At 35.5% G+C, this 62,456-nt stretch overlaps 1 protein-coding gene across 3 annotated transcripts; it reads left to right on the top strand.

Moving 5' to 3' along the window:
- Nucleotides 1-39,761: 39,761 nt before the first annotated feature.
- On the top strand, nucleotides 39,762-60,210 carry U2AF1 (U2 small nuclear RNA auxiliary factor 1). Of its 3 annotated transcripts, XM_012544377.3 has the most exons (9): nucleotides 39,762-39,865; nucleotides 44,732-44,819; nucleotides 48,501-48,567; nucleotides 52,365-52,414; nucleotides 52,774-52,872; nucleotides 53,204-53,337; nucleotides 53,490-53,582; nucleotides 57,913-58,101; nucleotides 59,859-60,210. In XM_012544377.3, the coding sequence occupies exons 1-8, from the start codon at nucleotides 39,822-39,824 to the stop codon at nucleotides 58,082-58,084; spliced, it is 747 nt and encodes a 248-aa protein (XP_012399831.1). In that variant the 5' UTR covers nucleotides 39,762-39,821; the 3' UTR covers nucleotides 58,085-58,101; nucleotides 59,859-60,210. The 3 variants fall into 3 exon arrangements, with proteins under 3 accessions (XP_012399831.1, XP_003763432.1, XP_003763431.1); XM_003763384.4 differs by lacking the exon at nucleotides 48,501-48,567 and adding an exon at nucleotides 47,657-47,723 and having other exon boundaries at nucleotides 57,913-60,210; XM_003763383.4 differs by having other exon boundaries at nucleotides 57,913-60,210.
- The last annotated feature ends 2,246 nt before the right edge of the window (nucleotides 60,211-62,456 follow it).

Here is a 62,456-nt window from a genome sequence, read left to right on the forward strand (position 1 = left end):
AGAGATCCTGATCTCTGAGATCAGAAAAGGGGACACAATCTCTAAGAGTGATAATCTTAAAGGGAACAGTTCTCCTCCCCCTTCATTAGGAATCAAAATGTCCATTGGAAGAGTATAGGAAGAGGAGATTCTTTCTAGGAGATATTTATTCATACTTCCTTGTGAGCCACAACAGACTTGTGTGGGTACATGTAACTTATATAGGCAACATATACCAAGCCTTATTAAACACAAAAAAAGAGGTTCATAAGAATCTTCTCAGCAGTGATTCTTGCCCTCCTAGAAAATGTTCTGTAGAGATCTAGGTCAAGAAATTTGTCATAGAGAGGATCAGTAAAGCAAAATATGAGCTAAAGGACTATTAGGCATTAGACAATGAAGAATTATAAAAATTGTTTGATGGAAAATCTCAGTAGAGGAGAAGAAAGGAAGTGATAAGGTTAGCGACAGTGCAAAGAGTTGCAGTGGGAAATCCCCTTCTGGTCAGCGCAGGTCCTTCATGAAAGAATTCATAAACTGGAAATATTGAATGGCAAAAGGGAAGTTTATTGTTTCACTAAGAGGCTCTCTCTCTCTTAGCGGGCAGGTTTTTTTTTTTTTATTAAAGTTTTTATTTACAAAACATATGCATGGGTAATTTTTCCAACATTGACCCTTGCATAACCTTTTGTTGCAAAGTTTCCACTTTTTCTCCCCACCCATTCCCCATCTGGCAGGTAGTCCAGCACATATTAAATATGTTGAAATACATGTTAGATCCAATATGTGTATACATAGTTCTACACTTATCTGGTTGCACAAGAAAAATCAGATCAAGAAGAAATAAAAAGAAAAACTGAGAAAAAAAATTGCAAGCAAATGACAACAGAGGGAGTAAGAATGCTATGTTGTATTCTACCCTCTGTTCTTATCCCTCTCTCTGGGTGTAGATGGTTCTTTTCATCACTGCACAAGTGAAAATGGTTTGAATCATCTCAATGTTGAAGAGAGCCACATCCATTAGAATTGATCATCATATAATCTTATAGTTGCCATGTATAATGATCTCCTGGTTCGGGCAGATTTCTTGCAAAGATTTTGGTGGCAAAGAGTGGGTGGTGAAAACCTATTTTATGAGCAAATCTTGGTATTTTCCAAATCAAACTTGGCAGTTTAAGTTGATTATCAGATCAGGATCTCCCAATTGAATGAAATTGCTTTGAAGGCTTTTTCAGCCTGAATTTGAATGGGAATCCAGCTATCAATTGGGGGGAGGGGTGATTTGCCTTAGAAAAGGCCAGCCAGGAGGATATGCTCTCTCTCATAGAATCTCTGGAGTCTGGGAGACCAGGAATCAAAGGGGACAGAATTTCAGAGATTTAACTTTACAGATCAAAAGGGGACAGTTTTTGTTGTTGTTGTTGTTGTTGTTGTTGTTGTTGTTGTTGTTGTTGTTGTTGTTGTTGTTGTTGTTGTTGTTGTTGTTGTTGTTGTTGTTGTTGTTGTTGTTTGTTTGTTTTTTAACAGAGTTTACCTGCATCAGAATCAGTGTCGATTCTTTCTTGGGTTCAAAGATCACTCATATAAAAGTCCAGTGAGAGGCTCCTTTTCAAGAGCAAGAAATTCTAAATGATCTTAGGAACATCCGAAGATGCATGATTCAGTGAAACTATTAAAGGGAATAACTGTGCAGGTAAGTGCATTGTAACCTGAAGAACCTCATTTAAAATCTGGTTAAAAGTGGGCAGACCTGTTTCATCTGGAAGGGTAATGAGACAAAGGCACAAAAGACATGGCAAACTGATAAGAAACAAAACAAAACAACACACACACACAAACACACACAAAGCCATCACCACCAGGAGAAAACCAGAAAGATAGAAATTTATTCTGTTATTACTATGGAGAAAATGTTGGCCACATGATCTCATGAAGAGAAGGGAGTTCTGGTGGTACAGAAGTTAAGAGCAAAAGAAACAACTTCAGAAAAAGGAGAGAGAGTAGTTAAAGAAGGAAGTCACCATTATTCTCCACAAGCAATGAGCATAATTTTACTGAAAATTTCCAATGAATTTTTTCCACTTGGATTCATGAACCTTATATAGAAGTGATGGTAAAAAAGAAAAAAATGTGGATTCCACTGCTTTCCTAAAAAGTAGAATACAGGTAATTATCATTTTCATTCATGTTATAAGATACTAAAGGAAAAAACATTTATAGTCTCTAGAACAGGGGTTCTCAAATTTTTTTGCATATTATGATCCACTTTTGACAGTCTGGCAAAATATCTGAACCCCTTCTGAGAATCATATTTTTAAATGCATAAAGTAAAATATAAGATTGCAAGGAATTAAAATATATTGAAATATAGTGACTAGACTAATTTTTTTAAGTTAGCAAATTCCCGAGTGACATGGAATAGAAAAAAAATTCTGGTAACAACAGATCATTGGACACTCTAACTATAGTATGTCTAGCCTCAATATATATTTATGGAGTATGAGTTCTATTTGGAACCAAATCTAGTCTGTTCAAGATATTACCAGAATAATGCAAACAACAAGCTGTGAGTCAATGTATATAAGCTTCAATCACCTATGTATCTTGTGCTGAGGCATATAAAAGGGCACTCAAATGGTAACAGTAAATTTCATAAAATTATTGTCTCTTCCGTTTCTAAAATGGATTCAGAGAAAATGATTTCAGAATTACTGGTTGAAGCAAAAATTCAGCAAGAAGACAGATATATTTTCATTGCATGAATGGAATGTGGAATGCCTGAGATGTAATTCATAAGATCCAGCTCATCAATCCACCATTCCAGGAAAGAATTAGGAAAATTCCTTTCTGTGATGAACAACCTCAACAACCATGTCAAGAACCTTATAGTTAAAAGTATGTTTATGAATTTTTAGTCCCTAGGCATTACTATTACTGTTAGTACTGAAGAATAATGGAAAAATACCATTGTGTTAACTATCCAACTTTGAACAAAAAAACCCAAAGTGGACCAGTACACTACCCAAGAGTTCACAGTTCTTTGGATTTTTTTTTTCTTAAGTACTCAGTGATTTTCAATACTGGATCCAGAGAAAACTGATTTGAGTATTATTCTCCATTCTTCCCCAAAAGAATGAAGGAGTGGTTGAGGTAGAAACTCAGCAAGAGAATGGTATGTTTTCTCTGCATGAGTGGAATGTGGAATGCCTCAGAAGTAATTCACAAAAATTGTCATTCATAGTGGCCATTTACAGATTAAAGTAGCAGAAGGAAACTTGTAAAAGACAGCTAGGAAAGTATTGTATGGCTCAGAATGGTGAGTGATCGCCATATAATAACAAAACTAGAAATATCTCTAGGAGCAGAACAAAGGTTTATCATATGTTCTTGAGAGAAGCAGGCAGCCCTCCAGTGGAACAAGCAATTGAAAAGAGGAGGCACCTTGGGGAGAGGTTTAACACTTTAAATTGTCCCTAACACAAACACCCCCTCCCACCACTGACCCTCACCCTCATTGGCTGAGGGTCTTACATTCTAAACACGGGACCTACCCAGGAAATTGAATTTTGACCAATAGATACACAGCTACCTGCATTTGATTGAGGTAGGAAGAGAATGATGTCATGGAAGAATAGTAGGAAGGGGAAGTAGGTATGTCCTTTGGTCAGTGCCCAAGGACTACCTTCAGGTTTACTCCAATTCTGGGGTAGATGAAACTTTACTCAGTGTTCATAAGTGTCTTTTAGAATTTCACTCCATATTGTCCTATCTCCCTTCTTATTTGTCTACTGGGATCTCTTCAAATTTCTGTACCCTAATTTCACATTCCTTATCTAAGTCCTCATCTCCTTCTGGCTCCTGTTGGTCTTCTTGAGCCACTGGCTCCTACCCTTGTCCTTTTAACACTATCAATCTAACATACCCTTCAGCTTTCCTTTCCAACCTAATCATTCTGGATATTGAATTTTGGACTATTCTAGTTACCAGTTGGATCAAACAAGGTATGCAGGTAGGAAATTATATAACATTACTAAGCTCTATAAGGCCAAAACAAAGAAGTTGCTTCCTCTAGCTTCCCCCAAACCAGAACCACCAGGAAGTATTGAATGGTGAGGTCCAGGTCTGTACAGGAACATGAGCAAGTTTCCTAATGTTCTTAGTGATTTCTTTCTCTAGATTTCCATTGTCATCAATCCTTATACAATATGCTGACAAATTTAGTTTCAGACAAATCCCACCTTCTTCAGACAACAAATAGTCCAGCACAAGTCTATGCTGTAAAACAGCCTCTCTGGTTTGAGTAGCTTGGTCAGCCAAAAGATCTAGTGCCTTAGCCAGCTGATTGATGATAATCTCTATAACTACTTGAAGTCTAATTATCCTGTTCAACATGTGTATTGGGGTTCTATATTCCCAGCTCTATCTTGAACCCAGATAGCTGGCCTATACTCTTTAACTATTCTTTCTGGGGGCCAGGTGTCACCCCAACCATTTGCATCTCCAGTCTGGATAATGCAGGTATCTAAATACCATTTTCCTCTCCCCAGATCATCATACAGTTGAATCCTTAAATATCTTTCTGCCTATTCAGGAAGAAAGAAAAATTTTGGCTTATTAACTAGACAGATCTCTGTCTAGTTAAGAGGTAGGTGATTATAAGCAGTTAAACCACAAATCCAATAGTGGCCCTTTAGATAAGGTTGTTCCCCTGAGGATATGTTTGAGCTATTTTTTGTAAAAGGATATTGTTGGTCTCTCATCCCTAGGGGAACACTCCCCATGAAGGTGACATATTGACATTTCCCTAATCCTTGTTCCTTTTTCCAACTACAATTGGCAACTGGCCATGGATCTGTTAAGTTAGAGGTACTCCATGTTCCCCAGGTGTCCCTGGGGTGACATTGTACCAATCCCATTGATAACCACACCCACTATATGTGTCCCCTTTCTGCTTATTCTCTTTTATACAATTTAATACATCCCACTCTATTTTATTACACCTAGCTGTAGTAACCTGTCAGTAGCAATACTGTGTTCTCCTCCTGTTTCTGGGAGAGCACCCAAGGTGCAACTTTTCCAATCCTTCCCATATTTCAACTGGGGATTCCTACCCATGTCTCACCAATATTTAGACATTTCCGTACAATTGATTGTCTTTGGCTTCAGGTCTCTTCTCAAATAAGTCCATTCACATACACTTTTCCCTAGTTTCAAGCCTTGCCTCATCTGATTCAAGAAATATTTCCTTTTCCTATCTTTTGTCAATGGCCACTGATGTTTCTCTTCTAAATTCCACAAACCAGTTCCATTATGAATTTAGGATTGGTTACTGAGGATCCAGGCTGGGTTTAAGAGGACAGGTACCCATGGCCTTTGGCTCAGTGGTTGGGGCCTACACAGATCCAGCAATTGGATAAGTTAAAAGTCCTTCTTATATTCTGCATGAGCAAAAGGAACTGGCTCTCATCTCTGGGAGGTAAAGGTCTGGTCTCTATAACCACCATGACCATCATGAAGAAATAAGTAAATCTAAAACCCAGGCAAAGCCCCATGAGATCCAACTATTGTTACACTATGAGGCTAAAATGGAATTTCTGGGGGGGGAAATCTTGAAGTCTATTTGAAGTCTGGATATTAAATTTTGGACTATTCTAGTTACCAGTTGGATCAAACAAGGTATGTAGGTAGGAAATAATATAACATCACTAAGGTCTATAAGGCAAAGAGGCCTAAGTAGTTAATGTAAGAGAAAAAAAATAAGAATAATATATAGACAAATACAATGCACTGGGTTCAGAGATTATGCTCCCATTCAGTGGAGGCCCCTTTCTTAAATGTAATTTGAGTTCTCTCTTATCTTCAACTGTCCACTCTGATAAGGATGGTGCCACAAGTTCTTTAGTTCTGGTATGGAGTGTCCAGCCTTATTCCTGGGTCCAAATCGCAGAGTCCAAGGTCAGTATCACCTAATAGGGTTTGTCTCAGCACGGAGTCAGCTTCTCATCCTTCCAGGATCGGATCAACACCCAATCTCCAATCTGAATTCTATGCACAGGGAAACCTAGAGAAGGAGTCTGAGCTATTAACCCTTTTTGCAGTAGTTCTTGTAAATGTTGCACCAATGATGTAACATATTTTAAGAAATAAATCCTTTGTCTCTAAAATAGGGTCCCAGTTTCCCATATGATAAGCCTGGAAAGGGTGACTGTATAATAATTCATAAGGTAAAAGTCCAATATCTTTACGTGGTTTGATTCTGATTCTAACCAGCGTAAGAGAAAGGCACTTAGTCCAAGATAGTTGGGTCTCTAAAGATAATTTAGTCAATTGCCTTTTTTTTTTTTCTTGATTCATCCTTTCTACTTTCTCAGAAGAGAGAGGATGCCAAGGGATGTGGAGACCCCAAGTGATTTCTAAGGCCCTAATCAGATTCTGCAATACTTGGGCAGAAAAATGTGTTCCCTGATCTGAGTCTATCCTCTCCACTACTCCATATCTAGGAATAATTTGTTCTAAGAAGACCTTACTTACTGTCTGTTGCAGCCGGTTTTTAAGAGCTCATGGCATGAGCCCTTTGATTTCAGAGGCAAGATAAATGAGGCAGGGGACTCAGAGGGTGTGAAAAGAGCTCTAGTTTATTATGCCATACAGCATTGTTGATATGCATTTTTGCAAGTGTGATCAGTGCGTGGACAGTAGACAGTCCCCAATCACCATTCAGAGAAGCAGCTTGTGGGCACTTTGTATGCATGGTATCTGCCAATGGGAGGAGAGCTGATTCAGAAATTTAGCAGCTGGCTCACAGGCAAGAGGCCCTGTTCAGACATCCCTGTTCCCATAGCCACTGGCTCTGATCCTCGGCTTACAACCATTTCCACAATGATATATCAATGCTGTTTGCTCAACAAGGGAGTTTTTGTAACATGGCAGAAAACTTATTGTGCATCAAGGGTTAAGGTGGCCTTGGTACTCCCTCTCAGCAAAATCCATAATTTAGGAATTTCCCCTTTTTATCTTTTAGATTAAAAAGTCCTTTCTTGAGCTACAACCTCTGAAAAGATGGTGGAGAAAAATCTATAAAAGTATCCTAATATTATAAAGCAACAACAAAGCAGTAACAACATAACAACATACGGGGCAATACATGATTCTAATTTTAACCACCATGAAAAGGTATTATCAAACCAATGTTTGATTTTTTTCAGCAGTTTTATTTGGATTCAAATCTCCATGAGAAGCTTTCCCTATGTCAGATGCTAATTTATATAAGCTTTCTATGTCACCTTCAATTGTATTATTGAGAAACAAAGCATTCAAATGTTTCTTGATACTGCCCCAATCATAATCTTTACCTGTATCATTATACAGCAAAGAGGTTACACAAACCTTTGTATATCTGTAGTCACACTGTGTTGAACCTGGAGTTTCAATTACTCCACTTCTGCTCCTATTTCCAATGATACTTCTCTTAAGTCTTTTATCATCTAATACAATTGTCATCTATCTTAGCCTGTTGGGCAAAACCCACTGAGACATTCCTAGCTAGTCCCTCTACATATCTAGTTTGCACTATGCTGTTTTGTACATTAGATATGGACATTGTAAGAGAAACTGATGAAACTATAAGTGAAATCAACATAGTGATACCTAATGTGACACAATTGATACATCTCTTTTTTCTAATGGGACTGAGGTCTGTTGCCTTCTTTTCTATTACGGTATTTTAACATATGATTAGTCTTAGTATGCTACCATTTCTCACTTTTGACAGGAAGCATTGAAATATGAACTCTAGTGATCACAAATACATTCTGATGTTCAATTTCAGTATCCAAACACTCACTAACTGTACAATTCCAACAAGCAACATTGTAAAAATCTAATGTTTCTTTGGAAACAGTTACACAGTCTCCCCACATAAATGCATATTTTCTCCTAGACAGACTTTAGTATAAAACTGGTATTCAATTCTCATGTCATTTGTCTAAGAACCAAGATCCAAGATAATTTTCCATGTGCCAAACTGCCAGCCCAATTCTTGAGTGACCAGAATGTGTCCCATGGAGACGTATGCTTTCTAAGGGGCCAAATTGATGATCCATTATGTAGACACATCGCTGCAACCCTCCCACGTGGATGAGGATGTCTCTATGACAGGGCATCCCCTAAATGCCCAGCATGTGTCACATAATACCCCAACGCCCATGAGATAATCCTAGGTCATGATGGGTCCAGCCCACCTTTTGGCCTCTGTTGCCAGTAACACAATCCCATATATACAGAAAATATCTATCTAGTGGTTTTTGGAGCACGTCTTCTCCTCCTATTGGACGATTGCCTCTTCTCCCTTCTTTTCCTCTTCAGTTCTATGGACAACTTTGAGATACCTGGTAGGGATCCACTGCTGAAGATTTTTCTCCTGTGGAGATACAAGGATACCTGGCCCTCACATTAGAACTCTATAGGGTCCTTCCCATCTTTCAGGACCCTTTTTCATTACCTGGTCTCATTCTTAGGGGACCTTCTTAATGAAGATGGGGTGTCATCTTTGAATCATTATGTTCACCAGAGTATTTCATAGCTGGACTTAAATCATTTGAATCAAATTTTAAGTAATTTGTTGGGTACACTGCTTTATCTATATTTTTCTGAGTGATCCTATTTCCATCTCCCTGTTTTTGTTTTTTGATAAATCTCTTGAGGATCTGATTAGTCCTTTCTACAATGACTTATCCTGTCGGGTTGTAAGGAATCCCAAAAAATGATGTATGGAGAATTCCTGTAAGAACCATTTTAATATTTTTGAAGTATATGAGGGTTCATTATCAGTCTTAATAGTGTGTAGGATATCCTTAGAGGCAAAACAGTGAAATAGGTGATTTGTTACATGTGAAGCAGCTTCCCCTCATTGAGAAGATGCAGATACAAAGTCTGAATAAGTGTCAACTATAACATGAATGCATGTTTTTCCCATATGTGTAACATCAATTTGCCATATATAATTTGGCCTGTCATCTCTGGGATTAATCCCCAATCCTACAGGTCTTTGAGAATTATATGTTACTAACTGATATTAGTTGCTCCACCCATGCTGGTGTGCTGGTGGTCTTAACAGCAATGACGCCTCCTAAAAATTCTGTGGTAATATTTCATCCCTAAATTAATGTAAAGTAATATATTCCTACCCCTAACTTAATATGTAAGCCTTCTGTTATTAAAAAAAAATGGTTCCTGTCTCTCCATTTTTTGCCAATTTACCAGTTCAGCAGACATCAAACCCTCCTTATTGCCTCCTACCTCTGCCAAGGGGGCTATTGAGAAGTAGCCATCACAGTCCTGTCAGTTCTAGAGTCTATTAATCCTTCAAACTGTTGGTTATTCAAAGTAAGGCTCAGTATCAGCAGAGTGAATGTGATAGTCTTTGTAAAATATATTTGTACAATGGCCTCTGAATTGGGATCCATCTGAGGGGCTAATTCACAATTATTATCTTCTGTTTTAACTGTAAGTTCAGATGAAATGACTATTCCTTGAGCTTTACATTGTTCCTTGTTAAGATATGTTCCAATATTGTCAGTATTAGTCATAGTTACAGCCACAGGCACTTTCTCATATATTTGTATGACTGAAATAGCTAATGAATACCAGGGTAATGGAGAATTTATAACAAGGATTTTTAGTTGTTTTCCTCTTTGATATTGTTGAATGGGCACTTCACAAATAGCATGAGACTGCCCTTGGTAACAGTGAAAATTTTATCTCCATCAACAATAGCAAATTCATTTTTCCTTTTCCCATCTACCATCCTGGAAGAGCCATCTATAAACCAATTTACTCCCCCAGGCATTGGCAGTTCTTGTAAATCCTCTCTTTCTTAATTGATAATCAATTAACTCTAAACAATATATCCTTTGATTTGGGGGGGGGGTCTTCATCCAGGGACAAAAAGTAGGCAGGATAAAGTTATGATATTGAGTGATTACTAGATCATCCTTTTCTAATAGTATTACCTCATATTTCAAAATCCTGGAATCTGTGAACCACCTTCCAGTCTCCTGATTTAGTATTGTCCTTACTTGGTGTGGGACACTTACTATAAGACTGCCTCCAAAAGTGAGCTTCCTACTCTCTTTTTCCAGTAGGGCGGTAGCAGCTATTGCTTGTATGCAGACTGACCATCCTGTGGCTACAGGATCTAATACTTTGGAAAGGAAAGCCACAGGTCTTCTCTGTCCCCCTCTTATTTGAGCAAGAACTTCCAGAGCCACTCCTCCCTCAACATTGACAAACAGGTGGAAAGGTTTTTCCAAGGTGGAGAGAGCTAATATAGGTGGTGAAATTAACAAATGTCTTAAGTCCTCAAACTTCTGATCACTTTTTTGATCCCTCATGATAAAATATGGAATTTCCTCCACAGGTAGTTTATACAAGGGTTTAGTGATAGTGGTGTAAGAATCTATCCATATTGTGGGAAAACTGGGACATTGATTCATTGTTGGTGGAGTTGTGAACGAATCCAACCATTTTGGAGAGTAGTTTGGAACTATGCTCAAAAAGTTATCAAACTGTGCATACCCTTTGATCCAGCAGTGTTACTACTGGGATTATATCCCAAAGAGATTATAAAGAAGGGAAAGGGACCTGTATGTGCACGAATGTTTGTGGCAGCCCTTTTTGTAGTGGCTAGAAACTGGAAACTGAATGGATGTCCATCAGTTGGAGAATGGCTGAATAAATTGTGGTATATGAAAATTATGGAATATTACTGTTCTGTAAGAAATGACCAACAGGATGATTTCAGAAAGGCCTGGAGAGACTTACACGAACTGATGCTGAGTGAAATGAGCAGGACCAGGAGATCATTATATACTTCAACAACAATACTAGATGATGACCAGTTCTGATGGATCAGGCCATCCTCAGCAACGAGATCAACCAAATCATTTCTAATGGAGCAGTAATGAACTGAACTAGCTATACCCAGAAAAAGAACTCTGGGAGATGACTAAAACCATTACATTGAATTCCCAATCCCTATATTTATGCACACCTGCATTTTTGATTTCCTTCACAAGCTAAATGTACAATAATTCAGAGTCTGATTCTTTTGTACAGCAAAATAATGTTTTGGTCATGTATACTTATTATGTATCTAAGTTATATTTTAATATATTTAACATCTACTGGTCATCCTGCCATTTAGGGAGGGGGGGGGAGTAAGAGGTGAAAAATTGGAACAAGAGGTTTGGCAATTGTTAATGCTGTAAAGTTACCCATGTATATATCCTGTAAATAAAAGGCTATTAAATAAAAAAAAAAAAAAAGATAACACAACTATAATCTTCTTTCCCAAATAGTTATGTTTTAGATCTTTAGAGATACTGACAAAGTGTATATGATGTATTTTCATCTGATAGAAGTAATTTATATGGATTTTTGTGAACTTAACATACATTAAGAAATAAATGCTTATTGATTGATGTATTCATTAAGCTAAAAAAAAAAAAAAAAGAATCTATCCATATCTGGCAATACCCTACTAATCCCAGGAATTTGCATAGCTCTTTCCTTGTCGTAGATTTGGGTATGTGTAATATTTCCTCGATTCTGGCAACATCTAATCTCTTGCTGGCTTCACTAATCACGTCTTAAATATTTCACTTCCCTCTCCACAAATTGCAATTTCTCTTTTGATATTCTAAACCCCAATTCTCTCAAGAAGTTTAATAAATCAATAGTACAACTACAGGTGTGTTCTCTTGTATCCCTCATTAATGGTAGATCATCTATATACTGCAATACCCAAGTTCCCATTATTGGATGGAAGTCTTCCATACAATTTTCAAGGATTCAACCAAACAAATTCTAGGACTCAGTATAGCCTTGGGGTAAAAGGCAACACTTCAATTGCTGCTTTCTTCCAGTTTGTGGATCTTCCCATTAAAAAGCAAAAAGGTTCCTACTATTCTCCTCTAAAGGGCAGCTCCAGAATGCATCCTTCAAGTCTAATACACTGAATCACTTAGTAGAGCTGGGAATCCCACCCAGAAATTGCTTGACAGCAAATTGCTTGACTGATCTGTTTTTACACTGCACCTATGGGAATTTTACACTGGAGTGTCTCACTTTTCCTTTGCCCCCAGTCTCTCCACCTCAGGCCATTTTGCCTTGCAAGGCAAACAGAAGCCCCTGGAAGCTCATGGGCTTCCTAAATCAGGGCAGGGTGCAGTCCCACTAGCACCCAAGAGTTTGCCTACTCACCAAGTCATGTGATCCCAGATGAGCCCCCAAAACTGTGTGGCTCAGAATGGTGAGTGATCATCATATAATTAAAAAAAAAAAAACTGGAGATATTTCTAGGAACAAATGAAGGCTTATTATACATCCTTGAGAGAAGCAAGCATCTCTCTAGTCAAACAAGCAATCAAAAGGAGAAAGCACCTTGGGGACAGGTTTAATAGTTTAAATAGTCCTTAAAACAAATACCCCTCTTACCACTGGCTTCCACCTTCATTGGCTGAGGGTCTTACATTCTAAACATGGGAACTACTCAGGAAATTGAATTTTGGCCAGTAGGTACATAGCTCTCCATATTTGATTGAGGTAGAAAGAGAATGATGTCATGGAAGAATAGTAAGAAGGGGAAGTAGGTATGTACTTGGGTGAGTGCCCAAGGACTACCTTTAGACCTACTCCAATTCTGATGTAGATGAACCCTTACTCGATTTTCATAACTGTCTTTTAGAGATCGCATTCCATCTTGTTCAGTATTGATAAAAAGATCTGAATTAGCTAGAAGGAAATGGTCTGAAATTTTTAATCAACAATTTCAATTGGGGGGTGGGGGGATGGTGGAGTAGGTTGATAAATTTCAAGCTCTCCAGATTTTCCCCACAAATAGAACAAATTTGCACCTCAAGATGAGCATAGACTGATGAAAAATCGAGAAGATCTGGGGTAGAACAGGAGTCCTCCAGATACCATTCTGGAAGATTTGAAGAAAGACTTCTAACTTGGTCACTAACTAGACCTAACACATGTAAAGTGTAAACACCTCTGGACTAGCTGGGCAAAAATAGCAAGTGGGGAGCCCCAGGGCTAGGTGGGCATGGCTGGAGCTTCAGCAGGAACCACAGAAACTTTCACCTCTGGAAGTCCTTGAAAAATCAGGGATCTGAGTCCTCCTAGAAGACTAAGGAAACCTTGACTGATTAGGAACTATAGGCCCAGCTATGCAGCTGAAATGCAGCTCTAGGCCAGAAGGAACCAGCATACCTGGTGAGTGCAGAGGCAGTAGGGCAAGGACACTACTAGCTGTGGGCACTACCTGGAGGGTGGAGTTCTTGATTTGGGGTTCCAGGTCAAAGGGGAGAGCTGAAGGGAAGCTTGAGGCACCATCCCCCTACCCATGATTAGAGATGCTTACACTAATACCTCTTATTGAAAAAAAATGAACCAGCAAAGAAGAAAGAACCATAGAAACTTATTATGGGAACAGGGAAGACTGGGATTCATCTTCAGAAAAGGACACTGAAGCTTCTTCTACCCCCAAAAAAATAATGTGAAATAACTCCCTGCCCAGAGAGAATTTATAGAAGAACTCAAAAAAGAATTTAAAAATCAAATGAGAAACATTGAGAAAAAAAATAAAAAGCCATACAAGAAAAAACAAGATTATGAAAAAAGTTAACCAAATAGAAAAGGAGATACAGTCTTAAAGATGAAAATAACTCTTTGAAAATTAGAATTGGGTAAGGGGAAGCCAATAAAGCTATGATAGACCAAGTAATAACAAAACAAATTATAAAGAATGAAAAAAATAGAACAGAATGTGAAACATCTTATAAGAAAAACAATCTGAAGAACAGATCAAGAAGAAAAAAAATAAGAATAATTGAACTGGCTGAAAATTGTGACCAAAAAAAGAACCTGGACACAATAATGCAAGAAATAACCCCGCCAAAAAATTATCCTGAGTGATAGAACCTGAGGAGAAAATAGAAATAGAAAAAAAAAATCCACCAATCACCACCTGAAAGAGATCCTTTATGTAAAACACATAAGAATATTATTGCCAAATTTCAAAATCCCCAAATCAAAAAGAAAATTTTTGCAAAAAAAAAAAACCCAATTACAATTACAATTGAATAGGACTTACCAGCAGCCACAATAAAGGACTGCAAGTTCTGGAATCATATCTACTGACAATCAAAAGAACTACGTCTACACCCAAAAATATCATATCAGCAAAATTATCTACAATATTGAATGGGGAAAAATGGACATTCAACAAACTTGCAAATTTTCAGGACTTTCTGTCAACAAAATTTGAACTTAATAAAAAAGTTAACATATCAGTTTCAAGGAACTCAACATGAACATAGAGTAGCTCAGAAGAAAACATGAGGCAGAGTTAAGGTAAAAATAGTAATCATGTTATACAAATGAGGTGCAGAGGAAGAGCAGACACAGAAGCATTAGAGGAGAATGGAGAAGTCATAGTTCTGAAAACCTACTCACATCAGGAATGAGTTAAATAAGCAACATTATATATATACCATAAAGGGTATAGCACCCTCCAAAATCTATAAAGAAATAAGAGGAGGAGGGATGGGTGCATTGGGAAGTAAAGGATGAGGGAAGAAGACAGGGGAAAGATCCATGGGTAAGGGGAGACTAAGTAAAAACAAGGCAAATTAAGGAGCAGAATTAAAACAAAGAGTTAGTAGAGATAGGAAAGATATGTGTATGTATAGATGGGGGGGTATGAGTGTGTGTATATATGTGTGTGTGTGTGTGTGTGTGTGTGATGTATATATCTACATATATATACACAAATATATCTTTTCTTAACTGTAGCCTGCTTGGAGAGGGGGAAGGGGAATAAAAGGAGGAAAAAGATTAAAGTAAAAAAGATGCACAGCAGAGAACAAAGAACAATTTACAAGGAAGTAAAGAAAAGATGGACATTTATGAATACTATTTCATATATATATATATATATATATATATATATATATATATATACATACACACTTTCTTGAACTGGTAATTTGTTTTTATATATTTTGAATGTTCCCTGATGTTGTGCTGGGAACATGATAATGTTCTCTTTTGTTTTGTTTTGTATTCCTTTACTGTTTTTTTTCTAAGATTAAAGACAATACTTTGTTTGATATTTAATTTTTAAAATCCTAACATTGCAGAAAGATAACCCTAGCAGATTGGTACTGATTCAATCTCAGGTGCTTCAAGAGAAAACTCTGTCCTCCATTGATGCATTGTTGGTGGAGTTGTGAACGAATCCAACCATTTTGGAGAGTAGTTTGGAACTATGCTCAAAAAGTTATCAAACTGTGCATACCCTTTGATCCAGCAGTGTTACTACTGGGATTATATCCCAAAGAGATTATAAAGAAGGGAAAGGGACCTGTATGTGCACGAATGTTTGTGGCAGCCCTTTTGTAGTGGCTAGAAACTGGAAACTGAATGGATGTCCATCATTTGGAGAATGGCTGAATAAATTGTGGTATATGAATATTATGGAATATTACTGTCCTGTAAGAAATGACCAACAGGATAATTTCAGAAAGGCCTGGAGAGACTTACACGAACTGATGCTGAGTGAAATGAGCAGGACCAGGAGATCATTATATACTTCAACAACAATACTATATGATGACCAGTTCTGATGGACCAGGCCATCCTCAGCAATGAGATCAACCAAATCATTTCTAATGGAGCAGTAATGAACTGAACTAGCTATGCCCAGAAAAATATCTCTGGGAGATGACTAAAAACCATTCCATTGAATTCCCAATCCCTATATTTATGCACACCTGCATTTTTGATTTCCTTCACAAGCTAATTGTACAATATTTCAGAGTCTGATTCTTTTGTACAGCAAAATAACGTTTTGGTCATGTATACTTATTGTGTATCTAATTTATATTTTAATATATTTAACATCTACTGGTCATCCTGCCATCTAGGGAGGGTGGGGGTAAGAGGTGAAAATTGGAGCGGAGGTTTGGCAATTGTTGATGCTGTAAAGTTACCCATGCATATATCCTGTAAATAAAAGGCTATTAAATAAAAAAAAAAAAAAAAAGAAAGAAAACTCTGTCCTCTAAGGTAGAGGGGAATAGAATAAGGGAAGGTCATACTTCTTATAAATGATTAGGTGGAGGAGAAAAATATAATATGAAAGACTCTATTCCTCCTATTTAACTATAAGTTTCTATTATATAGCCAAACCTTGTCTCACAGTGACATGAGCTAGCTATAGGAAAAAAGGGACCCTAAAAAAAAATCTCATACTATATTACAATGCAGTAATCATCAAAACTATTTAGTTTTGGCTTTGCAACCCAGTGCAACAGTGGCTGAGCAAGGAGTTTTTTGGCAGCAATGCTACATTTGGACATGAAGTCATTGGGACCAATATTATGTTGAACTTGAGTTAAGTTTGAATTCATTCTTCCCAGGGACTGAGAAAGGAGAGGGAAGAGGATACCCCTGAAATGCTGAGAAGTGGGAAGTATTTATACTTTTATTCTTGCTATATCTCCTAAATAAATATTCCATTTTAAAAGTTAATTATTGTCCATTGGACCTGGGAAGAGGTGGTGGTGATATTTACTAACCTCTAAGAGTAGAAAAAATCTGTGTGATCTTAAGCTAATAGCATTAAAGAAAGGACATCTCTCCAACCTTCATGATATCCTAGAATCCTGAGAGTGGATAGAGATTAGTAGGTCTCTTTCTTCAAAAATGAAGCCAGAGAGCAAATATAAGAGTTAAAAACTCTGATTGATGTAATGATCAACTATAAGTATAGGAGACAAAAAAGAATGTTGCTTTATACTCTTGGTTGAGAGGTTGCAGAGTAAAGATGCAGAATGAGATATAAATTTTCATACATAGCCAAATTGTGATTTCCCTCCCCCCTAGGTATACTTGAATTAAAAGGGAATCTGGAGGAGAGAGAAGGAAGAATTACAAGGGAAAGGAGGGGAGGTTGTAATAGCGATGCCAAAAATAAGAAAAAAAAAACATTTTTTAAAATACAGGAGGAAACTCAAAAGAGACAAAAACAAATAAGACAGTTTTAGAACTACCATGTTAATTTTATTATAAAATTTAACATGCTATATATAATTGAGATTTGCAATCTCATATACCATTCTTTTCCTATTCTTTACATATGTAAATTAATGATATGAAAATGATAATTTTTGATGTTAATGAAGTCCATAATGATAAAAAAACATTAAGTGAAAAGAAAGTTCGTGGAGGCAACAAGAGAAGACAGCTTTCTCTAGCAATTTGTGAAATGGAGATAAAATAGCAGATAATTACTTGAAGGGTCAGTAGAATGAAGTGTGGGTTTTGTAAGGAAGGAGGCAGACCTAGACAGTCAACAAAGAATAAGGCAATAGATAAGATAATAATGAAGATTAGAAAAGTGAAAGATGATTGTGGGAGCTGTCTGCCAAAAGGGAGAGGTGAAAAAGGTGATACTTTTATAGTACAGTATGGAGTAAAGAATGAAAGAGTGAAGGATAGTGTTTTGAATTTTGAGATATAGAATAAGGAGAAGAAAGAGTTCAGAAGAGGGAAATTTTCTCAACAGGAATGTAGTTTGATTAAAAGGATAGTATTTATTGAGGACATAGGGTAGAAGATTTGACAAGGAAAAGTTTCAAACGAGCACTGCATAGAATGCATTTGAGAATTATTTAGGAATGAGTGAAAGAAATCATCCTGCTACAGTGAAAAACTGGTTGCTGTTAAATAACATCAATGGACTCAGGTCAGATGTTCAGGGACAGCTAGGTGGGTAGAGTACAGAGCCTGGAGTCAGGAAGTATATATTTGGAAGACAACTTCCTAACTTCAAATACAGACTCAGAAACTACCTGTATGACTCTGGGAAAGTTATTTAAATCAGTTTGCCTCAGTTTCCTCAACTACTATAGATAGTATCTTTGCCAAGAAAACCCCAAATAGAGTCAAGAGAATTGGACATGAATGTAAAAAAAAAAATCGAACCAGATCACTTCAGCTGAGGCATTTTCTCCAGTTGTACTCAACATATTAGGAGTGAAGGAGGCAAGTGGTGGAAATTATCCAGGGTTATAGGTTTGTTTGTTTTTTTATTATAGCTTTTTATTTACAAGATATATCCATGGGTAATTTTTCAGCATTGACAATTACAAAACCTTTTATTCCAATTTTTCCCCTCCTTCCCCCCATCCCCTCCCCCAGATGGCAGGTTGACCAATACATGTTAAATATGTTAAAGTATAAGTTAAATACAATATATGTATATATGTCCATACAGTTATTTTCCTGTACAAAAGGAATCAGACTTTGAAATAATGTACAATTAACCTGTGAAGGAAATAAAAAATGTAGGCAGACAAAAATAGAGGGATTGGGAATTCTATGTAGTGGTTCAGTCATCTCCCAGAGTTCTTTCGCTGGATGTAGCCTGGTTCAATTCATTACTGCTCTATTAGAACTGATTTGGTTCATTACATTGTTGAAGAGGGCCACGTCCATCAGAACTGATCATCATATAGTATTGTTGTTGAAGTTTGTAATGATCTCCTGGTTCTGCTCATTTCACTCAGCATCAGTTCATGTAAGTCTTTCCAGGGCTTTCTGAAATCATCCCGGTGGTCATTTCTTACAGAATAATATTCCATAATATTCATATATTATAGTTTATTCAGCCATTCTCCAACTGATGGGCATCCACTCAGTTCCCAGTTAGTTTGATAAATTTTTGAGCATAGTTCCAAATTGCTCTCCAGAATGGCTGGACATATTCACAATTCCACCAACAATGTATCAATGTCCCAGTTTTCCCACCTTGTCTCCAACATTCTGCATTATTTTTCCCTGTAATTCTAGCCAATCTGACAAGTGTGTAGTGGTATCTTAGAGTTGTCTTAATTTGCATTTCTCTGATTAATAATGACTTGGAGCATCTTTTCCTATGGCTAGAAATAGTTTCAATTTCTTCATCTGAAAATTGTCTGTTCATATCCTTTGACCATTTATCAATTGGAGAATGGCTTGATTTCTTATAAATTAGGATCAGTTCTCTATATATTTTGGAAATGAGGGCTTTATCAGAACCTTTGACTGTAAAAATGTTTCCCCAGTTTATTGCTTCCCTTCTAATCTTGTCTGCATTAGTTTTGTTTGTACAAAAACTTTTCAATTTGATATAATCAAAATTTTCTATTTTGTCATCAATAATGATCTCTAATTTTTCTTTGGTCATAAATTCCTTCCTCTTCCACAGGTCTGAGAGGTAAACTATCCTATGTTCTTCTAATTTATTTATAATCTCATTCTTTATGCCTAGGTCATGAACCCATTTTGACCTTATCTTGGTATATGGTGTTAAGTGTGAGTCAATACCTAATTTCTGCCATACTAATTTCCAATTTTCCCAGCAGTTTTTGTCAAATAGTGAGTTCTTATCCCAAAAGCTAGGGTCTTTGGGTTTGTCAAACACTAGATTATTAAAGTTATTGACTGTTTTGTTCTTTTGAACCTAACTTATTCCACTAATCAACTAGTCTATTTCTTAACCAATACCAAATGGTTTTGGTAACCACTGCTTTATAATATAATTTTAGATCTGGTATAGCTAGGCCACCTTCATTTGATTTTTTTTCCATTAGTTCCCAGGGTTATAGGTTAGCCAAAAATAGGAGAAAGGGTCAAGGGATTTGAAAATAGAGAACAGCATAGCATCAAAGAGGTTTATTACAGAAGTCAAGACTCAAAGGGAAAAAGATGAAACCAATGCAGGGATGTGGGCTGAGAGAATAATGATGGGTGGTGAAGGGATAAGGTTGTAATGAGAGAGGCATAGGAGATGATAAGTGATAAGAGGCGGTTGCTGTTGTTTGTCCTTCCTTCTCAAAGAGGAATATGACATCTGGGCATTGATGTTATGACATGCAAGATATAGATCAGGATGACTGAAGATGTCCCTGGATATAATGGAAGAACTTGGCCTTTTTAAGCTAAAGTCTTTAAACAGACTTCAGTTTGATTGAGGCAATGCCTAAACAGAGGTTAAAGGTAAATAAGAAACCCCTCCCAGATTGATAAAAGGTTATCAGAAAGAAAAGGAAACCTTTGTGGGTAATAACAAGTATAAGGGTATGATCAGCCCTTTGTGTAGCTGAGATGCAGTTGAGAAGATGGAAGAAATGGGAAACTATGTATATTGAAGTACACCAATATAAATAAATAATGTGATGTGGCAGACAAGAAAGTTTATGTAATCTTATACATTAAGGACAGCGTAATATCCAGAACTAGGGAAGTAATTGCTATTCCCCGATCAGAACACAATCAAAATATTATATTCTCTTGGTGGAATATTTCAGGAAGGACATTGATAATCTAGAGGGTATTAGTGGATCAAGCAAAAAAAAAAAAAAGATGGTGAAAGAACTGAATGAAGTTCATGTTATGTGAAGATTGATAAAAGGAACTAAACTCAAAAGATCAGAAAACTCTGGGAAGATGAACTTTTCATCTGTTTTCAATGTTTCAAGTGAAGACTTTTTCTACTTGACCCTAGAGGACAGACAGCACTAGAAGGGGAATAAGTTGCAAAGAGGTCAATTTAGGCTTATTGTAGGAAAAATTTCCTATTAGAACTACCCAATAGTGGAACAGGCTGCTTCTGGAAGACACTGAGTTCCTCCCATGGGAAGTCTTAAAGACTAAATGACAATTTTTCAGGTATATTGTTGAGAGGCTCCTTTAATCAGGCTATTTTAGATAGCCCTACTATCCTCAGATTCTTTTGTTCTCCTGGGCCAAATAAAATTGTGCAAAGCATGGAAATAAGAGTGTTTTAATGGAACTTAAATTAGAATAGGTATTGCATTTATTCCAACTCTTCCCTTTACAGGAGCTGAGTCTCAGAAAAGTTAACACTTTTATTTGTGAACTTCTTGATTTTTTATCTTATGATCCTTTTACTTTGTTTCCTGGAAAACTGCCTTCTTTCCCTGGACTTCCCTCAAACAAAAGTCCTACAATATCTACTATGTTCAAAATAGTCTGGTTCAGAACAGTAGGAGGAGTTCAAATGACAAGAATTTTCCTTCCCTCAAAAAGTGTGTAGTCTATTGGGAGTGCAACCACCAATGCTAGTGGGAGTCAATGGACAGAGTCAGTGATATCTTTTTTTAAAAGTGTTAATGTGTTACAAATAAAGTCACATTTAAATAATTGGAAAAATATTAAGTGCTCTTGGATAGGCCGAACAAATATAATAAAGATGACAATACTTCTGAAACTAATCTATTTATTTAGTGCTATACCAATCAGATTTCCAAGAAAATATTTTAATGATCTAGAAAAAATAACAACAAAATTCATATGGAAGAACAAAAGATCGAGAATCTCAAGGGAATTAATGAAAAAAAAATCAAATGAAGGTGGCCTATCTGTACTTGATCTAAAACTATATTATAAAGCAGCAGTCACCAAAACCATTTGGTATTGGTTAAGAAATAGATTAGTTGATCAGTGGAATAGGTTAGGTTCACAAGACAAAATAGTCAACTATAGCAATCTAGTGTTTGACAAAGATCCTAACTTTTGGGATAAGAATTCATTATTTGACAAAAACTGCTGGGATAACTGGAAATTAGTATGGCAGAAATTAGGGATGGACCCACACTTAACACCGTATACCAAGATAAGATCAAAATGGGTCCATGATTTAGGCATAAAGAATGAGATTATAAATAAATTAGAGGAACATAAGATAGTTTATCTCTCAGGCTTGTGGAGGAGGAAGAAATTTGTGACCAAAGATGAACTAGAGACCATTATTGATCACAAAATAGAAAATTTTGATTACATCAAGTTAAAAAGCCTTTGTACAAACAAAACTAATGCAATCAAGATTAGAAGGAAAGCAACAAACTGGGAAAACATCTTCACAGTTAAAGGTTCTGATAAAAGCCTCATTTCCAAAATATATAGAGAATTGACTCGAATTTATAAGAAATCAAGCCATTCTCCAATTGATAATTGGTCAAAGGATATGAACAGACAATTTTCAGATGATGAAATTGAAACTATTTCCACTCATATGAAAGAGTGTTCCAAATCACTATTGATCAGAGAAATGCAAATTAAGACAACTCTGAGATACCACTACATACCTGTCAGATTGGCTAAGATGACAGAAAAAAAAATAATGGCTAGAATGATAATGCAGAATGTTGGAGGGGATGCAGGAAAACTAGGACACTGATACATTGTTGGTGGAGTTGTGAACAAATCCAACCATTCTGGAGAGCAATCTGGAATTATGCCCCAAAAGTTATCAAACTTTGATCCAGCAGTGCTACTACTGGCTTTATACCCCAAAGAGATACTAAAAGGGAAAGGGACCTGTATGTGCCAAAATGTTTGTGGCAGCCCTGTTTGCAGTGGCTAGAAACTGGAAAATAATGGAGACCCATCCATTGAAGAATGGGTTGGGAGAATTGGGTATGAATGTTATGTAATATTATTGTTGTTTGTAAGAAATGACCAGCAGGAGGAATACAGAGAGACTTGGAGAGACTTACATGAACTGATGCTAAGTGAAATGAGCAGAACTAAGAGATCATTATATTCTTTGACAACGATACTGTATGAGGATGTATTCTGATGGAAGTGGATTTCTTCAACAAAAAGAAGATCTAATTCAGTTCCAATTGATCAATGATGGACAGAATCAACTACACCTAGAGAAGGAACACTGGGAAATGAATGTAAACTGTTTGCATTTTTGTTTTTCTTCCTAGGTTATTTTTACCTTCTGAATCCAATTCTCCCTGAGCAATAAGAGAACTGTTCAGTTCTGCACACATATATTGTATCTTAGATATACTGTAACCTCTTTAACATGTATAGGACTGCTTGCCATCTGGAGGAGGGAGTGGAGGGAGGGAGGGGAAAAATCGGAACAGAAGTGAGTGCAAGGGATAATGTTGTAAAAAATTACCCTGGCATGGGTTCTGTCAATAAAAAGTTATAATTATTAAAAATAATAATAATAAAAAGAATCTTTAAAAAGTGTTGTGTTTAAATTTTCTTATTTTAAAAAATTTAAAATTAAATAGGCTTTTTTAAAGCTATTTTTTTGTCTATAGGTTCGTAAATCCCTATTAAAAAATGTTTTCAAACTATAGTCTTAAGTCTTTCTCTTTTAAATGATTCTTTTGGAGGGATAACAATTATTATAAATCCATAATAAAATTTCTTTTCTATGTGTAGTGCACATAGGGCTTGAGGTACTCTCTCCCTCTAAGGGACGTTACCATTTATTTAGTATGTAGCTTGTTTGAACATAGTTTTCATGTCCCTCCCATTAGAATATGAATTCCTTAAAAGCAGAGATTATCTTTTGTCTTTATCATGGTGCTAGTCACATAGTTGGCATTTAATGCTTATTGACATTAAAGCAGCACCACTTATGAGTTTCTCTTTATGGGTATTTGTAAGAAAGTATATACAAGTGTATGGGGGGGGGAATGTTTTGTGATTATATTTACAATGTCATCTGTTGTTGTTTTGTTCAATCATATCCAATTCTTGGTTTTCCTGGCAAAGATTCTAGTGTAGTTTGCTAGTTCTTTTTCCAGCTCATTTTATAGATGAGGAACTGAGACAAACAGGATTAAGTGATTTGTCCAGGGTCATGCAGCTAGTAAGTTTCTGAGATTAAATTTGAACTCAGGAAGATGAATCTTCCTAACTTCAGGTCTGGCATTCTACCTACTTTGATACCTAACTGTCATCTTAAATGACATAAATTTGTAGGGTATTCATAACACCTTCCAGTTCTGTTCAATAGCACATAATTACATAGGAACAAAGAAAATAGTAAAGGTAATAATGCAGATGAGGTAATAAGACATGGGCAATCATAGGATAGGGGGAAAGATATTTGAGAGTTAAGTATTCATTATGGAACAGGAATTAGATTCCACACTTAGACTAGGTCAAGATGAGGTAAGTTAAGAAAGTGACATCAGAGGAGGAGATAATAGCATGAGAAAGTTTAAGGCATGATAGAGTTGGGGGATAATAATGAAACGTTTAGGAGGGATAAGGCACAGGGAGAGTCAGAATTATAAACTATGGCAGGACATCAGAATTTATTTTTTAATCATGAAAGTTGATACTTGTGGTAAAGGGGAGATCCAGGATATGACTGTACATGGATGAAGCAGAACAAAGTAATAGGTCATGGGATTTGAGGGACGTTAAGGTACACTGACATAAAAGTTGAAGAATCTCAGTAAAAGGAAAGGAGTTGAGATAAACAATAAGACTGCAGGAAGAAGAATAATCTTAAGGCCCAAAGACAGTCACTATGATTTACTAAATGAAATAATAAATGAAATGATAAATGAAAAAAAACCTTATTAAAATAAACTTCAAAGGAGAAAAAGTGAAGACATTTTCAAAGGAGTAGTCTTGAAGAATTAATGGGTAGCAAGGAGTATTCTGACTCCCTCTCTAGGACTAGTGTGACAGAACAGGATGGTGGAAAGCTAGGGTTCCATAAGTGCAAGTAGACTGAAGAGATTCAGAATGAAAGAAAAGATTATTCATTACAACTCAGGAATTCCAAAGGCTTAATAGAAGTGACCAGAGTTTGAGCAGAGCATAGAAAAGAAGGGTGAATGTCAGATTGGCTAAGATGACAGGAAAAAATAATGATGATTGTTAGAGGGGATGCAGGAAAACTGGGACACTGATACATTGTTAGTGGAGTTGTGTGTGAAGGGTTTTCTTGGAGGGCTGCCTTAGTCTCAGTTGCAATCAATAATTAAAACAAAATCGCAGCCAGCTGGTAAAATGCAAATGTTTATTTCTCCTTCCAAAATAGCCCAGTTAGTTGAGGCCTATCTCTCTGCCTGGCTCCAAGAGATCTTGTATTTGTCCTTGGCTTCTGCCTCTGCTTTCTTCAGCCTCCAGCAAGCTCCGACTCATGGCTTCTCAATCTCCAGTCTGTGGAGAGTAGTCTTTTCTTCCAGAGTGTTCTGTCTCAGAGCCCTGTTGATGTTCCGGAGAAATTCTCCTTCGCTCCAAGAGCTTCCTCCATATATATCATCTCCCAAAGGTTAACTCGGCCTTCTGGAGGGAGAGAGATTCTGGGTTAACTCCCAGAGTGCTCTCTGGTCCTAAGGGAGGTGTGAATTCAGCTCTCATACTAGCCCTGAACTCTCCCAAAGGAGTGAACTCCATTGAGTACTTAGATACTTATGAGCTCTTTAAAGGCGTGAATACAAGCATTGTTCAATCAGTTCCACTTAGTATCTTGTTTCAAGTTCTGGTCCAAAATAACTCTAAGATTAAATTAACTCCAATGTCTTTAACACTTTGTAAAGAAATGTCTTAACACTTTAGTAAAGATTCCAACAGTTGTGAACAAATCCAACCATTCTGGAGAGCAGTTTGGAACTATGTGCAAAAAGTTATCAAACTATGTATACCCTTTGATCCAGCAGTGTTACTACTGGGCTTGTATCCCAAAGAGATCATAAAGAAGGGAAAGGGACCTGTATGTGCATGAATGTTTATGGCAGCCCTCTTTGTAGTGGCTAGAAACTGGAAAATGAGTGGATGCCCATCAGTTGGAGAATGACTGAATAAATTGTGGTATATGGATATTATGGAATATTATTGTTCCGTAAGAAATGATCAACAGGAAGATTTCAGAAAGGCCTGGAGAGACTTATATGAACTGATGCTGAGTGAAACAAGCAGGGCCAAGAGATCATTATATACTTCAACAACAATACTATATGATGACCAATTCTGATGGACTTGGCCATCCTCAGCAATGTGATCAACCAAATCATTTCCAATGGAGCAGTAATGAACTGAACCAGCTACACCCAGCAAAAGAACTCTGGGAGATGACTAAGAACCATTACATTGAATTCCTAATCCCCATATTTTTGCCCACCTGCATTTTTGATTTCCTTCACAGGCTAATTGTACAATATTTCAGAGTCTGATTCTTTTTGTACAGCAAAATAACGGTTTGCTCATGTATACTTATTGTGTATCTAATTTATATTTTAATATATTTAACATCTACTGGTCATCTTGCCATCTGGGGGAGGGGGTGGGGGAAAGAAAGGAAAAATTGGAACAAGAGGTTTGGCAATTGTCAATGCTGTAAAGTTACCCATATATATAACCTGTAAATAAAAGGCTATTAAATAAAAAAAAAAAAAAAGTAGGGCGAAAAGAACAGAGATGTGAGAATAGGAGGTAGAAGTGAAGAATCATTTGTTTCTAAACAGCCAAAATTAAATGATAAAGGAATTTCAACATTAATAGGTAGTAACTGTCCTTTATGTATGAAATGCATTCTTTCCTCATCCTTACCTCAAGGATCTTCCACATGAAGCCTCTTCTCAATCATTAGTGCCCTGTCTTCTAAACTTTTAACTATTTTGTATTTACTTTGTATTTGATTGTGTGTATATTTATGTATGTCTCTGTGAATATGTGTGAATATATGTAAATATACTATATGTGTATATATATGTAAATGTACATATATCTATATATAGATCCAGATGTTTATAGATATATAAATATATATGCATATAAAAATATATTCAGATACATTCTAAACATATTTGCATGTGTTGTCTCCCCCAAAGCTGAAATTAATTAATTTTTCTTCTCTTTGAATCTCCAGTGGCTAACAAATAATAGGCATGTTATTGATTAATTGATTGACTTTTATAGAAGCAGAAAATTCCATCTTTACCATGCTTCTTGGATAAGAAAATCTGCATTTATGTGTGATATTCAACTACAATAGAGTTGGTTCTTCTTAGCAATTCAGTGATCTAAGACGATTCCAATAAATTTTGGATGGAAAATGTCATCCACATCCAGAGAGATAACTATGGAGATTGAATGAAGACTACAGTATACTATTTTCATCTTTTTTTTTCCCTTCTGATTTTACCCTCTTGTTCTGATTTTTCTCTCAATATAACTCACATAGAAATATGTAAAAAATGAATGTACATGTCTAACTTTAAATTTAAAAAAAAACTGCATCCAAAGGACTAAATCCAAGGATATTTCCCTTCCCTTCCCTAGCCATCCAAGAGTACAGGAACAGAATTTGACCCAAGCACAAGCCTTTAATTCAGATTCAAGAAAAGAAAATCAAAGAAAAGACCTAACACACACACACACAAATACTATATAGTGAGAGTAGCTCAAGGATTAAATAAAAAAGGAAAAAATAACTTCACAATAATCAAAACCTCAAAGGAAAAAAATGTCCTGGGAAGAAAAATTATAAAAATATTTAGGATAAAACAAGATACACAAAAGAGAATAGCTAGAGAGGAAAGAATGGAGACAACTGATACCTTAGAACAGAAATTTACCCAAGAAATGAACACTTTTAAAATCAGAATAAACCAAACATAAAACAATGGAGAATTTCCCAAAGGAAGTAAGGGCCCAAGATACCAAAAGTTATAGATTGTAACTACAACAGCCCTTAAAAGGAAATTTATATGGCCATATGATTTTACAAACAACAAAAAAAGAGGTCCACATATAGGAAATGCAATTAAAAAAAAAAAAACTAGAACAATTAAAAATCCCAAACAAACAACAAAGTAGGGATTAAGAAGAAATTAGCAGAATTGAATGCAAAAAAAAAAAAAAAAAACAAAACAAAAACAAAAACAAAAAAAAATCTAATTTAACTGTTAAATAAAACAAGGAGCTGGCTTGGGGTGGAAAGTATAAATAAAATAAAATTAGCTAATATTTTCAAGAGAATGAAATCTCAAAAATAAAAAGGGAAAAGTCAAAACAATTGAAGAAAAGAAGTAGAGCCAAGATTGTGGAGTAGAAAAGCATGTAGCCAAACTCTCCCAAATTATCTTCCATGAAACTTTAAGATAATGCCTTAAATAAAATTCTGGAGTGGCAGAGCCAACAAAAGGTCAGAAGAAGCAGTTTTCCAGGCCGAGACAACTTAAGAAGTTGGCAGGAAAGACCTATTTCTAGGATGATGAGATTTTCTCATCAAGCCATTGGCAAAGCCATTTGGCAAAATATATTAAAAACACTAGAAATCATAGGAATAAATGAAGCTATCTGTAATGGTAATTATAGAAGTCTTTCCAATAAGATTAGAAATGCCTGTTATCACCACTACTATTTAATTTTGTTCAACAAATGCTAGCTATAGCAATAAGAAAAGAAAAAAGAAACTGAAGGAATTAGAAAAGTCGATGAGAAAATAAAACTATCACTCTTGGCAGATGATATGATGGTATACTTACAGAATCCTAGAGAATCAACTAAAAACCTAGTTGAAACAATTAACAATTTCACCAAAGTTGCAGTATATAAAATAAAACCACACATATTATCAGCATTTCTATATACTACCAATAAAACACAGTAAGAATAGGTAGGCAGAAAAATTCCATTTAAAATAATTGCAAACAATATAAAGTACTTGGTAGTCCAGATGCCAAGACAAACCCAGGAACTAAATGAACATAATTAAAAACACTTTTCACATCAATAAAGTTGGATCTAAACAATTAGAGAACTATTAATTACTCATGAGTCAATTGCACCAATATAATAAAGATAACAATTCTACCTAAATTAATTTATTTTATTCAGTGACATATCAATCAAATTACCCCCAAAAAAGGTATTTGTAGTGCTAGAAAAAATAACAAAATTTATCTGAAAGAACAAAAGGTCAAGAATGTCATGAAAATAAATGAAAAAAAATGTGAAGGAAGATTGCTTAGCAGTACCAGATTCCAAATTGTATTACAAAGCAGTCATCATCAAAACAATCTGGTACTGGCTAAGAAATAGAGTGATACAAGTGCAAAAATATTTGTGACAGCCCTTTTTATAGTGGCAAGAAACTGGAAACTAAATGGATGCTCATCAACTGGAGAATGACTGAATAAATTACGGTATGTGAATGTTATGGAATATTATTGTTCTGTAAGAAATGACCAACAGCATGATTTCAGAGAGGCCTAGAGAGACTTACATGAACTGATGCTAAGTGAAATAAGCAGAACCAGGAGATCATTATACACAGCAACAACAAGACAATACGATGATCAATTCTGATAGACATGGCTCTCTTCAACAATGAGATGATTCAAATCAGTCCAATTGTTCAGTGATGAAGAAAGCTATATACACCCAGAGAGAGGACTATGAAAACTGAATGTGGACCACAACATAGCATTTTCACTCTTTCTGTTGTTGTTTGCTTGCATTTTGTTTTCTTTCTTGGGTTTTTTTTCTTCTTGATCTGATTTTTCTTGAGCAGCAAGATAACCATATAAATATATATATACATATATTGGATTTAACATATATTTTAACATATTTAATATGTATCGAACTACCTGCCATCTAGGGGAGGAGGCGGGGGAAGGAGGGGAAAATTTGGAACAGAAGGTTTTGCAAGGGTCAATGTTGAAAAATTACCCACGCATATGTTTTTTAATAAAAAGCTTTAATAAAATAAAAAAAGAAATGGAATGGTAGATTAGTGGAATAGATTAGGCACACAATTTATGGTAATAAATGACTATAATAAGTTAGTATTTGACACACCCAAAGACCTGAGATTTTTGGACAAGAACTCACTATTTGACAAAAATTGCTAGGAAAAGTAGAAAGCAATTTGGCAGAAACTAGATAAAGACCAACAATTCATACCATATATCAATATAAAGTCAAAATGGGAACATGATTTAGATATAAAGGGTGCTATTATAAGCAAATTAGGGGAACAAAGAATATTTTACCTGTCAGATTTATGGATAAAGGTTTTATGATAAACGAGACATAGAAAAGCATTACAAAACATAAAAGGCATAATTTTTATTACATCAAATTTAAAAGGCTCTGTACAAACAAACCTTTGCAGTCAAGAATAAAGGCAGGAAATAGAGAAGAATTTTTTTTTACAAGTTTCTCTGATAATGGTTTCATTTCTCAAATTTATAGAGTGCTAAGTCAAACTTGATGATCAAAGGATACAAATTGGCACTTTTCAGAACAAATCAAAGTTATATGAAAAAAATGCTCTACATCACAATTGATTAGAAGAATGCAAATTAAAACAATTCTTGTGGCAACACCTCATACCCATCAGATTAGCTAATATGACAGAAAAGGAAAATGACAAATGTTGGAGAAAATGTGGAAAAATAGGGACACGTGTTAACTATTGGTGGAGTTTTGAACTGATCCAACCATCTGGAGAGCAATTTGGAACTATGCCCAAAGAGCTTACAAAATTCTGCATACTCTTACACAGAAATACTATTACTAAATCTATACCCCAAAGAAGTCAAAGAAGAAAGGGACCTAGACATACAAAAATATTTATAGCAGCTCTTTTTGTGGTGGCAAAAAATTTGGAAATTTAGGGGATGTTCATCAGTTGCAGGACATCTGAATAAATATGATCATGATGGAATACTATTGTGCTATAAGAAATAATGAGCAGGATGCTCTAAGAAAAACCTGGGAAAACCTACCTGAACTGATACAAAGTGAAATAAGGAGAATCAGGATAACATTGTTCACAGTAACAGCAATGTTGTATGATGATCATCTATAAAAAGTAATTCATTTGGATCCCTATTGTATTCCAGTCAGTATTAGTCAATTTGATTGGATCATATAAATGTTCTGCATATAAGGCCCAGATTTTTTTTTAACTTTATTATTTGGGGGGATGGAAAGGTTGATCTGGGTTTTCTTTTGCAACATAACAAATTTCTTTTGGCAACTAATAAGGAAATATTTTGATGACTGGGCATGTATAATCTATATCAAATTGATTACCTTCCCAAGTGAAAGAAGGGAAAGAATTTGGAACTCTGATTTTAAAAAAATGTTTAAAAATTTGTGTTTATATGTAATTGAGGAATAAAATAAAATTTAAATTAAGGAATAAAAATTTAGAAAATAAAAAATTGAAAAAAAAACCTATTTTGCCCAATTATAAGCAAATAAAAATAACACAGAATAAATGAATGAATACTTACTAATACATTTAGTACCCAGATTAAAAGAAAAAGCAATTGATTATTGCTTTTTGATCCTATATGATCCTATATGAAAAAAAGAAATTAAATAAGTCATAAATGAACACCCAAAGAAAAGCAACTTTAGGACAAGCTAGACTTATAAGTGAACTTTCAAAGAACAATCAATTCTAATATTATATAAAATTACATATTTGTAAAAATAGGAAAAGTGGGCCTTCTAATCTTTTTCTATAATGGAAATAAGATCCTGATACCTAAACCAGGGAGAAAGAAAGCAAAGGAGAAAAAACTCATTATAGGTCAATATCCCTAATGAACAGTGACAAAAATTTATTCAATAAAATATTAATAAATGGGATACAACAGTATATGTGTTTTTAAAATTATACATTATAAATAACCAGGTTAGATTTATAACAAGAATTCAGGCTTGGTTCAGTGTAATGGAACTTTTCTCATGTCCAAATTACCTAAAATGGAGGCATTGATATGGGCAACTAAAGAGACCTATTTTGGTTCTACTTTCATGTGTTACAAATGTGGAAGTAGCTCCTCTCCACTGGCTGCATTGCAAAATAAGCTGTCTTTGAAACTAGATTTGGACAGTCTTGTCCCTCTCTTTCAGGTGTCATTCAGGGATAAAGGTAATGTTCACCTGAAGCATAGCACCATGAACTAACTAGGTGAAGAGAAAGGCTTACCTTCCTCTTTCCCTTTAGACCCATTGGTCTTTCCTTTTGGCCCCAAGAACTGGATTTATGATTTGGGTCATTTCATTTATGCTTTTCAATTTTGGTATAGGCAGTAGAATCTCCAGACCAGGAAACTTGAGACTTGGCATTCTTGGAGCCAGGATTCTAGGCTAGATATTGTTGCCAGATCAGCAAAGAAACTCTGAAAATCTAGGACACAAGTCTGGGGATGGGGGTTCCTTTGGACTTGGAACTTGTTACAACTTTGCTATTTAGGAACTGAATTTAGCTGTGAACTTAAATTTTCTTCACTCCCCAAAGATTGAGGGGAGGGCTTGGGATGATATTATGCTCCCCATATTTGGGGAAAGAATGTCTCTTTTTTCTCAATATACCTCTTTAATATCTAGAGCCAGAAGAAAGGATTTCAGAGGCCATCTAGTCCAGCCTGCTCACAAAAACAAATGACTTTGAGCAACTCATTTAACTCTTCTAGACTCTCGTTCCATATCTGAAATGAACAGGCCTCAAACTTGTTGGTGAGTTAGGGGATGTCTACCCCAAGCATGTGAAGACTTTCCTGGTAGAATGGGCAGGTGAAAGCAATCTGGTCCAATGTCCATGAAGGCAACTGAAGCAGGCACTGTAGAAAAAAGCTCAAGAAAGCTTGGCATCAAAGATGCCAAGCACATCCATTGCATTCAGGGCCATCACCAATTGTCTTGACTTTTGTCCTACCAGTGGATTTCAAGGATTCAAGAAGAGACTGTGAGATTAATGTCTTTTCACAGCTCTGTCTCACTTAAATCCAATTCACAAGCAAGTCAAGATATTACCTGTGATATTTTAAATCCTCTTTGAAAATGAAGGACAAACAACAACCCACCAAATCTGTTTAATGGACCTGAGATGCTGAAGATACCCTAAAACTGGGGAAACATATACTGTAACAGAAATGCTAGACTGAATACTTCCCAACCCTATTAAGTATACTGAAGAATTCTGAGGAGTGGAGTAAAATATGACATATCTAGTCTTCAGGCATTGGGGGCGAGAGTAGTCACTGTTACATAAGAAACATTATAAGCATAATAAACTATGTTATTAACACAAATAGTAAAAATCATATGATTATATATAACTCTATAAAGCATAGAAACTTTTCTTGAATACAATAAACACTATTTATCTAAAACTGAGAACTTCATATGTATAATGAAGAAAAGTTAGAAGCATTTTTAGTAAGAACAGGGTAAAGAAGGTACTCATTATTAATACTACTATTTAAGATGAACACTAGAAACAATAGCTACAGCAGTACAGTAAAAAAAGAAACAAAGAAGAAACACGGGCAAAGAGGAAACAAAATATCATTTTCTTAAGATGATATTATGCAGTAAGCTCAGCCAAGGTGGCAGAATAGAAGGAGGAAGTATATAGCATAAATCCTTTAATATAATCCTTTCACAAAGATCTAGAAAAGGAACTAGAATGAGTTCTGATCAGGAAATCCAGGACAAAGAACAGGAATGCTAATCATTCCATTAAACAGATATTAAAAGAAGACTCAAGCTGTTTACCTAGTCAAGAAGTCCCAGACCAAGAGATCTCTCATTAAGGAATCCCAGTCTTGTAAAAGTAATGAAACATGTGCCAATTTATATTTCTATCACTCTTTACAGATTTATGGTAAACTACTTTGGGGGGGCCTGTACTTAAGGAGAGCATTCCAGGATAAAGCAGGGTCATAAGTTCTGTACTATATGTTGACTGAAAAGCAATCATTTCAGAAGAAAACAACATCTTTGTGGCTCCAGCTCTAGGAGTTGAATATGATCTCAGTTCTAGTCTTCAATCCAATCTGAAGCCTAAAATAACAGGACAGTGATCCCAGATCAAATGTGAACCTACAATTCTGTCACTTGAACCAAAAGAGCTTTCTAGCTGGCTCTCAATGGCTGAGTCTTCTGGAACTTTCAACTAGGAAGAATGACTTAGGTCAGGAACTTGCAGGATCTAGAGTAGGAGGGCATGAGCATTGTATCATACCATTTTGGAAGCACTAAAAATATGCAGCACCCCAGCCAGTCCTATCTCTGAAATCCTGAAATAATGCACCATTTACTAATCTCCCCCAAAGACCTAAGATGACAAAGTTTGGCTCATTCTCCCCAGAAGGGTCCAGAACCCAGTCCTACTGTAAAGTCCAAAGTCAGGATGTAAGCTAGATGAATGAATTAACAAAAATAATTTTTCCTCCTCCCCTTCCCCCAAAAGAAGGAGAAAAGCTATTATGGTTAAAAGAGTACTCAAGATGCAAATCCAGAAGAGAATTACTCCAAAACTTCTATAAAAAAGGCCTCAAAGAAAAACATAGCTTGGATACAAATACATGTCAAATTCCTAGAAATGATGACACAACAATGTATTTTTTAAAAGCTAAAAAAAAAAAAATTATTTCGGGGCAGCTAGTTGGTGTAGTAGATAAAGCATCGGGCTGGACCTGAGTTCAAATTTGTCCTCAGACACTTAACAGTTCCTGGCTATGTAACTGTGGGCAAGTCACTTAACCCAAATTGCCTCCACAAAAAAAAACAAATTTTTTTGAAAAATCAAATGAGAACACTATTGAGAAAATGAAAAAAAAAAAAAAAAAGGAATGAGAGTTATGGAAGAAAGGTTTAGAAAGAGAATTAGAGGCAACTAGGTGGCACAGTGGATAGAGCACCAGCCCTAAAGTCAGGAGGACCTGAGTTCAAATATGATCTCAGACACTTAATACTTCCTAGCTGTGTGACCCTGATAAAATCACTTAACTCCAGTGGCCTCAGCAAAAACAAAAGAAAGGAAGAAAGAAAGAGAATTAACAACTTGGAAGAAGCATAAAATTTTGCCTAGGCAACAAACTTTAAAAATTAAAATGGTCAAATGACTCCATGTGATAAGGAATAGCAAAACAAAGTCAAAAGACTGAAAAAAAAATAGGCAAAAATGCAAGGTATATAATAACAAAAACAACTGATCTCAAATCAGATAACAAGGAAATTAAAAAATGTATTAGACTACCGGAAAGCTTTGACCACCCCTCAAAAAAGAACCTAGACTGCTTATTTCAAGAAATCAGAAAAGAAAACTGCCCCTCCTTTTTTTAAGACTCATAAGGCAAAGTCAAAATAGAATCTCCTGGTCATTTCCTGAAGCTTAAAATGAAAATTCCCAAAACATTACAGTGCCAAGTATGTGCTAACTGCTAAGGATACACAGAAAGGCAACAGTCCTTCACAATCTAATGGGCACATAAAAACAACCATATACTAAAACAAACTATAGTATACATAGGAGACATCCAACAAATAAAAGGCACTAACCTAAAGGGAAGTTGGGAAATACCTGTAGATGTTGGAATATTAGCTGGAAAGAAATTAGGGAAGGCAGGAAGCAGAAAAAAGGAGGGAGAATATTCCAAGCTTAGGGAACAACCAGTGAAAAATGTTTTGTGTCTATAGGTAGAGTGTCTTGGTTGTGAAGAGTGCTAACTTACAAATAGAGTATTTTATATTTGATCCTAGAAATAATAGAAAGCCACAGGAGTTTGTTGATTATGAATGGGAGGTGAGGGAGAGGGGAGACTTTGAGAATTTTCCCTCTTGTGTGACCTAAGTTGCCTAGCTCCTAAGGAAAGAGTTCCTTCATACTGTCCTGTCCTGTATGTGTGTGTGTGTGTGTATATATATATATATATTCTCCCATGTATAACTTCTTTGATTTCTGTTTTGCTACTGATTTGGATAAATGTTGGTTTAAAAAAAATTTTTTTTTTTAAATTTTAACTATTCTCTATTCTATTCATTGTGGAATTGGTGTTTGAAGGGAAAGGGGTCAAACCACAGATCTAGAGCTTGGGGCTCTCCTTGTCTACTAAAGTAACAAAGCAATCAAAAGTTAGAATGAACCTGGTCATACCCCCTAGATTAATAATATTTAGGCATGTGTGTGTGTGTGTGTGTGTGTGTGTCTAGGTCTAGGTATGCTCTGGATAGTTATACCAGGCCCAATAGGCACTCCTTTTCTGAGGAGAGCAGAAAGGCCTCCTGTCCCAACTTCCAACCTCAGGCAGGAATAAAAGTTCTTGGAGAAGAATAGGTAGGGGGAGAAGAGGCTAGAAATATCTATTCCACCTCCTTTTGAGTCATACAACAACAATCTCTATTTGCCACAAGTAGACCTCTTTCTACATGGAGGACTGTCCCCCATTCCTTCCTACAAATAAATCATTGGTAACTTTGGAGAGAGTGATTTTGGTTAAATCATGAAGTCAGAAGCAAGAATGTAGAGAATTAAGAAGAATGAGAAGGAAGTAGGTAGTAGAAGCACCAAATGAAGATAACTCCTTCTCAAGGAGATTAGTCACAAAAGGGAATTGAGGAATTGTTAGCTACCAGAGATGGATGGATCAAGTAAAAGTTCTTTGAGGATGGAAGAGACATGAGCATTTTTGTAGACAATAGTGAAGCATCCAGTTGGCAAGAAGAAATTGATCATAAATGAGAAGGTAGGGAGGAGGAAAGAGGCAATCTTCTGGAGAAAATGAGATGGAAGGGGCACAAGGATGTGATGTAAACTATATCCCCTTTAATCTTTGGAGGGACCCTGATGTAAACTGTGCCCCCTTTAACCTTTGGCGGATGGGTCAGAAAGAAATCTTTGGAGGAAGGCTGCTCCTGACTTTCAAACTCTGGTCTCTGAGGAGGCCCACCCAGCCATAATCTCCCAGATATGTAATATTTAATTGGAGATCTTAGTCTGGGGCATAATCACCATCCTCTATTGCATTGAAAAATTAGCCCTTAAATCTCCTCAGCTTCAAACTTCAGAAGGCTAATAAAAGACAACTCTGAACCCCGAATCTTTGCTAATGCCCTTCTGGATTTAGCCCACTGAGTCTTTCTCAGTATAAATCTTTGCAAGAAGTCCTAACAGTGAGTCCCTTGCTCACTGATGAAGATATTTTCTTCTTAGTGTAAACCCATTTTTGCAATACTCCTAACAGGATTTTGTCTGCTAAGAAAGCTAACTTCTTCACATACTGCTTTCTTAAGAGTAAATAAACACATTCTTGCCACAAACCTTGAGCTTTTATTCAGTGGGGTTTGCAAATTCTTTCACAAAGCCTTAAACTGGCCAAGAGGATCCCATGGCTGTCACGGGATCTCTCAACCCTCAATTCTCACCCCATCAGATGCATGTAGGGGGCTTTGCCTTGGTAAGGGATATGGGTCACTTCTTAATGTGAGACAAGGGTGAAGTTATATAAACAGTGGCAGAAGGCATCTGGCTGATGTCAGATGAGGAAGGGATAAAAGAGATCTTCAATAAAATATATAAAGCAAGGTTTTCAACTAAAAAGGTTGTTCAGAGTAATGTTGTTCAGAAATCTAGAAAACACTCTAGATTGAAGTTTGATCAAGGAAACCAAGAAAAAGACATAGTAAATCATATTTCCAGCTTAGGGTGGTTTACAGAGACCAAAAGAAAGGTCTGAGGATGAAAGAACTAAGTGTAGCCAGGAAAATGCTAGTCAGGAGCATATAGCACCAGGAAACACTAATGGTCAAGGATTAGAAGTCTGAGACAGGACATGAGATAGGAAGCACTAGGACAAATAAAAATTTCAAGGAAACCCTGAACAAGTGTTGGGAACAGGAATGAGTTCACCAGAGTATCCAGTTCTGGATCACAGATCCAGGGCTGAGAGGAGTGGTTTTCGGCTTTGTCCCTAGCTGTGGTACTGGAACAAGTTCTGGAAACAAATAATAGGTGTATGACTCCCATCTCAGCAGCAGAGTGGTGTCTCAGTTCTATCCTTTAGTCTAGTATATAACCCACAGTGGAATAAGCAGGCCAAGAGTCCCAGATCAAAGGGATCCCTTGATTCAGTCACTCTGAAGCTACAGAGACATTCAGCAGGCCAATAGAAGATGAATGAAGCAGTAGTCTTCTGGGTCAGGAACTTGCAGGCTCAGAGCAGGAGGAAAATGAACAGGCCACCAGGAAAAGGAGAGTTGTAAGCCCCCAGCTTGAGCTATAGCAGGAGAGCAAAAAGGCCAGAAAGCCAGGCCACACAAATTCTTTGAAAATCAGAATTGGTCAAATGAAAGCTAATGGTGCATGGACATTTGGAAAGAAAAAAAAATTAAAAATGGAAAAATAGAATAAATTATGAAATATCTCATAGGAAAAAACTAGCCCGAAAAACAGATGGACAGAAAATTTTATAATCGCTGGACTACCTGAAAACTAGAACAACCAAATGAGCCTAGATATCATATTTCAATAAATCATAAGAAGAAAACTGCCTAGATATCTTGGATCCAGAGGATAAATGATTCAGTCACCTCCTAAAAGAAACTCCAAAATGTTGTTTAATTTTTCTTTTAATCTTTTCTCAGGGAGTGTTTTGGATGAGTCTTCATCCTCAGACCTTTCTTTTGGTCTCTGTAAACTACCCTAAGCTGGAAATATGATTTACTATGTCTTTTTCTTGGTTTTCTTGATCAAAATTGTTTTCGGCTTTGTCCCTAGCTGTGGTACTGAGCAAGGAACAAGATCTGCAAAGGTTAATTTATTTTTTTGGCAGAGACAGAGAGAGAGAGAGAGAGAGAGAGAGAGAGAGAGAGAGAGAGAGAGAGAGAGAGAGAGAGTGAGAGTATGTTTATTACACTGAGAAACAACTTCTCAGAGGGCCAGTTCCAAATAGGAATTAACAAAGGTTTGGGTATAGAATCTTGTTTTCTATGGTGTGGGGGCTAGGGAGAGATTAAGAGCTAATTTTCAAATCGATAAGGGTTATGATTGTTTCCCAGACCAAAATGATTCACAGATTAATTGGAGGTGGGAGATTCCCGTGGGAAACCAGGTATCTTTCCTAAGGGAGATTCTGGTGGGTAGGGATCATTTTTAGGAATTTCCCCAGGCCAGGTAGCCCACCCTCCACAAAGATGAGGGGACACAATTCTATTACATCAAATTGACCTGGTCTGTGTAAACCCTTAGTCCTTTGTTGGAGAGGAAGGGACATCGGTCTGTCATCGGTGTTTTTCTGATAGAAGTTTTCCCAAAAAATTGAGGTTTGTCGGGGTGGGGGAAGGGAGGGAAGCGGCATCGATGGGTTAATTAAAGAAAAGAAATACTTACTAGCTGTTATGGTGAATAATAACCTCTGGAGTCTAAGTGACATTAACACGGAGCAGCCAGGCTTATAAATCCTGTTTGTTCTAGGACTTCTCTACTGCTTCGTGGCAGGATATTTCAGGCGGCAAGTGTGCATCCCCGTGGGTTTCTTTGGGGATACAAGCACCCCACTCCAAAAAGGTGAAAACTTAGGGTTGGGAAAGCTGCAGAGCATGGATTTATAATAATGCATACGCTCTTGCTACATAACTTTTGTCTATAAAGGGGAAATTTGAAATGCTTATCAATTAATCCAGTCCTGTTTTCGAAACGCCTCTCTTGATTATCACTAAATTTCTGGCGAAGCATGCTTAGTAAAGGGGTGTTCTCATCATGGGGAAAACTTTAAAGTGAGGGAGGCAAAGGGGGAGGGAGTTTAAATAGGTAAAATTTGTATAGACTTTGTGAAGCCGATAGATGGCGAGGAAGGTAACAAAATAAGTTTTAAAAAGCCAAACAAACAAAAGGAAAGGAAGCAAGGGAAGTCTGCCCTTCTGAAGCCAGCGAGGGTGCGCCGGAGTAGGAACTAAGTGCGCGAAAGACGGCAAAGGAAGAGGAGATGGCGGGAAGGGCGCCGTCGAGAAGAAGCCGCGCTGGCCCCGCCCGGCCGCGTCGCCGCCCCCAGCGCAAGCGTGATTGGGCGGCAGATCCTGATCTTCTTGTGGAGAGGATGGGCCGTGACTGACGCCGTCGCGTTCGGGTGACGTGTCTGCCAGCGTCCGGCTGTGGCGGCGGCGGTGGCGGCAGCGGCGGGTGGGAAATGGCGGAGTATTTGGCCTCCATTTTCGGCACAGAAAAAGACAAGTGAGTTCGAGTCATCCGGTCCTTGTTCTCGGGAGGGCGTAGTAAGGTCTTGAGAGAAGCAGTGTTGCGGAAGGACGGAAAGGGCAGCCGGCATTGTCAGAGCCCCGTTGGAATCAACGGGGAAGCGGCCGCGGCCGCTGTAGGCCCGGACCCTGGCGTGGGGGGGAGGGGAGCCGGCGGCGGCGGCGGCGGCGGCGGGAAGGAAAGGAGCGGGCGCTCGGCCTCGTGGAGCTAGTTCATTCATAAAGAGGAGGACCTCGCATCCGCGAGCTCCTCGCTGCTCCTTGCCCGCCCCGCCCGGGCTCGCGGCGCGCTCAAGCGCTTCTCCCTGGGAGCCACGCGCCGCCTTCTCGTTTAGCTTTACTCTAAGTGGATGAATGGAGCTCTAGGAGCGGGCGGAGGGATGTGGGAGGCGTTGGCGGAGCTTGGAGTGCTCGGAGAGGAGGAGGGAGAGAATAACTCCAGTTTCTGTCTCCCACATGGCGAGCGTAAGGACACTGGCGACCGGGGCGCCCCGGAGTGGAGCTTCCGACTCAAGTGGCCGGACCACAGAGCGGGGTCGAAGGAGAATGGGGGGAGGGGAAGGGAAGCGTGTGCGCCCCAGGGGCTGCTTCTCGTGGCTTGGGCTCCTCGGGCCCGGACGGGGCTGGCTGGCCTTTATGTAGCCCTTCATTCCCCGGCCACCATGCGCCTCGACATCTGTGGTTCCTATGCGGTTATATCTACTCCGATTTGAGAGAGGAACTGTTTAAAACTGGGACGAGTTTGCTTTTAAAGGGTGTGCAGTTTTTCCTAAGTAATTTACACAAAGCTCTTTCTAGGTTAATTAAACACTCTTCTTCCTCTCATTGCTATGTCCTCCACATTTATCTCTTTGCAAAGACTTCTCTGTCTCCTCCCTCCCCATCCCCCACTTCACCCTTCCCCAGCCCGGAATTATCGCACATCTGCCCCTTGGAATTAGAAGCACTTTTCTTGACTGTTCTAGTGTCAGCTTTGAAAAGAGACTTTTCAATTTTCTTAAAGCAGTTAAACTAAGTTTTTCCACGTACCAGGCACTATAGAAACCGAGAAAAAAATTAAACAGCCTCTGCCCTCCAGTAGCTTATATTCTACTAGAGGGAAATAATCTGTTCAAAGATGAGGAAATGCAAAAGTTGGGGAGACCAGGAGAATCTAGGTGTTTAATAAATGGTTTGTGAATTGAAGAAAAGTTAGTGCACCTAATTTTTAGTAAATTTTGTTAGATTTAGGTTTCCAAAGTATTAGCACAATTAGCCAAAACAATATTTACGGTTGAATCGTTACAGATTATCACTCACAAAATTAATACTTACAACTCGAATACAGATCAATTGAAACTGATTAGGAACTTCTCAATTGGGGGAGGTATTGCCTGTGAGGTTGAAGGCAGCATATTGTCTTAGAAAAACACAAATTAACATCTTTTATTTTTATTTCTTTTGTTAAACATTCTGAATGGACTTTTTACTCTAGAGTTTTTTTTACTGACTGGGGGGATTTGACACCTGAAAGCTTGTCTAATCCCTTTCGTTTTACAGAATAGAAATTAAATGACTTGCCCAAAGTCACACAGGAAGCAAGTGGTAGAGTTGGGATTCCAACCCAGATCCTGTGACACCAAATCCTTTATTCTTTGCATTCCAAACTAATTTTTCCAAAATTTGGCATTAATTAGAAGCTTGTAAAACATTTTAACATCAATAGCTACTTGCTCAAAACCTTGTAAAAGGGGGATATTTAAGACAGTGCTTATAAATTTATTGTTGATTATTCATTCTAGTATTAACTCAAATCTCCATAGAATGTAAAAATTCACTTACTCTGTGATTGGAACAAATTAAAAAGTGTCTAAAATTTTATTTACTTCATATAGTCTTTGGGAGTAGAGAATTTTGTAGCCCTTTGAGAGTAGGGATTCTTTCTTTGTATCGCCTATACTAAGCAATAGTAGGTTATTTAATAAATGATTGTTGATTGATTGTATCCTTGTAAAGATTCTTGATATAAACCTGTGAATGCATGTCCTTATCCTTTGGCCATTGTTCTGTAGTTTCTTCCTTGTAGTTTATGCATTGAAAAGTTAGAAGATAGTATTTCAGTATTTCTCCTTAAGTCCTGCTGTGACCAACCAGGACACTTAACTGCTCTTTTTGTAAGGGCTTGAACACATTTTTTGGAAGAACGTTAATCCCAATTATCTTTTTGACTCCTTGTCTGTTTAACCAAAATTAACCTTTCAACAGCATTGTGAAATTCAGGCATTTTTGAGTGTTTTCTTACCCTCTGCAGAGAGAACTGGAGTTTTTGACTTTAAAATAGGCATAACACTACACAAATCAATATTTGTATTATACATTTGAACTTCTGGAATTTGAATTTATTGGCATTTCTAATATCTTTTTTATTCTAGGTTTTGCATTATTTTTGTTGTACAATATTTTGTACATACTTTTAAAAATAAATTTTTTTTTTAATTTAGAAAAAGTAACCACATTCATTTCACTGTGTAATGTTGATCAGAGAGGGGGTTTTCCCTTTCTCTAGATAGCATAAAATAAGAATATGGTTTAGTCAGTATATTTAGACTAACAAGTCTCCTGGCCTCCAAACCTTTAAAAAAACAATTCATTCTTGTGTTCCTTAACAAAGGAATACCTTCAATCTCTTGTAACTTTATCTGTAATTAGAATTTAGTCTTTCTTTAAATATTTTGTAACTGAATTGTCAAACTGCAACTTATAGAGCATAGTGAATCTTTCCAAGTTTGCAAAACAATAACTGTAAATTGTATGTTCTGACTTGGCATCACAGCTTTCTACATATGTTTCTAAATTAAAGTTTTTTTCTTTACTTGTTCACTCAAACAGATTACAATTTAAACAAGAAAGTGATAGGAAATTTTAGAAAAGGGTAAGAGTTGAATATAAAGAGGGAAAATTGAAGGTGTCAATCAAGGCTAGATTCCCCCATTTCATTAAGATTTTTTTTGAGACTTTTGTATTTTCTCTTTGATTTATTGGGGGAAAAAATCTTAGGTGGTATTACTCCTGATGGGCAGATCACCAGTATTTTGTGGGATTTTTTTAGATGGTGTTTTTGTTTTGTTCTATTTTAAAGAAAATCTGTAGTACACAAATATGGCGCTGGCAGTTTTTTTTTTTTTTTTTTAAACTCCTTACTGCTGCTCCTCTTTGGTTATTCTTAAGCCTGAGTTATCTAGCCATATTGGTAGAAGTTTCCTCTTTCCTATACCAATGAAATCAAAGGTTAGATTTATTAAAAAAAAAAAAAAAAGATACAAGATACAGTATTTGAAAGGAATAATTTCATGATATATTTTTTTTCCCATTAAATTTAAACCTAGCATTGCAACCAATATTTATTGTGCATTTAGACATTTCAACTACATAAAAACAGGAGAGATTTTATTGAGGCTTTTCTTGTAACAAATATAAGCAGAACCAGCACAAACTATATTCTGTCTGTATTATCCCATATCTCTCCAATAAAATTTTCACATAGAGATACTGAAAACTAAAATGAGCTTCCCTGAAAGTCCAGGTGTTCAGAGGTAAGATCACAGAACTGGGCAAGAGGAAATCCGAATGTTTTGAGGTAGTTTTACTTAAGTTAGAGGAAGTGTGGCATAATGGATAGAATGCTGGACTTAAATCAAAAAGATTTGGTCAAATCCTACATCTGATGTTAACCTTTGTAACCATGAAATCAGGGATGAAGTAGTGTCTCAGAAACTTATTAAATTGTGGTGGAGATGAAACATTTGTGAGTGGAAGGAATTTTTTTACCAAGGAAATCACAGCTACTTAACAGATGAGTATGGCAGGTTAATAGGAAAAAATAATCCAATATGGAGAATGAATTAACATCGGAAAATGAAAATGGAGGGAATGAGAGAGACACAAATAGAATTCATATCCTTGGGCTTAATGAGGTTTCTGCCAAAAGGAGGATTTGTATATTACCATTTTTTGGGAAGGAGGCAGAATAACCAGAAAAGTGACAGACTTGCTGTACTCTGCCCCTTGTCACACACATCTAGAGGCTTATAGTCACTTGTAACCAGCATATATCAGGAAAAATGGTGACAAACTGAAAGAGGTTATTTGAGATGCTGAGACTATTCTAACCATGCCACATAAGATAGTAAAGGAACTGGGAATATTTAACTTTGAGGGTGAGGAGTTAGGGAGAAGATGATATTATTGTTTTTAACCAAAGGTCTGTCATAAGGAAAAAGAGTTAGATTTGTCCTTCTTGACCCTAGAAAGTAGAACTAGGAGAATGATTTTCAGAAAAGCATATGTAGCTTCAATATGGGGGGAAAGAGGATTGAAGGAGAATTCCCACTAAAATTCTTCAGGGATAGAACAGACTGTCTTCAAAAGATCCTACATCACTGGATGGCTTAAAGCATCAGCAAAATGACTAATTTTAGGGAATATCATAGAAGACATTACTATTAGTTATAGGTGGGATTAAGCTATCTTTTGTTTTTTTTTTTGCTGAGGCAATTGGGGTTAAGTGACTTTCCCAGGGTCTGAGATTAGATTTGAACTCACGTCCCCCTGACTTCAGGGCTGGTGCTCTATCCACTGCGCCACCTAGCTGCCCCTGGATTAAGCTATCTTAATTTTGAAATTCTGTAGGAATTGTGTATTGTGTAACAAAGATTGAACTGTTATATTGGTCTAATTATATTTGACACTAGAATGGGAAATAGTCTGGTAGTTATAATTATGCTAATTACATACATATATATATATATATATTTTTTTTTTTTTTTTCCCTAGCAATATAATCATATCTTCATTTCACTTACAGAGTCAACTGTTCATTTTACTTCAAAATTGGAGCCTGTCGTCATGGAGACAGATGTTCAAGGTTGCATAATAAGCCAACCTTTAGCCAGGTTTGTGTCTTTTCTTAATTTTTTTGCCTGAAGTTTTAGTCCTAAGTCTAAAATTTCAAGTCCTAAGCTGCTAATAGTGCTAATACTAAATAATTCGTTCTTTTCTCTTTTATATATATATATATATATATATATATGTATATGTATATATTTTATTTATTTTGGGGGGGGCGTACTTTTTACTTGGTGTACTGATCCTTTTTGCAGGAGATCCTCTTAAAAATTTTGTAAAGTAGTGGAAGCTGGTCAGGGCTAAGTTTCAGGGCAAATCAGTTAATGTTCCTAGATTCTATGTATGGTAAATCTTGCTAATATATTCCTTGTATACATATGAAGGATCTCAAAATTTTATTATTCTTATGGCTAATGTGGGTCTTGCAAAAATTGATTTAATTTGTAGAGTTAGTTTTGTTTTTTAAATTTTTCCCTCATCATAGTTTATTAGACGTAATTCATATTTACTACCAGTTATCCCTGACAGCTGATTTACTGCTGTGGGATTAGAAGAGATAGGGAAAGGTTATGCCAATTAAAATTTACATGGAGTTATTTGGTTGGGTGGTTAGAAACAGGAACCTTTATTAAAAAAAAAAAAACTTGCTAGAGTTTTATAATCCCATTTACAGAAGAGATTTATATTTTGAATGTATTCATTCATTGTCTACTCTAAATGAGCTTCTTATTCCATCTCTTTGATGGGAAGCTAAAAGGTGGGAAAGAAATGATGACATTTACAATTTTTGAAATGGAGACTTTTTAAAGTCCTTAAAATTAGGATACAAACTGTAAGATTATTTATGCATTGATGTTGAGCTTGACCTATTAGTATTTTCTGAGTACTATGTTCTCCATGATTAAAATTCTGCTATATTTTCTTTAGGCTAATAAAAATAAAATAATCTTTGCCACTCCTTTAAGAAAAATTGTCTAGATACTGCAAAAAATTATATTCGTGTTTTGGAGCATGTTCAGAAAGAATTGAGAGAAATGTAGGCATAGATCATTTCTGTCTCGTGATTATTGAGTGAAAAAGTGAACCAATATTCTGTAGGCTCTTAATATCACAAAACTGCAAGGCACTACTGAGTTATTAGCTTCCTTATTCTCAAGGAAGCACTAATAAGTTATAAACATATACCATACACTTCAAAACCAAAGTTTTTCTCACAACAGAGAAAAAATAATTAACTTTCTAGAATAGTTGCATATGTATTTTGGTTTTCATTCTGATAGTTGAAGGAAGTACACTTGAAATACAATGTGTACAGTTGTTAAGTAAATCTTTCAGTACTCCAATGAGGCATGGGATAAAAGAGTTCACCTATCTATTTAGATTTTTTTTTTGTCTTTGCTGAGTTTGTAAATGAAATAAAAATTTAAAAGGGTACGGGAAGAGGATAAACATTGCTCTTTAGCTAAATAAATACATGCTTAAATTTTTTTTCCATAAATTTTGGTGTGTATGTATATCACACATGTAATTTTAACTTTGTTTTTGTGTTTTCTAAAGTTAATCTTAGATACTGTTTATCATTACTGGGGCTATTATTTTCTTTAAGTGTAAAAAGCAATATCTATTGCTAGATGCAAACCCATGACATTTTACACATGGGCTCAGGATTTTTATTTTTATTTTGTTATCCTCAGCTCAGGAATTCCATAAACATAAAACAATAAAAATATTCCCCAAATAAATGTAGAATGCTCCATCCTACTTCCAAAGTCTTGAAAGGAATATGTTCTAGAATGCCCATAGTAAATCTGATATCTCAATGGAAATGGAATAGAAAAAATTTGAATATACAGTGGCAGAGAAGAGGGTTGATAGTCATTCACAAGAGTTAGTTTTTGTTTTAGTTTTGTGCTTTCTGCTTAGTATTGGGGGGTTTTGTCTGCAGACTCACAACACTAAAATATGATTTTCATTTGAGCTGGGGCTTTGACTCAAGGAGATTTATGCCATTATTAGAAATTCACTCTTAAGTATAGGTGGGAATTTAGTCAATACTAGATGTAAGTCTCCTATGTACACGTCATAGCAATGTTATCAGATTTGAAGATGAGTTTCCCCACTTAACATTAGGTTTGTGATTTTTATCATATACAGTACATTTTTGAGCTGCTTACAGTGATAATGGACATTGAAATTTCATGTACTATATTAGCTTACTAACTTAAACATGGTTTGTTTTTTCAGACAACTTGATTTTAAGAAGAACGGTACAAATGTAAGGTTTCAAGTCTGCCTGATCAAGTGTAAAGCAGAAGGGCTAAAAGGATATTTTCCTTAAAAGAAGGAGCGGAAAACATACAAACATTTAAAATTATTGTATTATGTAAACAGAGACTTCACCAAGAAATATTTATATAAGATTGTATAAGGTATCTAGTTGACATTTGAGAAACTTCCTTTGTATGCCAACTTTTGCTAACAGTGGAAGACATTGAATCTACTGCATACTCTCAAGTTATGTACTGATTAAAATTGCATGGGGGATGTGATCATGTTGAGAAATTTCAGAACATTTTAGTGTTTGTTAGTTTGAAGTACAAAAATGTTAGACTTAAGAGTATTATATTTTGCCATTTTAACTTGGGGCTATTCATTAAACTAATTATAGTTCCTTCTTGGTTGCTAGCTGACTTAAAGTAAGTCACTGCAAAAACTCTGTTTTCATAATATGATGGTTTTGGTGTACTCTTCAGAAGACACACACGAAATGTCTGACTTGCAAAAAAATTGTTTAGCCATTTGCAAACAAGTTGTCTCTTTGCAATTGTCTAATATATGCACAGCAGCCAGTAGAATTCCCCTTTTTATTTTTTTTTCCCCGCAGACCATCTTGATTCAAAACATCTATCGTAACCCCCAAAACAGTGCACAGACGGCTGACGGCTCACACTGTAAGTCCCACAGTTGGAGAAATTTTTTTAAAGAAGGTGTTAAAGAGCCCACTCCTAATTGAGACAATAATGTTGGCTTCTGAGCTGCTGACATAAAGCTGTTGCAAACAGGACAAGGTGATGGAACTCCTTGCGCACAGCAAGAACTTGATAACTGTATTTGTTCATGAGACAAATCATGTGACTTTTGAAGGCTCACTGATTGGACCTTTCTTTTGATTTGACATTTGTTAAATGATAAGGTCCATACATGAAACTTTTTTTTTTTTTTTTAATCATCCAGTCATTACATACTGATTGGACCCCTGACATTTATCAAGTTCTTTCTATAGGTATGAAATCATAAAAATATTTAGGATTTGGTACGGTAAGTTGCCCATATTTGGGTCTTGTTTCATTAAAAAAGAAAGAAAAGTTAAGGAAATAAGAGATTTCATGTCGTGTAATTATTATTGTGTTTACATAATGCAACTTTTGTCCTGGCTCTTCTAAGTTTTACTTATTTTGTTAAATGAAGTTTTGAATAGAAAGTTCTCTACTTTTATAATTTCATTCAATTTGTGAAGAAAGAACATTTTGATAAAACAAACACAATAATAACTTTATGAGATCTCTTATACAGTGTTAGGGTGGCTTAGGAAAACCTTCCCCTCTCTGGAGAAAATAACTTGCTCTTTTTCAGCACTGAGACTCGGCAAAAGTGATCATCAAAGGAAACCGGTTAAGTGTTAAAAATTTATTTTCCATAATATAAAGTTGTTGCGTTTTGTATTTCAGACCATTGCCCTCTTGAACATTTACCGTAACCCTCAAAACTCTTCCCAGTCTGCTGACGGTTTGCGCTGTAAGTTCATACAAGTTCCTTCACTGGTTCCCTGGGCTTGATTGTCAGAGCTCAGTGTCAACTTAATCTGATCTACCATTTTAGTTTAATAAAGGACCACATTTTATTAAATGTGTCAAGAGACTTGTCCTATTTAATCTTTCCCCTCTCCCCCCCACCCAATTCTTCCCAAAGGGGCTGAAACTATATTTTTTTAAAGTAGTTTTGGTCTGCTCCCACTGTTTCCTCCTTTACTTGACCGTCATCCTAGGGGAAAATATGCCAAAGTAAGCATGTGCTCTTTTCTCTTAAGAGCAAGGATATTTGACATTTTACTTTAAAATGCTTCTTTTAAGAAGATTTATTAATGAAATTTGGTTATTTGTATGTGCGTGTGTGTTTTCCCCTAATTGCATTAAAAATTTTGTCCCTCATTAAAAATAAAAAGTTGAGCTATTTCAGAAGTCATATTTTAATTCTAACAAACCTTGCTCTAAGTATTTTGTTTAGGGTCACAGAAACCCTAAGCTTTCATTATTGCAGGATATAGTCACTAGCTAGAGAGTTTGGGGAGGGAAAAATGGGAAAAGAGGAGGTGTTGGGGAGCAGATTTGTATTTGCAAAATGTCTGTAGGTCCTTGGTGGAAAAAGTTTGAAGATAATCATTATATGATATCGAATGTAAATTTAAAGTTTGTCTTCTTTGTGGAATTCAGAATTTGGTTTACTATAGTTTGAAGACAGATAGGCACTTATATGGAAAAGAACTTTAATTTTCCACTTAGTAAATATTTTTATTTTTCAAATGGCAAGTATCATATGAATATTATTCTGTTAAGTGATAGTTGTTTCAGAACAGGGTTCAAGCCAGTAATGGTGACATTAGGAACTTCAGAATAGTTTTTATATTTCATCATCTTACATAATGGAATATTTATTTGGTTGTGTGCTGGTGGTTTCTTTTTTTTTTAAACCCTTTGGAATTTAATTATTGTTGGAAAAATTGGAATTAAAACTGGCCTTTTAAATCAAAGATGGCCAGTGAATAATCCACAACCTAAATACTGAGGAATTGACCCTAGGAGTCATAGATATAACTTCACTTAAAAACAAACCTGTACCAGCAGCTTATAGTTTGGTCTTCTGTTCATATCTAATCCTGCCAGTTGAGGCATTATGCATTATTGTAATTGTGATTATGGATACAGTGGTACAGGACTTCTTCTCAAATGACTACAGAGTTTATCTGGTAACCTTTGGTTTAAAATAATTTGTTTTCTGAGGATTTTTTTGTCTTGTTTTAACTTTTTTAAAAAGGACAGTTTCAGGGGGAAATATTTAAATATAGTTATACTAAATATTTTGCTTCTTTTCCTTTCAAGAAAAGTAGGTTATTGAATAATTGTGATAACTGCTTTTTACTCATTAATCAGGGTTGTGTATATTCATATTTCATTGGAAATATAAAATAAATTTAGATATGTAATGTTGATTGTGGACTTTTAAAACAGTAGATATTCATGGTATGCCACTGCTTTATGCACATTGCATAATAATAATTGATTATATGGATACAAAAAAGCTGGTGCCCTCTCCACATAAGTACATGGAGTTTGTTTGGTTTGCATCTAAAGTATAAAGTCAGTTTAAACTGATGAACTTCAATTACAGGACCTTTTCAATGATATTTCCCTAATGCCTAAGTTCAGTTAATTGAAATTTAAAGTTATTTACATACCCCTTTTATGCAGAGAATAGTTGTTTCAGTGAAACATAAAATTCGGTCTGAATGATTGAATTCAAGTTAAAGACGCTTACAGTTGTAAGAGGAAAAATTAATCATTGTCTTATGCTTTGTTGTTAAAATCTATGTTTTCCATTAAAGGGTATAAATGGTTCAGTAGTAGTTTTATTTAATCTTATCTCTGTGAATGGTTAAAGTATTTCATGTTTATTTTTATATGGTTTGATAATTAAATCCTGACAGATAAACAGTATTTATGAGATCAGGATAAATGTTGTTTTTTCCCCATAGTGTTTAGTCCATTGTCAGATATTTTCTATTTTACACTTTCAAAAATTGCATACAACTTTAGAGCACAAAGACATGGATAAAATTAAAATCAGTGATGATCCTCAATCTATAGCCAGTAGTTTAAACTTCTCCCTACCTTATTTTGACTTTTTATGAGAGCTACTAAATAATAACTTAGCTTATACTTTACATTCTTTTTCACTCTGATGGAAGATGCTATAAAACTACCAAAATAATTGTTGTGCATTCTCAGTGTATGTAATAAATCCAAGTTGGGGGGGGAATGTATATTTGAACCAAAGTTCTTCCTGTGTTAGAGAATTCAAATTATTGCCAAGTTGCTTTTGGATATAAAGGTTTCTACTGAGAGAAATCTCTTGATGCATTGAATAAAATGAATTAGCTGGTGTCGGAAAAAAAACAACCACCACCCTACCAAAAGAAAGTGAAATTAAGGATAGTAAAGGTTTTTAAATAATTTTTAAAGCATCTTTAGTGGAAAAATAATACTTATCATGACTTCATTTGTAAACGTTTTTATAAACAACAGTCAACTATTAGTAATTGGAGGGCTTGATTTTGAATTAGTAAATTCTGGTTTTTGAAAACAATTCATAAACGTTACTGTTTTTAAAAACTGGAATCTAAGCCATCCCAAAGATTAAAAGAGAAGCTAAATTAATAAATCACAATGGTTTTTAGAAATTGTTTTGTTTTTACTTTGAAATTCTCTCATTTTATTGGGAACATTTGCAAAATAGCTAATTGGAAGAATAAGTGTGTTCCTGGCATTTTTATTTGGAGCAAAGCTAAAAAATTATGACCTTCATAGAATAAGTCAGAAGTAGTAACCCATGAAACAAACTTGCCCATTCTTGCCCCTGTCATGTTTCCAAACTGTAGGGGTCTGGGCTCATAGACAACACAGATTGTAGGCTGGCCTAGTATTAATGCTGGTCTTCTATACTCTCCCATCTAGCCACCTTAATTTAGCAAACTCTAATGTCTTACTTTCTCTTGAGTAGATCCTTTTTGTCAGTCTTTGAATTGTTAAAATTTGCTAAGGGGGAATGGAATTAGAGAATTTCAGTTTGCTTAGGTAGTATGAATCTACTTAAATGATAGACATAACTTCATTCCATGTATATATGTTACATAGAAAAACATACTTAATGAAATTTATTTTGGATATATACTAAGAATGCTTTCTATAACAAAGCATTGTAATTTCCATTTATTTGGTGGCATACAAATGTCATAAATGTACATGATAAATCTATTATGAATTATTTTTGTCATGGTTGTACTTCAGTTTTAATCACATCACAAAGAACTTTATGGCATTCTTTCTATGCTGTAAAATTAAAGGTATTAATTTTTTTTAACTAGGGAAATCAACTTTCCCTTCAGTCTAGTAATTCTAGTAAAGAAATATTCTATAAAATTACTTGGCTTCTATTCTACAACTCATTAGGAGAAAAAAGGAAATCTTACATAAATTTTTCTAATTTGATATTAAACATTTCCTTAACAATTCTGAAATTGTGGCATTTTGATGCTGATTAAAACTTGATTTAACTTTTAGTAAATTATTAAGAATGTCATGGGAGATTTAAAAATCTCACCTGTTTCAAAACTATTAGTTTTATTATGCTCTATCTTCAACAACTGCATCACCTTATATTCTTTCTCTAGATATTTTACTGTTGTTAGCTGTTTGAATTTAAATTCAAGAGGTCTCTGATTGCAATATTCTAACCAAAAAGATTTCTCTCATTTTTAGGTGCAGTGAGTGATGTCGAAATGCAAGAGCACTATGATGAATTCTTTGAGGTGAGTTGTATATAAATTTCACTATTTGGAGTTACAGTCATTATCTTACATATCTGATGCTGTTCTTTTTTTAAAGTAGAGAACATTTGAGTGATTGGATAACGATGACTCTTACAACTATCAGATTTTAAAGTTTTTTTTTCTAATTTTTTACCTTATCTATTTTACAGTCAAATTAAAAGAAGTATCTTTGTGTTGGGCAAAATGGGAAAGGGATACTAACATAATTGTCTAAGAAAAACTTACATTTTCACTTGGTAATAATTTTGTCTCATTTATTAAGAATAACTTGTTCTTTCTTATATTCTAATATGGTTGGTATGTGAAGGTGCTCTAACCTTAACTTTTTCTTTACCTAGGAGGTTTTTACAGAAATGGAAGAAAAATATGGTGAAGTTGAGGAGATGAATGTTTGTGATAACCTTGGGGATCATCTTGTAGGAAATGTCTATGTAAAGGTGAGTAAAATTATAAATGTAATTTGTTTTCTCAGAGCTATTTTGATATTGTAAGTAATTACTGAGTTTGGTTTTTTTGCTGCCAGCACTTATGACCATTTGGTGTTAATTATTAAAATATTTGTTGTCTAGAAAGTATTTCCTTTAATCAAATGAGTGTTGATACATAATAAAATTCTATAACTTAAAGTGATATTAGGACTGGGTATCCATAAGTAATGTAACTAGAAGTAGATTACCTATTTTAGTTAATCTTTTTAGTCACCTAATTATTCAGATGTCTTTAACTACAGTGATAGATGAAAACATTTTTGTTTTATTTATTTCTCAGTTTCGCCGTGAAGAAGATGCAGAAAAGGCTGTCATTGACTTAAACAATCGCTGGTTTAATGGACAGCCAATTCATGCAGAGCTTTCACCTGTGACTGATTTCAGAGAAGCTTGCTGTCGCCAATATGAAATGGGGTAATGATAATGAGTTGGTTCCCTTTGGAACAAAATTGTCTCATTTGCCAGACAGCTTTCAAAGCAACAACTTAATAAGCATAATGAACAAAATAATATGTGATAAAAATGAAGCAACTACATGACAATTTTTATTTAATTATATTCCACAGAGAATGTACTCGAGGAGGCTTCTGTAACTTTATGCATCTGAAACCTATCTCTAGGGAACTACGACGAGAGTTATATGGGCGTCGTCGTAAGAAGTAAGTCTTTTATTCAGTGCCATAAACACTAAAATAATTAAGGAAAAATATACGTGAGTGCCAAATATTTTTTCTAAATAAATTTCTGAAATTTGGCTCTGTACTTTTTTCCTCAAAAAAAGGAGAAAATAAACTTTCAATAGTAACTTTTTTTTTTATGAAACTTGAGGATAGATTAGAGAATGTGATCTGAGTATAAATTAATAACATTATGCTGTAGTCATCTTGTCCTTTGTATTCTGTTGCTCCAAGCCCTTTAACTGACATTTAGCCCTCTTTATCCCTTGAGAAATGGCCCCAACTTAAGAAAATGAATATAAATAGAAAAGCATTGATTATTTTTAAGTCACTGTAATTTGATAGAATGAACCCCTCCACAATTGGAAGATGAGTATAAATGGATGTTGTTTTATTCAAAAAGATATAAAAGGGAGGAAAGGGGTGTGCATTATATGTTAGGAAGATACATTGGTCAAAAAGCAATAGAGAATAAAATCAACATAAAATAATTTTATGTGGAGGTCCTAGCGAATTGGTGGGAATTGGGAAAAAGCCTTATGGGTGAGGTAGCACTCAAAGAAAATTTGAGATTAGAATGAGAAAAGAATGCATTCCATTCATAGGCACTAGCTTGTATGGAGTCATGAAAAACAGGAAATGAGAATATGTCCATGAAAAATCAGAGTAAGACCAGTTTCTACTGGAGAATATGTAAAGGAAAAGGAGAAGTAAATGGAAGATAGTAGGAAAAAGATATGATAGCTTTTATGAAGGATGAATCGAGGAGATGGAAACCAATCAAAAAGATTTTGTGTAAAGCCTTGTTTATATAACTGACTATGATTCCAGAGGAATGATTGTGAAACAAAACGGCGAAAAGCAAGGGGAAGAGAAAATAAATGTTTTGAAAACTAAAATGGAAAGAAAGGTTATTGAATATTCTAGACAAGAGGTAATGAAGGTGAAAACCTGCATGATGATTGGAAGGAGTGTTGTGCCCTTGATAGAAATAAGGAAGTTCTGCTGGGAAGAGAGAGAAAGAGAAACCATTAAATAGCTTACAGAGATTGTTGGGCCACATGAGGGCTTTTTTTTTTTTTAGTATAGTGAAGAGATGTGGGAATATTTTAAGCAACAAAGGATGAACCCATAAGAAAGAAGAAATTAAAAAGTAAATAGAAGAAGTGGGATTGGGGAGGCACAGAATACTGGAGACAATTAAAGATGAAATTCGGGGTACAATTAAGGGCTGGCCTTGGCAAGGAGAAAAATCATCTAGAAACTAGAATAAAGAAAAGAATGAAGGGATAGTGTCAGAAAGTAGAGAAATGTGATGATTTTATGGGGAAAACTTAGAGAGCATCTGGACAAAAGAAATAAGGCATTTGGAAGCATCACAAGCCTAGCATGCAGACAGGCATGAAAAAGTAGTGTTGGTAGGCTTCAGTTATCTGGAAATCTACTAGTTTGATGTGTCAGAAACGTAGCATTTATCTTTATGTAGAAGGTAGGTGAAGTGAAAAGAATCACTATTTAACTATGTCTGTTTCTCACCTATAAGGATGAAAGCTGGCTACTGACATCAAAATAATAGAAATCTTAAGGGAAAGGTGATTTTGTATATTAAAATTTGTGACAGAGAAGCAAACGAAAACTGGTATAATTTGACTGGTGAAGAGAAGTTTTTGAAAAATGCATGTTTCACCTTGGGCTAAAATGCTCTTAAGAGGGATTGAATTTGTGAAGAATATATATTTGAAGAGATAAAAACAGTTACTATTATTAGGAGCCAATGGGGGAGATTTGTCTAAACAGATGGATCATCAACCAGGTTAAGATAGAAAGAAAACACAGGTGATGGAAACAACCGCAGATTAATGGCATGAATGTAAATTACAACATTGTCTTGAAAAAATAGTGTCAGAAATAAGTGAATATTTACTTATAAACAAAAGAGATCTTTTAGCTATATCAGGAGAGAGATTTAAAAGAAAAAAGGTTGCTAGTCAAGAGGGAGAATTAGAATTCACTTGAGTGTCATGGAACAGTAAAATTACGTGAAAGTGGTGTCCACTTTTGATTCTATTTTATCTGCCAAAGAGAAAATTTCTGCTGGAAAAGACAACAGAGTAAGAACATAATATAACACCTACCTGCTTTTGATAAGTTCAAATGAACAGTCTCATCCCTGGAAGAATTGGCCCATATAGTAAATTTATAAGTAAATTAATATAGGAGGAAAAAATACTAAAGCTGCTTTTACTAGTCAGTAATAACCTCTTAATTGTCCAAATCTAATGGCTTTTTCTCAGATCTTATCCTTGACTTGCTCTACAGTTTATCACTATTTGTTCCTGGTTTTCCTAATCTGTATGACTATTCTTCATGCTCCTTAAACTGTATCTTATTAACTGTGTCTCCCAAAATTCTGTCTTGGTCTCCCTTTTTGGAAATCTGATCAACTTCCTTGGATTCAGTTAACATCTCTGCAGATGATTTTCAGATGTACTTGTATAGTCCAAACTTTTCTCCTCACCTACAGTACTATATCTTCAACTGCCTTAGACATTTCATAGTAGAAGTCCTGTAGATATATAAACTTAAAACAATATCTGAAGTAGAACTTGATCATTTTCCTTTCAAACCCTTTTCTCTTCCAATCTTTATATTACTGCCGAGTTTTCTGGATTTACCACCCAGGGATCAACCTCAACACAAACACACAATTTCTCCCCTGCTCACCCCATATCCCATCTATTGGCAAGTAGTTTTGATTTGGCCTTAACATCATGTTTATATTTTCCCTCTAACATGTCATTTTCTCTTTTATCATCTTTGTCAATCTAATTTTTCTTATATTTCATCATCTTTGATGATAGCTTGAGGAGTGTTGTATGCATTTCTCCCATTAAGTTTTTTATTTTTGGCGGGGGGTGGGGGGGGGAGTCATCTTGTTTTTAACCATTTGTTTATTGGGGCATGATATTCTGTGTCAGTTCACAGTAAACCAAATTTTTAGCAGATAATGGAAATACTCGTACTTTTTTTTGGGGGGGGGGGCTGAGGCACTTGGGGTTAAGTGACTTGCCTAGGGTCACACAGCTAGGAAATGTTTTAGGCAGATTTGAACCCAGGTCCTCCTGATTTCAGGGGTGGTGCTCTATCCACTGTGCTACTTAGCTGTCCCTTAAAAATACTTTTTTCTTCTAATTCTAGCTACATTGCTAGTATTTGTGCAAAACTTTAATTTTACATAATTGGTGTCTCTTTTGTCTCTGACAATCATACACACACTGGTATACCTTTACATTTAGGTCACTTACCTTTTTGAAATTTATTGTCATAAAGATGCTGATCTACTAAATCTGGTTTTGGTCAAACTGCTTTCTAGTTTTCCCCGTGTTGTGTTGTGTTTTTTTTTTGTTTGTTTGTTTGTTTTTTAAAACAAGGTTAATTTAACCTTCCCCACTAGTTTTTCCTTGGGTTTGGGTTTGGTTGAGCATATGCATTTATATCCAGATCTTGTCTGGTCCTTTTTTATTTTTTTTATTGCTTTGCCAGTTGTTCCTTAATTTTGTGGGGGGTTTTCCCATCTAAAAAGTCACATCTGTAGGTTTTTATCAGAAATATTTTATCAAAAAGAGTTCACCATGTTTTGTTCTCTTAAGGTTGTTTTTTTTTTTTTTTTTTTTTTTTTCATTGATTCTAAATCTGCAAAAAAGGATTTTGTATAATTAGGATTATCTACATTATCTTTCTGTTCCTTATCTGATTGTGAACTTTTACATAATTATGCATGTTATAACTTTATTGTATTATTTTTGTAATATACTATTCCTCATAATTAGATCATTTATTTAGTATTATGTTGTAAGACGTTGGTCTAAACCTATTTTTTGCCTAGTTACTTAGGATTTTTTCCAGTATTTTGTGGATAAAAGGAACTTGGATATAAGGAGTACAAAGCTGTTAATTTTTACTGCTAGTTTGAAGTTAGTTGCTTGATATTAAATAAGTTAGGCTGATTATTATTCATAGCAATTGCATGGTTCATCAGCACCATTCAGCTTGGAAAACAGTGAAAAAATAAAAATTTATTTTTATAATATGCCAACTCAAAATCTTGATAAACTAATTCACACAATACTTTCCTGGCAATTATATTCTTTCATTTTATTTTATTTTATTCTCAGGTCTTTAAATTACCTATTCAGAAAAACACAGGAAGATTTGAGATCATCATACAATAATTTGGTATATTGTCTTTTAAATCATAATTTTAATTTAGTGAACTAGTTCATTTTACCTTTTTTTTTCCCCCTGTTCACAGGCATAGGTCCCGATCAAGATCTCGTGAACGTCGTTCTCGATCGAGAGATCGTGGCCGTGGTGGTGGCGGCGGCGGCGGCGGTGGTGGCGGTGGCGGCGGTGGTGGTGGTGGAGGAGGAAGGGAACGTGATAGGAGGCGGTCAAGAGATCGTGAAAGATCTGGTCGATTCTGAGCCATGCCATTTTTACTGTATGTCTGCTAGAAAGTCTTGTAGTTGATTGACCAAACAGAGTTCATAATGAAAATTTTTTTTCTAAAAAACAACAAAACAAAAAAAAAGATGGGCTTCTGAATAAAATTTGTAGTGATACAGTATTCTTGGCGTAACTGTTTCTTGTGGGAAATCTTATTAATTTTCATTTCTTTACCTCGTCAAATGCATGACCTGGCAGTGCTTGAGGTGAAGGTAATACAGATTCCCTGCCCTTTAAATGTTTGGGGATATATAAAACCTGATTTGTGAACTTTTATAGAAAACTTATTTGAAGAAACCATAAACTGAGCAAGTAACTAACTAAACCAGCTTGATGCATAAAAATAACTTTTATAATATTTTCTTTCCTGCTATGCCAGTGTCAGGTTAATTTAAACAGACCTGGAGACATCCTTTTTATTTACTCTGTAGAAATATTTAGCTAGAAACTTGATTTGTGACCAGAAATCTCTGCACTGTAAACTAGCATATTTACAGTAAAGCCAATTTTTTAGTATAAAATAATTGTCTTAGTGTATCTTTGATGGAAATTGATAGTGTTGTCTGTATATAATTATAGGTTTTTTTAAATGGTATTTCATGCATAATGCCCTCAAATTAGAGTAGTGCCTAGAACATCAGTATTAAGATCATTCCAATATTGATAGTATCTCATAACAGTTCCATTAGGCCATTCTGCCCCAATTGGCATTGCACTAGGGAAATTAAATCTTTTAAATTAGAATAATATATCCTTAAGGGCTTCTCCATCAAAAATTACCTAAAAATCCAATTTATTCATATTTAATTTTCCTACTTTGTACAAGTAGTATGATAGTGGTGGTTTTACATTTAAATTTCTATAATTGCTAACTTCCATTGATTAATAATACTATTTAAATACTGGCAGCTGAAAGAATTTTTTTCCCCATTCTTTCTGTGCATAGTGGAACTAAGATTAAAGTTAAGAATAAAAAAGTTTTTAAAGAAAGGATCAAAGGCCAACTCAATACACGTCTTATGTGATAGACTAGAAAAACATTAGAGTTTCAACAAGTGTTTTCCAAGTCTACTTTATTATGATTGTTCATTATGATGTAGGGGAACCTTTATTGTATATGTATTTAAAAATCAGCTTTTCACTGTATATGCAGTTCCCCTCTGTTCAATTTAATTTTCAAAAAATGCACATTGCTGTGTTGGAGAGAGCACCCTGCTTTTCAAAAGCCAGAAATTCAATAAATCTTTAAAAATAACATTCTCAGCCTATATTTTTCATGAAAGTAATGTTTATGAAATACACTTGATAAAAAATAATTCTTTTGATTAATGAAATTAATTCCATTGATGATAACTCAGATATGATGTGTAGAAATTTGATATTGGGTCTTTTTGCTCCAAGAATCACCATACCAATTATATGGGGAGGGGGGAACTTAAGAAAATTAATTTTTAGTTAGTAAACCAGTTAACTTAGTTTTGATCATTGTATCTTCCCTCCAAAGTAAACATGAAGTCAGTAATTTGGTGCATCATAGATTTCAGTGAAAACTTGTAATCGCCATTTAGACAAAAAAGGTAGGGAAAGTTTTACTTTGTATTTCTTGATTTTTTTCCTATGAACCTAGTTTATAATTAAAGTCTTAAAGCTGCTCTAAGCAATTTCAACTGAAATTAATGAAGATTCAGTTTACATAGCAAAACTGAGGAAACCTACTCACTTCATACCTCCCCCTCTGTGCCCCTAATACAGGACTGGAATAAGGAAGAAGAGGAAAGTTTTGTTCCAAAGATGACATCACACTGTGTTGCTACTTCTGTTTGAGTATGCTATGATCTCAACTGGTGAATAACAGCTAATAAACATTAAACAAACTCATGGAATCAGCCTACTGGAAGTAAAGTAATAACTTTACTTGGGTCCATGAAATTTTTCTTTTTGATTGGAATTTATCCCAAGTGACTTCCTTTTTTGCTTTAGGTTAAAATCCAATTATTTCTGTAAAATGTTGCTTGTCCATGCATATTATATGATGTATGTTTAAAAGATTGTAAAACCAAATGGAGAAAAGTTGTTGAAAATAAAGGTTTTTTTAAATAAGGAATTTGCACATTGCACAACTTAAGCATTTTGCTTTAAAGCCTTTTTGTTAAGCAAAGTTCTAAATGTTATTCTTTTGATAAAATCAACTTAAGTAGGACAACTTTGAAATATTTTCTTCAGCTTCATTCTTGATTTGACATTTTTCCTTTCTTTGGAATATTTTTTTTAATCTTGATTACTTGGGACTTTTTTTCTTAATGGCCCCTTGTAAGGTTTTAATGTTTTTCTGCTGATGTATTTTTGCTTTTTTTTTTTTTTTAGTTAAAAAAAAAATGGTTCAATTCTATGGCCTTAGTTACCTCAGTAAGAAAAATACACTCCCTTGGTCTGAAATATCAGAGAATAACAATTGTTGCTAAGCCTAAAATCTTTCCTATTAAAAACAACCCTTGTATTACTGTAGTTTCTCAGGACATTTCTGAAATGCCATTTAGCCTTCAGCCTAGGCCAAGTTAGCAGTCCATGGCACCCTGAGTGACATTTACTGTGAAACAATTTCCTGAAACAAATTCACCAAATATGTTGGGGTGATAGTGTGCCAGGGCTTAAAAAGGCTATGGTAATCTGAATTTACATAGTAAAGAACCAAAAAATTGAAGTAATATAAAAATAACTACTACCCAAATTTTACCAATCTACTTATTCTGAATTAGCATTTTTGTAACTATTTACTAAAAATTTTAGCTATTAGGAAGACAGGGAAACAAGATACAGATAAAAGTAATTTGTAAGGATACTACCATCCATTTCTCTAGACCTGCTGGCCATTAACACCTAATCTTTTTCTGCAGTTAAACCAGAATCCATTAACAAGATAGTTCCAGTCCATTAGACATTTTTGGCGTGACTTGACACACAACTTTCCAGTGAGATCGGCTCCTGCTCTGCATTTTATAAGTCTTATACTTTACAAGTATTGAGGGTTTAAAGAATGTGCAGGCAGTGTGTTAGGGATCGGGTTTTAACCTACATCATCCAAACAAATTTTTTTTTTTTCTTTAAAAAGAAATGAAGTCAAATAGTCTTTGATCTGTGCACTACGGAAATCCTCGGTTCATGGAAGAAACTCAGATTATCACTAACCGATAAAACAGTTTAGATTATATCTCATACAATTTATAGTGCATCTACAGTTCTCCTATTAGTCCTACTGCTCTGTTGGAATATAACCTCAAAGGGACTACTGGTAGTTGTTTTGATATACCTAGCATAACCCTACCTTTTATCTATCCATTTCAAAAGTGTTCCAACTTCACCAGCAGATAGGAAAAATGACCCTGAGTACCTTATAGTGATACTTACGTTTCATTGTCATAATTCTTAGATGATTAAGCACATCATTGTGCAGACCTGTATTTAACAGGACTTTTTTTTTTTTTTTTTTTTTAATACAAATGAGGTTTACTCCATACAAAAGGAGCATAATGGATAGATGGCAAGTCTTAAAGCTAGAAAACATCTAGGTTAAAGTGTGAGTACTGACTATTTGGACACGTTCCTGAGACTGTTCTATGTAATTCAAGACTAAGTTATGGAGAAGGTAAAGCAAATTGCCTCACTTTATAAATGGAATCCCAGGTGTACATATTCCAATATATCCTGGTACTATAAAAACTTATAAAAATCCTGGGGCAAATGTTCAAATTCTCTTACCCCCTCCTCCCCAATAAGATATACAAATATTTACACTTATGAAAGCTGTAGCTACATTCTTTTTAGATTTTCCATTCCAAACCAACAGGTTGCTTGTCAGCCTCTTGGCCCCTCCCAACCTGGTCTTTAGAGCAGGAAAGGGGAACTGTGACTCCGGGAAGACCCACAAAATCATTTGCTAAGGCAACAACAAGCAATAAGGAGCTAAAAGCTCGGCATAACAACCTCCCAGTGCTTGAGTTCTGTAAGTTGATAGTTTTGTATGGCCTGTAAGTGATGTTACAGATAACCAAATGGCCTTTGACAGAAAAAAAGTTCCTCACTCCTACTCGAGTCTTTATTGAGTGCAATTTCTAGGACCCCACATTGTTTTCCTTTGGCTCTGCATCAGTATCACTGGAATAATGAAAGAGCACTAGATATGGGGTCAAGAGACCTGGGCTCAGACCCATGTAGGATTTGCCAGAGATCCATGTAGGGACACTACAAACATGAGATGTAATGTTGGTTTAATATTAGAATTAGAAAAACTATATAAGCATAATAAACTAATGATTATGTCATAGATAAAAATTTGGGATTGACCAAACACAA

Source organism: Sarcophilus harrisii, chromosome 3 (assembly GCF_902635505.1).
Source record: "Sarcophilus harrisii chromosome 3, mSarHar1.11, whole genome shotgun sequence".
NCBI lineage: Eukaryota > Metazoa > Chordata > Mammalia > Dasyuromorphia > Dasyuridae > Sarcophilus > Sarcophilus harrisii.

Coding starts and splice junctions, on each gene's coding strand:
- U2AF1 (XM_003763384.4), top strand. CDS start 39,822: ATGGCGGAGTATTTGGCCTCCATTTTCGGCACAGAAAAAGACAA. Junction 39,866..44,731: donor TTCGGCACAGAAAAAGACAA/GTGAGTTCGAGT, acceptor TTTCACTTACAG/AGTCAACTGTTCATTTTACT. Junction 52,415..52,773: donor ACTATGATGAATTCTTTGAG/GTGAGTTGTATA, acceptor TTCTTTACCTAG/GAGGTTTTTACAGAAATGGA.